The 72,089-nt window shown below is 40.0% G+C and overlaps 5 protein-coding genes across 5 annotated transcripts in view; 2 read left to right on the forward strand and 3 right to left on the reverse strand.

Annotated features, from left to right (window-relative positions):
• Positions 1 to 43,770: 43,770 nt before the first annotated feature.
• LOC130917842 (coxsackievirus and adenovirus receptor homolog) lies at positions 43,771 to 44,932 on the reverse strand. Its single transcript, XM_057839577.1, has 2 exons — positions 44,900 to 44,932; positions 43,771 to 44,655 (listed from the first exon to the last, which is right to left on the reverse strand). The coding sequence occupies exon 2, from the start codon at positions 44,553 to 44,555 to the stop codon at positions 43,800 to 43,802; it is 756 nt and encodes a 251-aa protein (XP_057695560.1). The 5' UTR covers positions 44,556 to 44,655; positions 44,900 to 44,932; the 3' UTR covers positions 43,771 to 43,799.
• A 2,241-nt stretch (positions 44,933 to 47,173) lies between these two features.
• Positions 47,174 to 49,156, reverse strand: LOC130917844 (coxsackievirus and adenovirus receptor homolog). The gene is made up of 2 exons (XM_057839579.1): positions 48,481 to 49,156; positions 47,174 to 48,012 (listed from the first exon to the last, which is right to left on the reverse strand). Exon 2 carries the CDS (start codon positions 47,934 to 47,936, stop codon positions 47,280 to 47,282), a length of 657 nt encoding a protein of 218 aa, XP_057695562.1. The 5' UTR covers positions 47,937 to 48,012; positions 48,481 to 49,156; the 3' UTR covers positions 47,174 to 47,279.
• A 203-nt stretch (positions 49,157 to 49,359) lies between these two features.
• On the forward strand, positions 49,360 to 50,858 carry LOC130917099 (coxsackievirus and adenovirus receptor homolog). The gene is made up of 2 exons (XM_057838186.1): positions 49,360 to 49,490; positions 49,996 to 50,858. Exons 1-2 carry the CDS (start codon positions 49,373 to 49,375, stop codon positions 50,856 to 50,858), a joined length of 981 nt encoding a protein of 326 aa, XP_057694169.1. The 5' UTR covers positions 49,360 to 49,372.
• Positions 50,859 to 55,015: 4,157 nt separating this feature from the next.
• On the forward strand, positions 55,016 to 56,466 carry LOC130917100 (coxsackievirus and adenovirus receptor homolog). The gene is made up of 2 exons (XM_057838187.1): positions 55,016 to 55,102; positions 55,575 to 56,466. Exons 1-2 carry the CDS (start codon positions 55,047 to 55,049, stop codon positions 56,464 to 56,466), a joined length of 948 nt encoding a protein of 315 aa, XP_057694170.1. The 5' UTR covers positions 55,016 to 55,046.
• Positions 56,467 to 69,143: 12,677 nt separating this feature from the next.
• Positions 69,144 to 72,089, reverse strand: part of LOC130917843 (uncharacterized) — a 5,246-nt gene continuing 2,300 nt past the window's right edge. The window contains exon 2 of the mRNA XM_057839578.1: positions 69,144 to 70,458. Coding sequence (XP_057695561.1) covers positions 70,382 to 70,458 — 77 coding nt within the window. The 3' untranslated portion in view covers positions 69,144 to 70,381. The remainder of the gene's footprint in view (positions 70,459 to 72,089) is intronic.

The raw sequence follows: 72,089 nt of genomic DNA on the forward strand, positions 1-72,089 counted from the left end.
ACATGCACTGACAAACGTGTTTTTGCTCGCATTTTACAAAGCTAAACATACACGTTCAATGAGGTCTTATGAGGAGGACATCCCACTTTTAAAAAGGCTTGGAGTTAATGTGGGAGCTGCATAATGCCCTTTATTTTGAATTGGTGCTTTTATGTTTATTTCTTTACATTTCACTTCAAAGTAATGGCAATTTTGTTGTGCCAGTTGATGTTAATCAAGCATTAACTGTTAATATAATTAATCAAAGTTAATTGGCTCTAAGTAAAGCTTGTCATAAATTTATCGCATCAGGTGGGTCGGCTCTCAAGCTCAATGAGGACCAAGTCACATCTCCAGGTCCTCCTCTGAGAACCTGGGCAAAAAAATTATGTGCACCCCTGATTATATTATATTGTATTATATTATATTATATTAAGGGCTGTCAAAGTTATCGCGTTAACGGGCGGTAATTAATTTTTTTCATTAATCACGTTAAAATATTTGACGCAATTAACGCATATGCCCCGCTCAAACAGATTAAAATGACAGCAGTGTCATGTCCACTTGTTACTTGTGTTTTTTGTCTCCCTCTGCTGGCGCTTGGGTGCGACTGATTTTATGCACCATGAGCATTGTGTAATTCTTGACATCAACAATGGTGAGCTACTAGTTAATTTTTTTGATTGAAAATTTTACCAATTTTATTAAAACGAAAACATTAAGAGGGGTTTTAACATAAAATTTCTATAATTTGTACTAAAATCTATCTTTTAAGAACTACAAGTCGTTCTATCCAGGGATTGCTTTGACAGAATATTAATGTTAATGCCATCTTGTTGATTTATTGTTATAATAAACAAATACAGTACTTATGTACAGTATGTTGAATGTATATATCCGTCTTGTGTCTTATCTTTCCATTCCAACAATAATTTACAGAAAAATAAGGCATATTTTAGAGATGTTTGAATTGCGATTAATTACGATTAATTTTTAAGCTGTGATTAACTCGCTTAAAAATTTTAATCGTTTGACAGCCCTAATTATATTATATTATACTATATTATATTATATCATTTTTATTTTATTTACTTTGGTTCCGTGAAGAATCCAGAAAGGGTTATTTGATTGTGGCTTTCTGAAAAACAATACATTTTTACATTTAGGCACTCCTGCAATCGTCACACTTTTTCTGTTACAAACTGACCCCGGCCCCTCATCAGAGAAGAGAAGGGTTATGTGGCCCTCACAGGAAAAAGTTTGGGGACCCCTGAGTTAGAGGGTCGGCAAAATGGCGTTTTGGGCGCTCTGCCAATTGTTATTCATATTTTCATATGCAGTTTGCCTCAGATAGGGCAGTACATATGCAACGTTGCTATGCGAGATGACGTCATCGTGACATCACACCGACTGCGAGAATAAGTAGATAGATGAATGAAAAAAACAAAAAAAAACAAAAAAACAAATAAACCCCCCAAAAAATTAATGCAGCCTCAACGGGACACAAGCCAGTGTCCTACTTGCGCCGGTGCCAAGCCCAGAGAAATGCAGCGGGTAAAAAAAAGCCTGAACTGGGGTGCCCCCTCAAGATTTCTTAGTGCCCACTCTGGTGGGTAAACCTAGATCCGGGCCTGCATCTAGCTGTTTTTTCAAAGATAGCCCACCCAATTTTTTTGCTCATGAGTGTCATGTGAGTGTTGCCTCAGGTTTTCAATAAATTACTTATGAAACTAATGTTTAATAATTGCAATAAAAAAGAAAAAAATTACTACTGCTTTGATGCTGTGTGTGAGTCTGGCCTCCTAGGGGCAGTGTGGCGCACACATTATTAGAGTCAAGATTTTATTTGAATAATTACCTTGGTCTTTCCAAAGGAAAGAACAAGGTAATGTTATTGTACAACTTTATTGTTCTTATTATTACCTTGGTCTTTCCAAGGGAAAGAACAAGGTTATGTTGTTGTGCAACTTTATCGTACTTATTTTTATTTTTATTATTACCTTGGTCTTTCTGAAAGAAAGAACAAGGTTATGTTATTCTACAACTTTATTATTACCTTGGTCTTTCTGAAAGAAAGAACAAGGTTATGTTATTCTACAACTTTATTACCTTGGTCTTTCTGAAAGAAAGAACAAGGTATTGTTATTGTGCAACTTTATTACCTTGGTCTTTCCAAAGGAAAGAACAAGGTAATGATATTCTACAACTTTATTGTACTTATTATTATTCATCTTATTCTCCGCGTTTTTTTGAGCCAACGCACAGCCCAAACCGTAGCACCGATCGGCACCGTTGAAGTATCGGCACGACCGGAATTCTCGCGTGACGATGGGAATTTTTCAAACCGCCACGAAAAATTTTCCGTTCGCCCGTAAACGGCAATTTTCCGAAAAATAAAAAAAGTTTCAAAATGTATCTAGTCCTACAATTTTTGACCAAATCACATAATTTGGGCATCAAAAATTCCGGGACGGTGAGGGGCATAAAAGTTGTATACAGAATTTGGCAAAAATTTACGGTTCCCTGGAAATTTGCCAAAAACTTTCCTATTCATTTTGAATGGAAAAAAAACGCGCGCTTCACAGCCCGAACCGTTAGACCGATCGGCACCGTTCAAGTATCGGCACGACCGGAATTTTCGCGTGACACAGGAAACTTTACAAATGGCCCCGAAAATTTTTCCGTTCGTCCGTAAACGGCAATTTTCCGTGAAAAAAAAAAAAAGTTTCAAAATGTATCTAGTCCTACAATTTTTGACCAAATCACATAATTTGGGCATCAAAAATTCCGGGACGGTGAGGGGCATAAAAGTTGTATACAGAATTTGGAAAAAAATTACGCTTCCTTGGAAATTTGCCAAAAACTATCCCATTCATTTCAAATGGGAAAAGTCCCATTCACTTCCAATGGGATTTCCAATGGAATTTACATTGCATTGATGCCATTGACGGCCATGCATGTCGAATCTACTGATGCCAATGTACTTGGATTCAATTGACTGTATGGATGTCGATGCCATTGACGGCCATGGACGTCCAAAATTTTTCCCATTCATTTTCAATGGGGAAAAAACAAAATTACCCCAAATCAACAGAAAATGACCAGATATCAATAGGACGTGTCCCCCAAACTTCCCCAATTCCATTGACGCTTATGAAGGGTGCCGCCATTGACTTACATGGACGTCCAAAATTTTTCCCATTCATTTTCAATGGGGAAAAAACTACATTTTCTAAATCAACAGAAAATGACCAGATATCAATAGGACGTATACCCCAAACGTCCCCAACTCCATTGACGCTTATGGGGGGTGCTGCCATTGACGTCCATGGACGTCCAAAATTTTACCCATTCATTTTCAATGGGAAATTTTTTTTTTTCCCCAAATCAACAGAAAATGACTAGATATCAATAGGACGTGTCCCCCAAATGTCCCCAATTGCATTGCTGCTTATGGAGGGTGATGCCATTGACGTCCAGGGACGTCCAAACTTCCCATTTATTCCAATGGCATTTTTTCATGTTTGTTCATTCTATTGATGCCAATGTACTTAGATTCCATTGACGCTTATGTAAGTTGATACCATTGACGTCCATAGACGTCCAAAATTTTTCCCATTCATTTTCAATGGGAATTTTTTTTTTTTTCCCCAAATCAACAGAAAATGACTAGATATCATTAGGACGTGTCCCCCAAATGTCCCCGATTGCATTGCCGCTTATGGAGGGTGATGCCATTGACGTTCATGGACGTCCAAACTTCCCATTAAATCCCAATGGCATTTCTTCATGTTTGTTCATTCTATTGATGCCAATGTACTTGGATTCCATTGACGCTTATCTAAGTTGATACCATTGACGTCCATGGACGTCCAAAATTTTTCCCATTCATTTTCAATGGGAATTTTTTTTTTTTCCCCAAATCAACAGAAAATGACTAGATATCAATAGGACGTGTCCCCCAAATGTCCCCGATTGCATTGCCTCTTATGGAGGGTGATGCCATTGACGGCCACGGACGTCCAAACTTCCCATTCATTTCCAATGGCATTTCTTCATGTTTGTTCATTCTATTGATGCCAATGTACTTGGATTCCATTGACGCTTATGTAAATTGATACCATTGACGTCCATGGACGTCCAAAATTTTTCCCATTCATTTTCAATGGGAATTTTTTTTTTTTCCCCAAATCAACAGAAAATGACTAGATATCATTAGGACGTGTCCCCCAAATGTCCCTGATTGGATTGCCGCTTATGGAGGGTGATGCCATTGACGGCCATGGACGTCCAATTCTCCCAATCTTTTCTAATGGCTTTTACTTTGTTTAGTGCCATTGACTGGCATTATGGTCCATTCTATTGATAGACCTGAGTGGGGCTAAGATTTGTATCTCCACAGAGGAAAGACCAAGGTGTAATTTCTCCCGAAATTGCAGTTTCTAGTTGTACTTATTATTTATTCATCTTATTCTCCGCGTTTTTTTGAGCCAACGCACAGCCCAAACCGTAGCACCGATCGGCACAGTTCAAGTATCGGCACGACCGGAATTTTCGCGTGACGATGGGAATTTTTCAAACCGCCACGAAAAATTTTCCGTTCGCCCGTAAACGGCAATTTTCCGAAAAATAAAAAAAGTTTCAAAATGTATCTAGTCCTACAATTTTTGACCAAATCACATAATTTGGGCATCAAAAATTCCGGGACGGTGAGGGGCATAAAAGTTGTATACAGAATTTGGCAAAAATTTACGGTTCCCCGGAAATTTGCCAAAAACTTTCCTATTCATTTTGAATGGAAAAAAAACGCGCGCTTCACAGCCCGAACCGTTAGACCGATCGGCACCGTTCAAGTATCGGCACGACCGGAATTTTCGCGTGACACAGGAAACTTTACAAATGGCCCCGAAAAATTTTCCGTTCGTCCGTAAACGGCAATTTTCCGTGAAAAAAAAAAAAGTTTCAAAATGTATCTAGTCCTACAATTTTTGACCAAATCACATAATTTGGGCATCAAAAATTCCGGGACGGTGAGGGGCATAAAAGTTGTATACAGAATTTGGAAAAAAATTACGCTTCCTCGGAAATTTGCCAAAAACTATCCCATTCATTTCGAATGGGAAAAGTCCCATTCACTTCCAATGGGATTTCCAATGGAATTTACATTGCATTGATGCCATTGACGGCCATGCATGTCGAATCTACTGATGCCAATGTACTTGGATTCAATTGACTATATGGATGTCGATGCCATTGACTGCCATGGACGTCCAAAATTTTTCCCATTCATTTTCAATGGGGAAAAAACTAAATTACCCCAAATCAACAGAAAATGACCAGATATCAATAGGACGTGTCCCCCAAACTTCCCCAATTCCATTGACGCTTATGAAGGATGCCGCCATTGACTTACATGGACGTCCAAAAATTTTCCCATTCATTTTCAATGGGGAAAAAACTAAATTTCTCCAAATCAACAGAAAATGACCAGATATCAATAGGACGTATATCCCAAACGTCCCCAATTCCATTGACGCTTATGGGGGGTGCTGCCATTGACGTCCATGGACGTCCAAAATTTTACCCATTCATTTTCAATGGGAATTTTTTTTTTTTTCCCCAAATCAACAGAAAATGACTAGATATCAATAGGACCTGTCCCCCAAATGTCCCCGATTGCATTGCTGCTTATGGAGGGTGATGCCATTGACGTCCAGGGACGTCCAAACTTCCCATTCATTTCCAATGGCATTTCTTCATGTTTGTTCATTCTATTGATGCCAATGTACTTGGATTCCATTGACGCTTATGTAAGTTGATACCATTGACGTCCATGGACGTCCAAAATTTTTCCCATTCATTTTCAATGGGATTTTTTTTTTTTTTCCCAAATCAACAGAAAATGACTAGATATCATTAGGACGTGTCCCCCAAATGTCCCCGATTGCATTGCCGCTTATGGAGGGTGATGCCATTGACGTTCATGGACGTCCAAACTTCCCATTCATTTCCAATGGCATTTCTTCATGTTTGTTCATTTTATTGATGCCAATGTACTTGGATTCCATTGACGCTTATGTAAGTTGATACCATTGACGTCCATGGACGTCCAAAATTTTTCCCATTCATTTTCAATGGGAATTTTTTTTTTTTTCCCAAATCAACAGAAAATGACTAGATATCATTAGGACGTGTCCCCCAAACTTCCCCGATTCCATTAACAATTATGAAAGGTGCCGCCATTGACGTCCATGGACGTCCAATTCTCCCATTCATTTCTAACGGCTTTTACTTTGTTTTTTGCCAATGACTGGCATTATGATCCATTCTATTGATAGACCTGAGTGGGGCTAAGATCTGTATCTCCACAGAGGAAAGACCAAGGTGTGTAATTTCTCCCGAAATTGCAGTTTCTAGTTATTATTATTATTATGCAATGGTTTCTCCGCGTTTTTTCGGCGCGCCGCGCAGCCCGAACCGTACCACCGATCGGCACCGTTCAAGTATCGACACGACCGGAATTTTCGCGCGACGATGGGAATTTTTCAAACGACCCCGAAAAATTTTTCGTTCGCCCGTAAACGGCAATTTTCCGATTTTTTACAACTTTTTCAAAACGCTACTTGTCCTACAATTTTTGACCAAATCACATAATTTGGACATCAAAAATTCCGGGACGGTGGGGGGCATAAAGATTGTATACAGAATTTGGAAAAAATTTACGGTTCTCCGGATATTTGCCAAAAACTATCCCATTCATTTCCAATGGGAAAAGTTCCCATTCACTTTCAATAGTATTTCCAATGGACTTTACATTGCATTGATGCCATTGACGGCCATGCATGTCGAATCTATTGATGCCAATGTACTTGGATTCATTTGACTATATGGATGTCGATGCCATTGACGGCCATGGACGTCCAAAATTTTTCCCATTCATTTTCAATGGGGAAAAAACTAAATTTCCCCAAATCAACAGAAAATGACCAGATATTAATAGGACGTATACCCCAAACGTCCCCAACTCCATTGACACTTATGGGGGGTGCTGCCATTAACGTCCATGGACGTCCAAAATTTTTCCCATTCATTTTCAATTGGGAAAAAACTAAATTTCCCCAAATCATCAGAAAATGACCAGTTATCAATAGTACGTCTCCCCCAAACGTTCCGAACTCCATTGACGCTTATAGGGGGTGCTGCCATTGACGTCCATGGACGTCCAAAAATTTTCCCATTCATTTTCAATGGGGAAAAAACTAAATTTCCCCAAATCAACAGAAAATGACCAGATATTAATAGGACGTATACCCCAAACGTCCCCAATTCCATTTACGCTTATGGAGGGTGATGCCATTGACGTTCATGGACGTCCAAACTTCCCATTCATTTCCAATGGCATTTCTTCATGTTTGTTCATTCTATTGATGCCAATGTACTTGGATTCCATTGACGCCTATGTAAGTTGATACCATTGACGTCCATGGACGTCCAAAATTTTTCCCATTCATTTTCAATGGGAATTTTTTTTTTTTCCCCAAAATCAACAAAAAATGACTAGATATCATTAGGACGTGTCCCCCAAATGTCCCCGATTGCATTGCCGCTTATGGAGGGTGATGCCATTGACGTCCATGGACGTCCAAAATTTCCATTCATTTCCAATGGCATTTCTTCATGTTTGTTCATTCTATTGATGCCAATGTACTTGGATTCCATTGACGCTTATGTAAGTTGATACCATTGACGTCCATGGACGTCCAAAATTTTTCCCATTCATTTTCAATGGGAATTTTTTTTTTTTCCCCCAAATCAACAGAAAATGACTGGATATCATTAGGACGTGTCCCCCAAATGTCCCCGATTGCATTGCCGCTTACGGAGGGTGATGCCATTGACGTTCATGGACGTCCAAACTTCCCATTTATTTCCAATGGCATTTCTTCATGTTTGTTCATTCTATTGATGCCAATGTACTTGGATTCCATTGACGCTTATGTAAGTTGATACCATTGACGTCCATGGACGTCCAAAATTTTTCCCATTCATTTTCAATGGGAATTTTTTTTTTTTCCCCAAATCAACAGAAAATGACTAGATATCAATAGGACGTTTCCCCCAAATGTGCCCGATTGCATTGCTGCTTATGGAGGGTGATGCCATTGACGTCCACGGACGTCCAAACTTCCCATTAATTTCCAATGGCATTTCTTCATGTTTGTTCATTCTATTGATGCCAATGTACTTGGATTCCATTGACGCTTATGTAAGTTGATACCATTGACGTCCATGGACGTCCAAAATTTTTCCCATTCATTTTCAATGGGAAATTTTTTTTTCTTCCCCAAATCAACAGAAAATGACTAGATATCATTAGGACGTGTCCCCCAAATGTCCCCGATTGCATTGCCGCTTATGGGGGGTGATGCCATTGACGTCCATGGACGTCCAAACTTCCCATTCATTTCCAATGGCATTTCTTCATGTTTGTTCATTCTATTGATGCCAATGTACTTGGATTCCATTGACGCTTATGTAAGTTGATACCATTGACGTCCATGGACGTCCAAAATTTTTCCCATTCATTTTCAATGGGATTTTTTTTTTTTTTTCCCAAATCAACAGAAAATGACTAGATATCATTAGGACGTGTCCCCCAAATGTCCCCGATTGCATTGCCGCTTATGGAGGGTGATGCCATTGACGTTCATGGACGTCCAAACTTCCCATTCATTTCCAATGGCATTTCTTCATGTTTGTTCATTTTATTGATGCCAATGTACTTGGATTCCATTGACGCTTATGTAAGTTGATACCATTGACGTCCATGGACGTCCAAAAATTTTCCCATTCATTTTCAATGGGAATTTTTTTTTTTTCCCAAATCAACAGAAAATGACTAGATATCATTAGGACGTGTCCCGCAAACTTCCCCGATTCCATTAAAAATTATGAAAGGTACCGCCATTGACGTCCATGGACGTCCAATTCTCCCATTTATTTCTAATGGCTTTTACTTTGTTTTGTGCCAATGACTGGCATTATGATCCATTCTATTGATAGACCTGAGTGGGGCTAAGATCTGTATCTCCACAGAGGAAAGACCAAGGTGTGTAATTTCTCCCGAAATTGCAGTTTCTAGTTATTATTATGCAATGGTTTCTCCGCGTTTTTTCGGCGCGCCGCGCAGCCCGAACCGTACCACCGATCGGCACCGTTCAAGTATCGACACGACCGGAATTTTCGCGCGACGATGGGAATTTTTCAAACGACCCCGAAAAATTTTTCGGTCGCCCGTAAACGGCGATTTTCCGATTTTTTACAACTTTTTCAAAACGCTACTTGTCCTACAATTTTTCACCAAATCACATAATTTGGACATCAAAAATTCCGGGACGGTGGGGGGCATAAAGATTGTATACAGAATTTGGAAAAAAATTACGGTTCTCCGGATATTTGCCAAAAACTATCCCATTCATTTCCAATGGGAATAGTTCCCATTCACTTTCTATAGTATTTCCAATGGACTTTACATTGCATTGATGCCATTGACGGCCATGCATGTCGAATCTATTGATGCCAATGTACTTGGATTCATTTGACTATATGGATGTCGATGCCATTGACGGCCATGGACGTCCAAAATTTTTCCCATTCATTTTCAATGGGGAAAAAACTAAATTTCCCCAAATCAACAGAAAATGACCAGATATTAATAGGACGTATACCCCAAACGTCCCCAACTCCATTGACGCTTATAGGGGGTGCTGCCATTGACATCCATGGACGTCCAAAATTTTTCCCATTCATTTTCAATGGGGAAAAATCTAAATTTCCCCAAATCATCAGAAAATGACCAGTTATCAATAGTACGTCTCCCCCAAACGTTCCGAACTCCATTGACGCTTATAGGGGGTGCTGCCATTGACGTCCATGGACGTCCAAAAATTTTCCCATTCATTTTCAATGGGGAAAAAACTAAATTTCCACAAATCAACAGAAAATGACTAGATATCAATTGGACGTGTCGCCCAAATGTCCCCGATTGCATTGCCTCTTATGGAGGGTGATGCCATTGACGTTCATGGACGTCCAAATTTCCCATTCATTTCCAATGGCATTTCTTCATGTTTGTTCATTCTATTGATGCCAATGTACTTGGATTCCATTGACGCTTATGTAAATTGATACCATTGACGTCCATGGACGTCCAAAATTTTTCCCATTCATTTTCAATGGGAATTTTTTTTTTTCCCCAAATCAACAGAAAATGACTAGATATCATTAGGACGTGTCCCCCAAATGTCCCCGATTGGATTGCTGCTTATGGAGGGTGATGCCATTGACGGCCATGGACGTCCAATTCTCCCAATCTTTTCTAATGGCTTTTACTTTGTTTAGTGCCATTGACTGGGATTATGGTCCATTCTATTGATAGAACTGAGTGGGGCTAAGATTTGTATCTCCACAGAGGAAAGACCAAGGTGTAATTTCTCCCGAAATTGCAGTTTCTAGTTACCTTGGTCTTTCTGAAAGAAAGAACAAGGTATTGTTATTCTGCAACTTTATTTTTTTTTTTATTATTATTATTCAATAATTCTCCGCGTTTTTTTGAGCCAACGCACAGCCCAAACCGTAGCACCGATCGGCACCGTTGAAGTATCGGCACGACCGGATTTTTCGCGTGACGATGGGAATTTTTCAAACCGCCACGAAAAATTTTCCGTTCGCCCGTAAACGGCAATTTTCCGAAAAATAAAAAAAGTTTCAAAATGTATCTAGTCCTACAATTTTTGACCAAATCACATAATTTGGGCATCAAAAATTCCGGGACGGTGAGGGGCATAAAAGTTGTATACAGAATTTGGCAAAAATTTACGGTTCCCCGGAAATTTGCCAAAAACTTTCCTATTCATTTTGAATGGAAAAAAAACGCGCGCTTCACAGCCCGAACCGTGAGACCGATCGGCACCGTTCAAGTATCGGCACGACCGGAATTTTCGCGTGACACAGGAAACTTTACAAATGGCCCCGAAAATTTTTCCGTTCGTCCGTAAACGGCAATTTTCCGTGAAAAAAAAAAAAGTTTCAAAATGTATCTAGTCCTACAATTTTTGACCAAATCACATAATTTGGGCATCAAAAATTCCGGGACGGTGAGGGGCATAAAAGTTGTATACAGAATTTGGAAAAAAATTACGCTTCCTCGGAAATTTGCCAAAAACTATCCCATTCATTTCGAATGGGAAAAGTTCCCATTCACTTCCAATGGGATTTCCAACGGAATTTACATTGCATTGATGCCATTGACGGCCATGCATGTCGAATCTACTAATGCCAATGTACTTGGATTCAATTGACTATATGGATGTCGATGCCATTGACGGCCATGGACGTCCAAAATTTTTCCCATTCATTTTCAATGGGGAAAAAACTACATTTCCCCAAATCAACAGAAAATGACCAGATATCAATAGGACGTGTCCCCCAAACGTCCCCAACTCCATTGAGGCTTATAGGGGGTGCTGCCATTGTCGTCCATGGACGTCCAAAATTTTTGCCATTCATTTTCAATGGGGAAAAAACTAAATTTCCCCAAATCAACAGAAAATGACCAGATATCAATAGGATGTGTCCCCCAAACGTCCCCAACTCCATTGACGCTTATGGGGGGTGCTGCCATTGACGTCCATGGACGTCCAAAAATTTTCCCATTCATTTTATATGGGAAATTTTTTTTTTCCCCCAAATCAACAGAAAATGACTAGATATCATTAGGACGTGTCCCCCAAATGTCCCCGATTGCATTGCCGCTTATGGAGGGTGATTCCATTGACGTCCATGGACGTCGAAACTTCCCATTCATTTCCAATGGCATTTCTTCATGTTTGTTCATTCTATTGATGCCAATGTACTTGGATTCCATTGACGCTTATGTAAGTTGATACCATTGACGTCCATGGACGTCCAAAATTTTTCCCATTCATTTTCAATGGGAATTTTTTTTTTTTCCCCAAATCAACAGAAAATGACTAGATATCAATAGGACGTGTCCCCCAAATGTCCCCGATTGCATTGCCTCTTATGGAGGGTGATGCCATTGACGGCCACGGACGTCCAAACTTCCCTTTTATTTCCAATGGCATTTCTTCATGTTTGTTCATTCTATTGATGCAAATGTACTTGGATTCCATTGACGCTTATGTAAGTTGATACCACTGACGTCCATGGACGTCCAAAATTTTTCCCATTCATTTTCAATGGGAATTTTTTTTTTTTCCCCAAATCAACAGAAAATTACTAGATATCATTAGGACGTGTCCCCCAAATGTCCCCGATTGCATTGCTGCTTATGGAGGGTGATGCCATTGACGTTCATGGACGTCCAAACTTCCCATTAAATCCCAATGGCATTTCTTCATGTTTGTTCATTCTATTGATGCCAATGTACTTGGATTCCATTGACGCTTATGTAAGTTGATACCATTGACGTCCATGGACGTCCAAAAATTTTCCCATTCATTTTCAATGGGAATTTTTTTTTTTCCCCCAAATCAACAGAAAATGACTAGATATCAATAGGACGTGTCCCCCAAATGTCCCCGATTGCATTGCCTCTTATGGAGGGTGATGCCATTGACGGCCACGGACGTCCAAACTTCCCATTCATTTCCAATGGCATTTCTTCATGTTTGTTCACTCTATTGATGCCAATGTACTTGGATTCCATTGACGCTTATGTAAATTGATACCATTGACGTCCATGGACGTCCAAAATTTTTCCCATTCATTTTCAATGGGAATTTTTTTTTTTTCACCAAATCAACAGAAAATGACTAGATATCATTAGGACGTGTCCCCCAAATGTCCCTGATTGGATTGCCGCTTATGGAGGGTGATGCCATTGACGGCCATGGACGTCCAATTCTCCCAATCTTTTCTAATGGCTTTTACTTTGTTTAGTGCCATTGACTGGCATTATGGTCCATTCTATTGATAGACCTGAGTGGGGCTAAGATCTGTATCTCCACAGAGGAAAGACCAAGGTGTGTAATTTCTCCCGAAATTGCAGTTTCTAGTTATTATTATTATTATTTATTCATCTTATTCTCCGCGTTTTTTTGAGCCAACGCACAGCCTAAACCGTAGCCCCGATCGGCACCGTTCAAGTATCGGCATGACCGGAATTTTCGCGTGACGATGGGAATTTTTCAAAACGCCACGAAAAATTTTCCGTTCGCCCGTAAACGGCAATTTTCCGAAAAAAAAAAAAGTTTAAAAATGTATCTAGTCCTACAATTTTTGACCAAATCACATAATTTGGGTATCAAAAATTCCGGGACGGTGAGGGGCATAAAAGTTGTATACAGAATTTGGCAAAAATTTACGGTTCCCCGGAAATTTGCCAAAAACTTTCCTATTCATTTTGAATGGAAAACAAAACGCGCGCTTCACAGCCCGAACCGTTAGACCGATCGGCACCGTTCAAGTATCGGCACGACCGGAATTTTTGCGTGACACAGGAAACTTTACAAATGGCCCCGAAAATTTTTCCGTTCGTCCGTAAACGGCAATTTTCCGTGAAAAAAAAAAAAGTTTCAAAATGTATCTAGTCCTACAATTTTTGACCAAATCAAATAATTTGGGCATCAAAAATTCCGGGACGGTGAGGGGCATTAAAGTTGTATACAGAATTTGGGAAAAAATTACGCTTCCTCGGAAATTTGCCAAAAACTATCCCATTCATTTCGAATGGGAAAAGTCCCATTCACTTCCAATGGGATTTCCAATGGAATTTACATTGCATTGATGCCATTGACGGCCATGCATGTCGAATCTACTGATGCCAATGTACTTGGATTCAACTGACTATATAGATGTCGATGCCATTGACTGCCATGGACGTCCAAAATTTTTCCCATTCATTTTCAATGGGGAAAAAACAAAATTACCCCAAATCAACAGAAAATGACCAGATATCAATAGGACGTGTCCCCCAAACTTCCCCAATTCCATTGACGCTTATGAAGGGTGCCGCCATTGACTTACATGGACGTCCAAAATTTTTCCCATTCATTTTCAATGGGGAAAAAACTACATTTCTCCAAATCAACAGAAAATGACCAGATATCAATAGGACGTATATCCCAAACGTCCCCAATTCCATTGACGCTTATGGGGGGTGCTGCCATTGACGTCCATGGACGTCCAAAATTTTACCCATTCATTTTCAATGGGAAATTTTTTTTTTTCCCCAAATCAACAGAAAATGACTAGATATCATTAGGACGTGTCCCCCAAATGTCCCCGATTGCATTGCTGCTTATGGAGGGTGATGCCATTGACGTCCAGGGACGTCCAAACTTCCCATTAATTTCCAATGGCATTTCTTCATGTTTGTTCATTCTATTGATGCCAATGTACTTGGATTCCATTGACGCTTATGTAAGTTGATACCATTGACGTCCATGGACGTCCAAAAATTTTCCCATTCATTTTCAATGGGATTTTTTTTTTTTTCCCAAATCAACAGAAAATGACTAGATATCATTAGGACGTGTCCCCCAAATGTCCCCGATTGCATTGCCGCTTATGGAGGGTGATACCATTGACGTTCATGGACGTCCAAACTTCCCATTCATTTCCAATGGCATTTCTTCATGTTTGTTCATTTTATTGATGCCAATGTACTTGGATTCCATTGACGCTTATGTAAGTTGATACCATTGACGTCCATGGACGTCCAAAATTTTTCCCATTCATTTTCAATGAGATTTTTTTTTTTTTTCCCAAATCAACAGAAAATGACTAGATATCAATAGGACGTGTCCCCCAAACTTCCCCGATTCCATTAACAATTATGGAGGGTGCTGCCATTGACGGACATGGACGTCCAATTCTCCCAATCTTTTCTAATGGCTTTAACTTTGTTTAGTGCCAATGACTGGCATTATGATCCATTCTATTGATAGACCTGAGTGGGGCTAAGATTTGTATCTCCACAGAGGAAAGACCAAGGTGTGTAATTTCTCCCGAAATTGCAGTTTCTAGTTATTATTCATCTTATTCTCCGCGTTTTTTCGGCGCGCCGCACAGCCCGAACCGCTGCACCGATCGGCACCGTTCAAATATCGAAACGTCCGGAATTTTTGCGCGACGATGGCTTTTTTAAAAACGGCCCCGAAAAATTTTCCGTTTTCCCGCAAACGGCAATTTTCCCGAATTTTTTTTTTTTTTCAAAATGTATCTAGTCCTACAATTTTTGACCAAATCACATAATTTGGGTATCAAAAATTCCGGGACGATGAGGGGCATAAAAGTTGTATACAGAATTTGGCAAAAATTTACGGTTCCCCGGAAATTTGCCAAAAACTTTCCTATTCATTTTGAATGAAAAAAAAACGCACGCTGCACAGCCCGAACCGTTTGACCGATCGGCACCGTTCAAATATCGGCACGACCGGAATTTTCACGCAACGATGGGAATTTTTCAAACGGACCCGAAAAATTTTCCCTTCGCCCGTAAACGGCAATTTTCCGGAAAAAAAAAAAAGTTTCAAAATGTATCTAGTCCTACAATTTTTGACCAAATCACATAATTTGGGTATCAAAAATTCCGGGACGGTGAGGGGCATAAAAGTTGTATACAGAATTTGGCAAAACTTTACGGTTCCCCGGAAATTGGCCAAAAACTCTCCCATTCATTTCTAATGGGAAAAGTTCCCATTCACTTACAATGGGATTTCAATGGAATTTACATTGCATTGATGCCATTGACGGCCATGCATGTCAAATCTATTGATGCCAATGTACTTGGATTCTATTGACTATATGGATGTCGATGCCATTGACTGCCATGGACGTCCAAAATTTTTCCCATTCATTTTCAATGGGGAAAAAACAAAATTTCCCCAAATCAACAGAAAATGACCAGATATCAATAGGACGTGTCCCCCAAACTTCCCCAATTCCATTGACGCTTATGAAGGGTGCCGCCATTGACTTCCATGGACGTCCAAAATTTTTCCCAATCATTTTCAATGGGGAAAAAACTAAATTTCTCCAAATCAACAGAAAATGACCAGATATCAATAGGACGTATACCCCAAACGTCTCCAACTCCATTGACGCTTATGGGGGGTGCTGCCATTGACGTCCATGGACGTCCAAAATTTTTCCCATTCATTTTCAATGGGAAATTTTTTTTTTTCCCCAAATCAACAGAAAATGACTAGATATCAATAGGACGTGGCCCCCAAATGTCCCCGATTGCATTGCTGCTTATGGAGGGTGATGCCATTGACGTCCAGGGACGTCCAAACTTCCCATTCATTTCCAATGGCATTTCTTCATGTTTGTTCATTTTATTGATGCCAATGTACTTGGATTCCATTGACGCTTATGTAAATTGATACCATTGACGTCCATGGACGTCCAAAATTTTTCCCATTCATTTTCAATGGGAATTTTTTTTTTTTCCCCAAATCAACAGAAAATGACTAGATATCATTAGGACTTGTCCCCCAAATGTCCCCGATTGCATTTCCGCTTATGGGGGGGTGATGCCATTGACGTCCATGGACGTCCAAACTTCCCAATCATTTCCAAAGCCATTTCTTCGTGTTTGTTCATTCTATTGATGCCAATGTACTTGGATTCCATTGACGCTTATGTAAGTTGATACCATTGACGTCCATGGACGTCCAAAATTTTTCCCATTCATTTTCAATGGGATTTTTTTTTTTTTCCCAAATCAACAGAAAATTACTAGATATCATTAGGACGTGTCCCCCAAATGTCCCTGATTGCATTGCCGCTTATGGAGGGTGATGCCATTGACGTTCATGGACGTCCAAACTTCCCATTCATTTCCAATGGCATTTCTTCATGTTTGTTCATTTTATTGATGCCAATGTACTTGGATTCCATTGACGCTTATGTAAGTTGATACCATTGACGTCCATGGACGTCCAAAATTTTTCCCATTCATTTTCAATGGGAATTTTTTTTTTTTTCCCAAATCAACAGAAAATGACTAGATATCATTAGGACGTGTCCCCCAAACTTCCCCGATTCCATTAACAATTATGAAAGGTGCCGCCATTGACGTCCATCGACGTCCAATTCTCCCATTCATTTCTAACGGCTTTTACTTTGTTTTTTGCCAATGACTGGCATTATGATCCATTCTATTGATAGACCTGAGTGGGGCTAAGATCTGTATCTCCACAGAGGAAAGACCAAGGTGTGTAATTTCTCCCGAAATTGCAGTTTCTAGTTACCTTGGTCTTTCCAAGGGAAAGAACAAGGTATTGTTATTGTGCAACTTTATTATTATAATAATTACCTTGGTCTTTCCAAGGGAAAGAACAAGGTATTGTTATTGTGCAACTTTATTATTATAATAATAATTATTACCTTGGTCTTTCCAAGGGAAAGAACAAGGTTATGTTGTTGTACAACTTTATTGTACTTCTTTATTATTATTCTTTATTATTATTATTATTCAATAATTGTTGACGTTTTTTTCGGCGCGCCGCGCAGCCCGAACCGTAGCACCGATCGGCACCGTTCAAGTATCGGCACGACCGGAATTTTCGCGCGACGATGGGAATTTTTCAAACGGCCCCGAAAAATTTTCCGTTCGCCCGTAAACGGCAAATTTCCGAAAAAAAAAAAAAGTTTCAAAACGCTACTTGTCCTACAATTTTTGACCAAATCACATAATTTGGGTATCAAAAATTCCGGGACGGTGAGGGGCATAAAAGTTGTATACAGAATTTGACAAAAATTTACGGTTCCCCGGAAATTTGCCAAAAACTTTCCTATTCATTTTGAATGGAAAAAAAACGTGCGCTTCACAGCCCGAACCATAGCACCGATCGCCATCGTTCAAGTTTTGGCATGACCGGAATTTTCGTGCGACGCAGGGTCTTTTTCAAACGGCCCCGAAAAATTTTCCGTTTGCCCGTAAACGGCAATTTTCCGTAAAAAAAACAAAAGTTTCAAAACGCTACTTGTCCTACAATTTTTGACCAAATCACATAAATTGGACATCAAAAATTCCGGGACGGTGGGGGGCATAAAGATTGTATACAGAATTTGGAAAAAAATTACGGTTCCCCGGATATTTGCCAAAAACTATCCCATTCATTTCTAATGGGAAAATTTCCCATTCACTTCCAATGGGATTTCCATTGGAATTTACATCATTGATGCCATTGACGGCCATAAATGTCGAATCTATTGATGCCAATGTACTTGGATTCAATTGACTATATGGATGTCGATGCCAATGACGGCCATGGACGTCCAAAATTTTTCCCATTCATTTTCAATGGGGAAAAAACTACATTTCCCCAAATCAACAGAAAATGACCAGATATCAATAGGACGTGTCCCCCAAACGTCCCCAACTCCATTGACGCTTATAGGGGGTTCTGCCATTGACGGCCATGGACGTCCAAAATTTTTCCCATTCATTTTCAATGGGGAAAAAACTAAATTTCCCCAAATCAACAGAAAATGACCAGATATTAATAGGACGTATACCCCAAACGTCCCCAACTCCATTGACGCTTATGGGGGGTGCTGCCATTGACGTCCATGGACGTCCAAAATTTTTCCCATTCATTTTCAATGGGGAAAAAACTAAATTTCCCCAAATCAACAGAAAATGACTAGATGTCAATAGGACGTGTCCCCCAAACTTCCCCAATTCCATTTACGCTTATGGAGGGTGATGCCATTGACGTTCATGGACGTCCAAACTTCCCATTCATTTCCAATGGCATTTCTTCATGTTTGTTCATTCTATTGATGCCAATGTACTTGGATTCAATTGACGCTTATGTAAGTTGATACCATTGACGTCCATGGACGTCCAAAATTTTTCCCATTCATTTTCAATGGGAATTTTTTTTTTTCCCCAAATCAACAGAAAATGACTAGATATCATTAGGACGTGTCCCCCAAATGTCCCCGATTGCATTGCCGCTTATGGAGGGTGATGCCATTGACGTCCATGGACGTCCAAACTTCCCATTCATTTTTCCAATGGCATTTCTTCATGTTTGTTCATTCTATTGATGCCAATGTACTTGGATTCTATTGACGCTTATGTAAGTTGATACCATTGACGTCCATGGACGTCCAAAATTTTTCCCATTCATTTTCAATGGGAATTTTTTTTTTTTTCCCCAAATCAATAAAATATGACCAGATATCAATAGGACGTGTCCCCCAAACTTCCCCAATTCCATTGAAGCTTATGGCGGGTACCGCCATTGACGGCCATGGACGTCCAAATGTCCCATTCATTTCTAATGGCTATAAATTATGTTTTTTCATTCTCTTGATGCCAATGTACTTGGATTCCATTGACGCCTCTATAAGTTGATACCATTGACGTCCATGGACGTCCAAAATTTTTCCCATTCATTTTCAATGGGAATTTTTTTTTTTTCCCCAAATCAACAGAAAATGACTAGATATCATTAGGCCGTGTCCCCCAAATGTCCCCGATTGCATTGCCGCTTATGGAGGGTGATGCCATTGATGTCCATGGACGTCCAAATGTCCCATTCATTTCTAATGGCATTTAATTATATTTTTTCATTCTATTGATGCCAATGTACTTGGATTCCATTGACGCCTATGTAAGTTGATACCATTGACGTCCATGGACGTCCAAATTTTTTCCCATTCATTTTCAATGGGAATTTTTTTTTTCCCCCAAATCAACAGAAAATGACAAGATATCAATAGGACGTGTCCCCCAAACTTCCCCAATTCCATTAACAATTATGAAGGGTGCCTCCATTGACGTCCATGGACGTCCAATTCTCCCATTCATTTCTAATGGCTTTTACTTTGTTTCGTGCCATTGACTGGCATTATGGTCCATTCTATTGATAGACCTAAGTGGGGCTAAGATCTGTATCTCCACAGAGGAAAGACAAAGGTGTAATTTCTCAAGAAATTGCAGTTTCTAGTTATTATTATTATTATGCAATGGTTTCTCCGCGTTTTTTCGGCGCGCCGCGCAGCCCGAACCGTACCACCGATCGGCACCGTTCAAGTATCGACACGACCGGAATTTTCGCGCGACGATGGGAATTTTTCAAACGACCCCGAAAAATTTTTCGTTCGCCCGTAAACGGCGATTTTCCGATTTTTTACAACTTTTTCAAAACGCTACTTGTCCTACAATTTTTGACCAAATCACATAATTTGGGCATCAAAAATTCCGGGACGGTGAGGGGCATAAAAGTTGTATACAGAATTTGGAAAAAAATTACGCTTCCTCGGAAATTTGCCAAAAACTATCCCATTCATTTCGAATGGGAAAAGTCCCATTCACTTCCAATGGGATTTCCAATGGAATTTACATTGCATTGATGCCATTGACGGCCATGCATGTCGAATCTACTGATGCCAATGTACTTGGATTCAACTGACTATATAGATGTCGATGCCATTGACTGCCATGGACGTCCAAAATTTTTCCCATTCATTTTCAATGGGGAAAAAACAAAATTACCCCAAATCAACAGAAAATGACCAGATATCAATAGGACGTGTCCCCCAAACTTCCCCAATTCCATTGACGCTTATGAAGGGTGCCGCCATTGACTTACATGGACGTCCAAAATTTTTCCCATTCATTTTCAATGGGGAAAAAACTAAATTTCTCCAAATCAACAGAAAATGACCAGATATCAATAGGACGTATATCCCAAACGTCCCAATTCCATTGACGCTTATGGGGGGTGCTGCCATTGACGTCCATGGACGTCCAAAATTTTACCCATTCATTTTCAATGGGAATTTTTTTTTTTTTCCCAAATCAACAGAAAATGACTAGATATCAATAGGACCTGTCCCCCAAATGTCCCCGATTGCATTGCTGCTTATGGAGGGTGATGCCATTGACGTCCAGGGACGTCCAAACTTCCCATTCATTTCCAATGGCATTTCTTCATGTTTGTTCATTCTTTTGATGCCAATGTACTTGGATTCCATTGACGGTTATGTAAGTTGATACCATTGACGTCCATGGACGTCCAAAATTTTTCCCATTCATTTTCAATGGGAAATTTTTTTTTTTCCCCAAATCAACAGAAAATGACTAGATATCATTAGGACGTGTCCCCCAAATGTCCCCGATTGCATTGCCGCTTATGGGGGGTGATGCCATTGACGTCCATGGACGTCCAAACTTCCCAATCATTTCCAAAGCCATTTCTTCGTGTTTGTTCATTCTATTGATGCCAATGTACTTGGATTCCATTGACGCTTATGTAAGTTGATACCATTGACGTCCATGGACGTCCAAAATTTTTCCCATTCATTTTCAATGGGATTTTTTTTTTTTTCCCAAATCAACAGAAAATGACTAGATATCATTAGGACGTGTCCCCCAAATGTCCCTGATTGCATTGCCGCTTATGGAGGGTGATGCCATTGACGTTCATGGACGTCCAAACTTCCCATTCATTTCCAATGGCATTTCTTCATGTTTGTTCATTCTTTTGATGCCAATGTACTTGGAATTCCATTGACGCTTATGTAAGTTGATACCATTGACGTCCATGGACGTCCAAAATTTTTCCCATTCATTTTCAATGGGAATTTTTTTTTTTTTCCCAAATCAACAGAAAATGACTACATATCAATAGGACGTGTCCCCCAAACTTCCCCGATTCCATTAACAATTATGGAGGGTGCTGCCATTGACGGACATGGACGTCCAATTCTCCCAATCTTTTCTAATGGCTTTAACTTTGTTTAGTGCCAATGACTGGCATTATGGTCCATTCTATTGATAGACCTGAGTGGGGCTAAGATTTGTATCTCCACAGAGGAAAGACCAAGGTGTGTAATTTCTCCCGAAATTGCAGTTTCTAGTATTATTATTATTATTATTCATCTTATTCTCCGCGTTTTTTTGAGCCAACGCACAGCCCAAACCGTAGCACCGATCGGCACCGTTCAAGTATCGGCACGACCGGATTTTTCGTGTGACGATGGGAATTTTTCAAACCGCCACGAAAAATTTTCCGTTCGCCCGTAAACGGCAATTTTCCGAAAAATAAAAAAAGTTTCAAAATGTATCTAGTCCTACAATTTTTGACCAAATCACATAATTTGGCCATCAAAAATTCCGGGACGGTGAGGGGCATAAAAGTTGTATACAGAATTTGGCAAAAATTTACGGTTCCCCGGAAATTTGCCAAAAACTTTCCTATTCATTTTGAATGGAAAAAAAACGCGCGCTTCACAGCCCGAACCGTTAGACCGATCGGCACCGTTCAAGTATCGGCACGACCGGAATTTTCGCGTGACACAGGAAACTTTACAAATGGCCCCGAAAATTTTTCCGTTCGTCCGTAAACGGCAATTTTCCGTGAAAAAAAAAAAAGTTGCAAAATGTATCTAGTCCTACAATTTTTGACCAAATCACATAATTTGGGCATCAAAAATTCCGGGACGGTGAGGGGCATAAAAGTTGTATACAGAATTTGGAAAAAAATTACGCTTCCTCGGAAATTTGCCAAAAACTATCCCATTCATTTCGAATGGGAAAAGTCCCATTCACTTCCAATGGGATTTCCAATGGAATTTACATTGCATTGATGCCATTGACGGCCATGCATGTCGAATCTACTGATGCCAATGTACTTGGATTCAATTGACTATATGGATGTCGATGCCATTGACTGCCATGGACGTCCAAAAATTTTCCCATTCATTTTCAATGGGGAAAAAACAAAATTTCCCCAAATCAACAGAAAATGACCAGATATCAATAGGACGTGTCCCCCAAACTTCCCCAATTCCATTGACGCTTATGAAGGGTGCCGCCATTGACTTACATGGACGTCCAAAATTTTTCCCATTCATTTTCAATGGGGAAAAAACTAAATTTCTCCAAATCAACAGAAAATGACCAGATATCAATAGGACGTATATCCCAAACGTCCCCAATTCCATTGACGCTTATGGGGGGTGCTGCCATTGACGTCCATGGACGTCCAAAATTTTACCCATTCATTTTCAATGGGAAATTTTTTTTCCCCCCCAAATCAACAGAAAATGACTAGATATCAATAGGACCTGTCCCCCAAATGTCCCCGATTGCATTGCTGCTTATGGAGGGTGATGCCATTGACGTCCAGGGACGTCTAAACTTCCCATTCATTTCCAATGGCATTTCTTCATGTTTGTTCATTCTATTGATGCCAATGTACTTGGATTCCATTGACGCTTATGTAAGTTGATACCATTGACGTCCATGGACGTCCAAAATTTTTCCCATTCATTTTCAATGGGAAATTTTTTTTTTTCCCCAAATCAACAGAAAATGACTAGATATCATTAGGACGTGTCCCCCAAATGTCCCCGATTGCATTGCCGCTTATGGGGGGTGATGCCATTGACGTCCATGGACGTCCAAACTTCCCATTCATTTCCAATGGCATTTCTTCATGTTTGTTCATTCTATTGATGCCAATGTACTTGGATTCCATTGACGCTTATGTAAGTTGATACCATTGACGTCCATGGACGTCCAAAATTTTTCCCATTCATTTTCAATGGGAATTTTTTTTTTTCCCCAAATCAACAGAAAATGACTAGATATCATTAGGACGTGTCCCCCAAATGTCCCCGATTGTATTGCCGCTTATGGGGGGTGATGCCATTGACGTCCATGGACGTCCAAACTTCCCATTCATTTCCAAAGGCATTTCTTCATGTTCGTTCATTCTATTGATGCCAATGTACTTGGATTCCATTGACGCTTATGTAAGTTGATACCATTGACGTCCATGGACGTCCAAAATTTTTCCCATTCATTTTCAATGGGAATTTTTTTTTTTCCCCAATTCAACAGAAAATGACTAGATATCATTAGGACGTGTCCCCCAAATGTCCCCGATTGCATTGCCGCTTATGGAGGGTGATGCCATTGACGTTCATGGACGTCCAAACTTCCCATTCATTTCCAATGGCATTTCTTCATGTTTGTTCATTTTATTGATGCCAATGTACTTGGATTCCATTGACGCTTATGTAAGTTGATACCATTGACGTCCATGGACGTCCAAAATTTTTCCCATTCATTTTCAATGGGAATTTTTTTTTTTTTTCCCAAATCAACAGAAAATGACTACATATCATTAGGACTTGTCCCCCAAACTTCCCCGATTCCATTAACAATTATGAAAGGTGCCGCCATTGACGTCCATGGACGTCCAATTCTCCCATTCATTTCTAACGGCTTTTACTTTGTTTTTTGCCAATGACTGGCATTATGATCCATTCTATTGATAGACCTGAGTGGGGCTAAGATCTGTATCTCCACAGAGGAAAGACCAAGGTGTGTAATTTCTCCCGAAATTGCAGTTTCTAGTTACCTTGGTCTTTCTGAAGGAAAGAACAAGGTTATGTTGTTGTGCAACTTTATTGTACTTATTATTTATTCATCTTATTCTCCGCGTTTTTTTGAGCCAACGCACAGCCCAAACCGTAGCACCGATCGGCACAGTTCAAGTATCGGCACGACCGGAATTTTCGCGTGACGATGGGAATTTTTCAAACCGCCACGAAAAATTTTCCGTTCGCCCGTAAACGGCAATTTTCCGAAAAACAAAAAAAGTTTCAAAATGTATCTAGTCCTACAATTTTTGACCAAATCACATAATTTGGGCATCAAAAATTCCGGGACGGTGAGGGGCATAAAAGTTGTATACAGAATTTGGCAAAAATTTACGGTTCCCCGGAAATTTGCCAAAAACTTTCCTATTCATTTTGAATGGAAAAAAAACGCGCGCTTCACAGCCCGAACCGTTAGACCGATCGGCACCGTTCAAGTATCGGCACGACCGGAATTTTAGCGTGACACAGGAAACTTTACAAATGGCCCCGAAAATTTTTCCGTTCGTCCGTAAACGGCAATTTTCCGTGAAAAAAAAAAAACTTTCAAAATGTATCTAGTCCTACAATTTTTGACCAAATCACATAATTTGGCCATCAAAAATTCCGGGACGGTGAGGGGCATAAAAGTTGTATACAGAATTTGGAAAAAAATTACGCTTCCTCGGAAATTTGCCAAAAACTATCCCATTCATTTCGAATGGGAAAAGTTCCCATTCACTTCCAATGGGATTTCCAATGGAATTTACATTGCATTGATGCCATTGACGGCCATGCATGTCGAATCTACTGATGCCAATGTACTTGGATTCAATTGACTATATGGATGTCGATGCCATTGACGGCCATGGACGTCCAAAATTTTTCCCATTCATTTTCAATGGGGAAAAAACAAAATTTCCCCAAATCAACAGAAAATGACCAGATATCAATAGGACGTGTCCCCCAAACTTCCCCAATTCCATTGACGCTTATGAAGGGTGCCACCATTGACTTCCATGGACGTCCAAAAATTTTCCCATTCATTTTCAATGGGGAAAAAACTAAATTTCTCCAAATCAACAGAAAATGACCAGATATCAATAGGACGTATATCCCAAACGTCCCCAACTCCATTGACGCTTATGGAGGGTGCTGCCATTGACGTCCATGGACGTCCAAAATTTTTCCCATTCATTTTCAATGGGAAATTTTTTTTTTTCCCCATATCAACAGAAAATGACTAGATATCAATAGGACGTGTCCCCCAAATGTCCCCGATTGCATTGCTGCTTATGGAGGGTGATGCCATTGACGTCCAGGGACGTCCAAACTTCCCATTCATTTCCAATGGCATTTCTTCATGTTTGTTCATTCTTTTGATGCCAATGTACTTGGATTCCATTGACGCTTAAGTAAGTTGACACCATTGACGTCCATGGACGTCCAAAATTTTTCCCATTCATTTTCAATGGGAAATTTTTTTTTTCCCCCAAATCAACAGAAAATGACTAGATATCAATAGGACGTTTCCCCCAAAATGTGCCCGATTGCATTGCTGCTTATGGAGGGTGATGCCATTGACGTCCACGGACGTCCAAACTTCCCATTAATTTCCAATGGCATTTCTTCATGTTTGTTCATTCTATTGATGCCAATGTACTTGGATTCCATTGACGCTTATGTAAGTTGATACCATTGACGTCCATGGACGTCCAAAATTTTTCCCATTCATTTTCAATGGGAAATTTTTTTTTTCCCCAAATCAACAGAAAATGACTAGATATCATTAGGACGTGTCCCCCAAATGTCCCCGATTGCATTGCCGCTTATGGGGGGTGATGCCATTGACGTCCATGGACGTCCAAACTTCCCATTCATTTCCAAAGGCATTTCTTCATGTTTGTTCATTCTATTGATGCCAATGTACTTGGATTCCATTGACGCTTATGTAAGTTGATACCATTGACGTCCATGGACGTCAAAAATTTTTCCCATTCATTTTCAATGGGATTTTTTTTTTTTTTCCCAAATCAACAGAAAATGACTAGATATCATTAGGACGTGTCCCCCAAATGTCCCCGATTGCATTGCCGCTTATGGAGGGTGATGCCATTGACGTTCATGGACGTCCAAACTTCCCATTCATTTCCAATGGCATTTCTTCATGTTTGTTCATTTTATTGATGCCAATGTACTTGGATTCCATTGACGCTTATGTCAGTTGATACCATTGACGTCCATGGACGTCCAAAATTTTTCCCATTCATATTCAATGGGAATTTTTTTTTTTTCCCCAAATCAACAGAAAATGACTAGATATCATTAGGACGTGTCCCCCAAATGTCCCCGATTGCATTGCCGCTTATGGAGGGTGATGCCATTGACGTTCATGGACGTCCAAACTTCCCATTAATTCCAATGGCATTTCTTCATGTTTGTTCATTCTATTGATGCCAATGTACTTGGATTCCATTGACGCTTATGTAAGTTGATACCATTGACGTCCATGGACGTCCAAAATTTTTCCCATTCATTTTCAATGGGAATTTTTTTTTTTTTTCCCAAATCAACAGAAAATGACTAAATATCATTAGGACGTGTCCCCCAAATGTCCCTGATTGGATTGCCGCTTATGGAGGGTGATGCCATTGACGGCCATGGACGTCCAATTCTCCCAATCTTTTCTAATGGCTTTTACTTTGTTTAGTGCCATTGACTGGCATTATGGTCCATTCTATTGATAGACCTGAGTGGGGCTAAGATTTGTATCTCCACAGAGGAAAGACCAAGGTGTGTAATTTCTCCCGAAATTGCAGTTTCTAGTTATTATTATTATTATTATTCAATAATTCTCCGCGTTTTTTTGAGCCAACGCACAGCCCAAACCGTAGCACCGATCGGCACCGTTGAAGTATCGGCACGACCGGATTTTTCGCGTGACGATGGGAATTTTTCAAACCGCCACGAAAAATTTTCCGTTCGCCCGTAAACGGCAATTTTCCGAAAAATAAAAAAAGTTTCAAAATGTATCTAGTCCTACAATTTTTGACCAAATCACATAATTTGGGCATCAAAAATTCCGGGACGGTGAGGGGCATAAAAGTTGTATACAGAATTTGGCAAAAATTTACGGTTCCCCGGAAATTTGCCAAAAACTTTCCTATTCATTTTGAATGGAAAAAAAACGCGCGCTTCACAGCCCGAACCGTTAGACCGATCGGCACCGTTCAAGTATCGGCACGACCGGAATTTTCGCGTGACACAGGAAACTTTACAAATGGCCCCGAAAATTTTTCCGTTCGTCCGTAAACGGCAATTTTCCGTGAAAAAAAAAAAAGTTTCAAAATGTATCTAGTCCTACAATTTTTGACCAAATCACATAATTTGGGCATCAAAAATTCCGGGACGGTGAGGGGCATAAAAGTTGTATACAGAATTTGGAAAAAAATTACGCTTCCTCGGAAATTTGCCAAAAACTATCCCATTCATTTCGAATGGGAAAAGTCCCATTCACTTCCAATGGGATTTCCAATGGAATTTACATTGCATTGATGCCATTGACGGCCATGCATGTCGAATCTACTGATGCCAATGTACTTGGATTCAATTGATTATATGGATGTCGATGCCATTGACTGCCATGGACGTCCAAAATTTTTCCAATTCATTTTCAATGGGGAAAAAACAAAATTACCCCAAATCAACAGAAAATGACCAGATATCAATAGGACGTGTCCCCCAAACTTCCCCAATTCCATTGACGCTTATGAAGGGTGCCGCCATTGACTTACATGGACGTCCAAAATTTTTCCCATTCATTTTCAATGGGGAAAAAACTACATTTCTCCAAATCAACAGAAAATGACCAGATATCAATAGGACGTATACCCCAAACGTCCCCAACTCCATTGACGCTTATGGGGGGTGCTGCCATTGACGTCCATGGACGTCCAAAATTTTACCCATTCATTTTCAATGGGAATTTTTTTTTTTCCCCCAAAATCAACAAAAAATGACTAGATATCATTAGGACGTGTCCCCCAAATGTCCCCGATTGCATTGCCGCTTATGGAGGGTGATGCCATTGACGTCCATGGACGTCCAAAATTTCCATTCATTTCCAATGGCATTTCTTCATGTTTGTTCATTCTATTGATGCCAAAGTACTTGGATTCCATTGACGCTTATGTAAGTTGATACCATTGACGTCCATGGACGTCCAAAATTTTTCCCATTCATTTTCAATGGGAATTTTTTTTTTTTTCCCCAAATCAACAGAAAATGACTGGATATCATTAGGACGTGTCCCCCAAATGTCCCCGATTGCATTGCCGCTTACGGAGGGTGATGCCATTGACGTTCATGGACGTCCAAACTTCCCATTTATTTCCAATGGCATTTCTTCATGTTTGTTCATTCTATTGATGCCAATGTACTTGGATTCCATTGACGCTTATGTAAGTTGATACCATTGACGTCCATGGACGTCCAAAATTTTTCCCATTCATTTTCAATGGGAATTTTTTTTTTTTTCCCCAAATCAACAGAAAATGACTAGATATCAATAGGACGTTTCCCCCAAATGTGCCCGATTGCATTGCTGCTTATGGAGGGTGATGCCATTGACGTCCACGGACGTCCAAACTTCCCATTAATTTCCAATGGCATTTCTTCATGTTTGTTCATTCTATTGATGCCAATGTACTTGGATTCCATTGACGCTTATGTAAGTTGATACCATTGACGTCCATGGACGTCCAAAATTTTTCCCATTCATTTTCAATGGGAAATTTTTTTTTTTCCTCAAATCAACAGAAAATGACTAGATATCATTAGGACGTGTCCCCCAAATGTCCCCGATTGCATTGCCGCTTATGGGGGGTGATGCCATAGACGTCCATGGACGTCCAAACTTCCCATTCATTTCCAAAGGCATTTCTTCATGTTTGTTCATTCTATTGATGCCAATGTACTTGGATTCCATTGACGCTTATGTAAGTTGATACCATTGACGTCCATGGACGTCCAAAATTTTTCCCATTCATTTTCAATGGGATTTTTTTTTTTTCCCCAAATCAACAGAAAATGACTAGATATCATTAGGACGTGTCCCCCAAATGTCCCCGATTGCATTGCCGCTTATGGAGGGTGATGCCATTGACGTTCATGGACGTCCAAACTTCCCATTCATTTCCAATGGCATTTCTTCATGTTTGTTCATTTTATTGATGCCAATGTACTTGGATTCCATTGACGCTTATGTAAGTTGATACCATTGACGTCCATGGACGTCCAAAATTTTTCCCATTCATTTTCAATGGGAAATTTTTTTTTTTTCCCAAATCAACAGAAAATGACTACATATCAATAGGACGTGTCCCCCAAACTTCCCCGATTCCATTAACAATTATGGAGGGTGCTGCCATTGACGGACATGGACGTCCAATTCTCCCAATCTTTTCTAATGGCTTTAACTTTGTTTAGTGCCAATGACTGGCATTATGGTCCATTCTATTGATAGACCTGAGTGGGGCTAAGATTTGTATCTCCACAGAGGAAAGACCAAGGTGTGTAATTTCTCCCGAAATTGCAGTTTCTAGTTATTATTATTATTATTATTATTATTATTCAATAATTCTCCGCGTTTTTTTGAGCCAACGCACAGCCCAAACCGTAGCACCGATCGGCACCGTTGAAGTATCGGCACGACCGGATTTTTCGCGTGACGATGGGAATTTTTCAAACCGCCACGAAAAATTTTCCGTTCGCCCGTAAACGGCAATTTTCCGAAAAATAAAAAAAGTTTCAAAATGTATCTAGTCCTACAATTTTTGACCAAATCACATAATTTGGGCATCAAAAATTCCGGGACGTTGAGGGGCATAAAAGTTGTATACAGAATTTGGCAAAAATTTACGGTTCCCCGGAAATTTGCCAAAAACTTTCCTATTCATTTTGAATGGAAAAAAAACGCGCGCTTCACAGCCCGAACCGTTAGACCGATCGGCACCGTTCAAGTATCGGCACGACCGGAATTTTCGCGTGACACAGGAAACTTTACAAATGGCCCCGAAAATTTTTCCGTTCGTCCGTAAACGGCAATTTTCCATGAAAAAAAAAAAAGTTTCAAAATGTATCTAGTCCTACAATTTTTGACCAAATCACATAATTTGGGCATCAAAAATTCCGGGACGGTGAGGGGCATAAAAGTTGTATACAGAATTTGGAAAAAAATTACGCTTCCTCGGAAATTTGCCAAAAACTATCCCATTCATTTCGAATGGGAAAAGTCCCATTCACTTCCAATGGGATTTCCATAGAATTTACATTGCATTGATGCCATTGACGGCCATGCATGTCGAATCTACTGATGCCAATGTACTTGGATTCAATTGACTATATGGATGTCGATGCCATTGACTGCCACGGACGTCCAAAATTTTTCCCATTCATTTTCAATGGGGAAAAAACAAAATTTCCCCAAATAAACAGAAAATGGCCAGATATCAATAGGACGTGTCCCCCAAACTTCCCCAATTCCATTGACGCTTATGGGGGGTGCTGCCATTGACTTCCATGGACGTCCAAAATTTTCCCCATTCATTTTCAATGGGGAAAAAACTAAATTTCTCCAAATCGACAGAAAATGACCAGATATCAATAGGACGTATACCCCAAACGTCCCCAACTCCATTGACGCTTATGGGGGGTGCTGCCATTGACATCCATGGACGTCCAAAATTTTTCCCATTCATTTTCAATGGGGAAAAAACTAAATTTCTCCAAATCGACAGAAAATGACCAGATATCAATAGGACGTATACCCCAAACGTCCCCAACTCCATTGACGCTTATGGGGGGTGCTGCCATTGACATCCATGGACGTCCAAAAATTTTCCCATTCATTTTCAATGGGAAATTTTTTTTTTCTCCCCCAAATCAACAGAAAATGACTAGATATCAATAGGACGTGTCCCCCAAATGTCCCCGATTGCATTGCTGCTTATGGAGGGTGATGCCATTGACGTCCAGGGACGTCCAAACTTCCCATACATTTCCAATGGCATTTCTTCATGTTTGTTCATTCTATTGATGCCAATGTACTTGGATTCCATTGACGCTTATGTAAGTTGACACCATTGACGTCCATGGACGTCCAAAATTTTTCCCATTCATTTTCAATGGGAAATTTTTTTTCTTCTCCCAAATCAAAAGAAAATGACTAAATATCAATAGGACGTGTCCCCCAAATGTCCCCGATTGTATTGCTGCTTATGGAGGGTGATGCCATTGACGTCCATGGACGTCCAAACTTCCCATTAATTTCTAATGGCATTTCTTCATGTTTGTTCATTCTATTGATGCCAATGTACTTGGTATCCATTGACGCTTATGTAAGTTGATACCATTGACGTCCATGGACGTCCAAAATTTTTCCCATTCATTTTCAATGGGAATTTTTTTTTTTTCCCCAAATCAACAGAAAATGACTAGATATCAATAGGACGTGTCCCCCAAATGTCCCCGATTGTATTGCTGCTTATGGAGGGTGATGCCATTGACGTCCATGGACGTCCAAACTTCCCATTAATTTCTAATGGCATTTCTTCATGTTTGTTCATTCTATTGATGCCAATGTACTTGGTATCCATTGACGCTTATGTAAGTTGATACCATTGACGTCCATGGACGTCCAAAATTTTTCCCATTCATTTTCAATGGGAATTTTTTTTTTTTCCCCAAATCAACAAAAAATGACCAGATATCAATAGGACGTGTACCCCAAATGTCCCCGATTGTATTGCTGCTTATGGAGGGTGATGCCATTGACGTCCATGGACGTCCAAACTTCCCATTAATTTCTAATGGCATTTCTTCATGTTTGTTCATTCTATTGATGCCAATGTACTTGGTATCCATTGACGCTTATGTAAGTTGATACCATTGACGTCCATGGACGTCCAAAATTTTTCCCATTCATTTTCAATGGGAATTTTTTTTTTTTGCCCAAATCAACAAAAAATGACCATATATCAATAGGACGTGTACCCCAAATGTCCCCGATTGTATTGCTGCTTATGGAGGGTGATGCCATTGAGGTCTATGGACGTCCAAACTTCCCATTAATTTCTAATGGCATTTCTTCATGTTTGTTCATTCTATTGATGCCAATGTACTTGGTATCCATTGACGCTTATGTAAGTTGATACAATTGACGTCCATGGACGTCCAAAATTTTTCCCATTCATTTTCAATGGGAATTTTTTTTTTTTCCCCAAATCAACAAAAAATGACCAGATATCAATAGGACGTGTCCCCCAAATGTCCCCGATTGTATTGCTGCTTATGGAGGGTGATGCCATTGACGTCCATGGACGTCCAAACTTCCCATTAATTTCTAATGGCATTTCTTCATGTTTGTTCATTCTATTGATGCCAATGTACTTGGTATCCATTGACGCTTATGTAAGTTGATACCATTGACGTCCATGGACGTCCAAAATTTTTCCCATTCATTTTCAATGGGAATTTTTTTTTTTTGCCCAAATCAACAAAAAATGACCAGATATCAATAGGACATGTACCCCAAATGTCCCCAATTACAATGATGCTTATGGAGGGTGCTGCCATTGACGGCCATGGACGTCCAACTCTCCCAATCTTTTCTAATGGCATTTCTTCATGTTTGTTCATTCTATTGATGCCAATGTACTTGGTATCCATTGACGCTTATGTAAGTTGATACCATTGACGTCCATGGACGTCCAAAATTTTTCCCATTCATTTTCAATGGGAATTTTTTTTTTTTGCCCAAATCAACAAAAAATGACCATATATCAATAGGACGTGTACCCCAAATGTCCCCGATTGTATTGCTGCTTATGGAGGGTGATGCCATTGACGTCTATGGACGTCCAAACTTCCCATTAATTTCTAATGGCATTTCTTCATGTTTGTTCATTCTATTGATGCCAATGTACTTGGTATCCATTGACGCTTATGTAAGTTGATACAATTGACGTCCATGGACGTCCAAAATTTTTCCCATTCATTTTCAATGGGAATTTTTTTTTTTTCCCCAAATCAACAAAAAATGACCAGATATCAATAGGACGTGTCCCCCAAATGTCCCCGATTGTATTGCTGCTTATGGAGGGTGATGCCATTGACGTCCATGGACGTCCAAACTTCCCATTAATTTCTAATGGCATTTCTTCATGTTTGTTCATTCTATTGATGCCAATGTACTTGGTATCCATTGACGCTTATGTAAGTTGATACCATTGACGTCCATGGACGTCCAAAATTTTTCCCATTCATTTTCAATGGGAATTTTTTTTTTTTGCCCAAATCAACAAAAAATGACCAGATATCAATAGGACGTGTACCCCAAATGTCCCCAATTACAATGATGCTTATGGAGGGTGCTGCCATTGACGGCCATGGACGTCCAACTCTCCCAATCTTTTCTAATAGCTTTTACTTTGTTTAGTGCCATTGACTGGCATTATGGTCCATTCTATTGATAGACCTGAGTGGGGCTAAGATTTGTATCTCCACAGAGGAAAGACCAAGGTGTAATTTCTCCCGAAATTGCAGTTTCTAGTTATTATTATTATTCAATAATTCTCCGCGTTTTTTTGAGCCAACGCACAGCCCAAACCGTAGCACCGATCGGCACCGTTGAAGTATCGGCACGACCGGATTTTTCGCGTGACGATGGGAATTTTTCAAACCGCCACGAAAAATTTTCCGTTCGCCCGTAAACGGCAATTTTCCGAAAAATAAAAAAAGTTTCAAAATGTATCTAGTCCTACAATTTTTGACCAAATCACATAATTTGGGCATCAAAAATTCCGGGACGGTGAGGGGCATAAAAGTTGTATACAGAATTTGGCAAAAATTTACGGTTCCCCGGAAATTTGCCAAAAACTTTCCTATTCATTTTGAATGGAAAAAAAACGCGCGCTTCACAGCCCGAACCGTTAGACCGATCGGCACCGTTCAAGTATCGGCACGACCGGAATTTTCGCGTGACACAGGAAACTTTACAAATGGCCCCGAAAATTTTTCCGTTCGTCCGTAAACGGCAATTTTCCGTGAAAAAAAAAAAAGTTTCAAAATGTATCTAGTCCTACAATTTTTGACCAAATCAAATAATTTGGGCATCAAAAATTCCGGGACGGTGAGGGGCATAAAAGTTGTATACAGAATTTGGAAAAAAATTACGCTTCCTCGGAAATTTGCCAAAAACTATCCCATTCATTTCGAATGGGAAAAGTCCCATTCACTTCCAATGGGATTTCCAATGGAATTTACATTGCATTGATGCCATTGACGGCCATGCATGTCGAATCTACTGATGCCAATGTACTTGGATTCAATTGACTATATAGATGTCGATGCCATTGACTGCCATGGACGTCCAAAATTTTTCCCATTCATTTTCAATGGGGAAAAAACAAAATTACCCCAAATCAACAGAAAATGACCAGATATCAATAGGACGTGTCCCCCAAACTTCCCCAATTCCATTGACGCTTATGAGGGGTGCCGCCATTGACTTACATGGACGTCCAAAATTTTTCCCATTCATTTTCAATGGGGAAAAAACTAAATTTCTCCAAATCAATAGAAAATGACCAGATATCAATAGGACCTGTCCCCCAAATGTCCCCGATTGCATTGCTGCTTATGGAGGGTGATGCCATTGACGTCCAGGGACGTCCAAACTTCCCATTTATTCCAATGGCATTTCTTCATGTTTGTTCATTTTATTGATGCCAATGTACTTGGATTCCATTGACGCATATGTAAATTGATACCATTGACGTCCATGGACGTCCAAAATTTTTCCCATTCATTTTCAATGGGAATTTTTTTTTTTTCCCCAAATCAACAGAAAATGACTAGATATCATTAGGACTTGTCCCCCAAATGTCCCCGATTGCATTGCCGCTTATGGGGGGTGATGCCATTGACGTCCATGGACGTCCAAACTTCCCAATCATTTCCAAAGCCATTTCTTCGTGTTTGTTCATTCTATTGATGCCAATGTACTTGGATTCCATTGACGCTTATGTAAGTTGATACCATTGACGTCCATGGACGTCCAAAATTTTTCCCATTCATTTTCAATGGGATTTTTTTTTTTTTCCCAAATCAACAGAAAATGACTAGATATCATTAGGACGTGTCCCCCAAATGTCCCCGATTGCATTGCCGCTTATGGAGGGTGATGCCATTGACGTTCACGGACGTCCAAACTTCCCATTCATTTCCAATGGCATTTCTTCATGTTTGTTCATTCTATTGATGCCAATGTACTTGGATTCCATTGACGCTTATGTAAGGTGATACCATTGACGTCCATGGACGTCCAAAATTTTTCCCATTCATTTTCAATGGGAATTTTTTTTTTTTTCCCAAATCAACAGAAAATGACTAGATATCATTAGGACGTGTCCCCCAAATGTCCCCGATTGCATTGCCCCTTATGGAGGGTGATGCCATTGACGTCCATGGACGTCCAAACTTCCCATTCATTTCCAATGGCATTTCTTCATGTTTGTTCATTTTATTGATGCCAATGTACTTGGATTCCATTGACGCTTATGTAAGTTGATACCATTGACGTCCATGGACGTCCAAAAATTTTCCCATTCATTTTCAATGGGGAAAAAACTACATTTCTCCAAATCAACAGAAAATGACCAGATATCAATAGGACGTATATCCCAAACGTCCCCAATTCCATTGACGCTTATGGGGGGTGCTGCCATTGACGTCCATGGACGTCCAAAATTTTACCCATTCATTTTCAATGGGAATTTTTTTTTTTTCCCCAAATCAACAGAAAATGACTAGATATCAATAGGACCTGTCCCCCAAATGTCCCCGATTGCATTGCTGCTTATGGAGGGTGATGCCATTGACGTCCAGGGACGTCCAAACTTCCCATTCATTTCCAATGGCATTTCTTCACGTTTGTTCATTCTTTTGATGCCAATGTACTTGGATTCCATTGACGCTTATGTAAGTTTATACCATTGACGTCCATGGACGTCCAAAATTTTTCCCATTCATTTTCAATGGGAAATTTTTTTTTTCCCCAAATCAACAGAAAATGACTAGATATCATTAGGACGTGTCCCCCAAATGTCCCCGATTGCATTACCGCTTATGGAGGGTGATGCCATTGAGGTCCACGGACGTCCAAACTTCCCATTAATTTCCAATGGCATTTCTTCATGTTTGTTCATTCTATTGATGCCAATGTACTTGGATTCCATTGACCCTTATGTAAGTTGATACCATTGACGTCCATGGACGTCCAAAATTTTTCCCATTCATTTTCAATGGGAATTTTTTTTTTCCCCCCAAATCAACAGAAAATGACTAGATATCATTAGGACGTGTCCCCCAAATGTCCCCGATTGCATTACCGCTTATGGGGGGTGATGCCATTGACGTCCATGGACGTCCAAACTTCCCAATCATTTCCAAAGCCATTTCTTCATGTTTGTTCATTCTATTGATGCCAATGTACTTGGATTCCATTGACGCTTATGTAAGTTGATACCATTGACGTCCATGGACGTCCAAAATTTTTCCCATTCATTTTCAATGGGATTTTTTTTTTTTTTTTCCCAAATCAACAGAAAATGACTAGATATCATTAGGACGTTTCCCCCAAATGTCCCCGATTGCATTGCCGCTTATGGAGGGTGATGCCATTGACGTTCATGGACGTCCAAACTTCCCATTCATTTCCAATGGCATTTCTTCATGTTTGTTCATTTTATTGATGCCAATGTACTTGAATTCCATTGACGCTTATGTAAGTTGATACCATTGACGTCCATGGACGTCCAAAATTTTTCCCATTCATTTTCAATGGGAAATTTTTTTTTTTTCCCAAATCAACAGAAAATGACTAGATATCATTAGGACGTGTCCCCCAAACTTCCCAATTCCATTAACAATTATGAAAGGTGCCGCCATTGACGTCCATGGACGTCCAATTCTCCCATTCATTTCTAACGGCTTTTACTTTGTTTTTTGCCAATGACTGGCATTATGATCCATTCTATTGATAGACCTGAGTGGGGCTAAGATCTGTATCTCCACAGAGGAAAGACCAAGGTGTGTAATTTCTCCCGAAATTGCAGTTTCTAGTTATTATTCATCTTATTCTCCGCGTTTTTTTGAGCCAACGCACAGCCCAAACCGTAGCACCGATCGGCACCGTTCAAGTATCGGCACGACCGGATTTTTCGCGTGACGATGGGAATTTTTCAAACCGCCACGAAAAATTTTCCGTTCGCCCGTAAACGGCAATTTTCCGGAAAAAAAAAAAAGTTTCAAAATGTATCTAGTCCTACAATTTTTGACCAAATCACATAATTTGGGTATCAAAAATTCCGGGACGGTGAGGGGCATAAAAGTTATATACAGAATTTGGGAAAAAATTACGGTTCCCCAGAAATTTGCCAAAAACTGTCCCATTCATTTCTAATGGGAGAATTTCCCATTCATTTCAATGGGATTTCCAATGGAATTTACATTGCATTGATGCCATTGACGGCCATGCATGTCGAATCTACTGATGCCAATGTACTTGGATTCAATTGACTATATGGATGTCGATGCCATTGACTGCCATGGACGTCCAAAATTTTTCCCATTCATTTTCAATGGGGAAAAAACAAAATTACCCCAAATCAACAGAAAATGACCAGATATCAATAGGACGTGTCCCCCAAACTTCCCCAATTCCATTGACGCTTATGAAGGGTGCCGCCATTGACTTACATGGACGTCCAAAATTTTTCCCATTCATTTTCAATGGGGAAAAAACTACATTTCTCCAAATCAACAGAAAATGACCAGATATCAATAGGACGTATATCCCAAACGTCCCCAATTCCATTGACGCTTATGGGGGGTGCTGCCATTGACGTCCATGGACGTCCAAAATTTTTCCCATTCATTTTCAATGGGAATTTTTTTTTTTTTCCCCAAATCAACAGAAAATGACTAGATATCAATAGGACGTTTCCCCCAAATGTGCCCGATTGCATTGCTGCTTATGGAGTGTGATGCCATTGACGTCCACGGACGTCCAAACTTCCCATTAATTTCCAATGGCATTTCTTCATGTTTGTTCATTCTATTGATGCCAATGTACTTGGATTCCATTGACGCTTATGTAAGTTGATACCATTGACGTCCATGGACGTCCAAAATTTTTCCCATTCATTTTCAATGGGAATTTTTTTTTTTTTCCCCAAATCAACAGAAAATGACTAGATATCATTAGGACGTGTCCCCCAAATGTCCCCGATTGCATTGCCGCTTATGGGGGGTGATGCCATTGACGTCCATGGACGTCCAAACTTCCCATTCATTTCCAAAGGCATTTCTTCATGTTTGTTCATTCTATTGATGCCAATGTACTTGGATTCCATTGACGCTTATGTAAGTTGATACCATTGACGTCCATGTACGTCCAAAATTTTTCCCATTCATTTTCAATGGGATTTTTTTTTTTTTTCCCAAATCAACAGAAAATGACTAGATATCATTAGGACGTGTCCCCCAAATGTCCCCGATTGCATTGCCGCTTATGGAGGGTGATGCCATTGACGTTCATGGACGTCCAAACTTCCCATTCATTTCCAATGGCATTTCTTCATGTTTGTTCATTTTATTGATGCCAATGTACTTGGATTCCATTGACGCTTATGTAAGTTGATACCATTGACGTCCATGGACGTCCAAAATTTTTCCCATTCATTTTCAATGGGAATTTTTTTTTTTTTTCCAAATCAACAGAAAATGACTAGATATCAATAGGACGTGTCCCCCAAACTTCCCCGATTCCATTAACAATTATGGAGGGTGCTGCCATTGACGGACATGGACGTCCAATTCTCCCAATCTTTTCTAATGGCTTTAACTTTGTTTAGTGCCAATGACTGGCATTATGGTCCATTCTATTGATAGGCCTGAGTGGGGCTAAGATTTGTATCTCCACAGAGGAAAGACCAAGGTGTGTAATTTCTCCCGAAATTGCAGTTTCTAGTTAAACTAGTTTTTCACATAGAAGGAATATAAGCTTAGAAGTAGTGTTGTATCACCTGTCTTTATGGTTTACTACAGTGTTTGTTCATAAATATTTTTTATTTGAAGGTGAACTCCTCCATAATTTCTACTGCTCGCGACTTTTATTTCATTTATTTTTTTCTGGATTTATTTATTTTACAGTAACTCATGATCAGTCAAGATCAAGATCAGTTTTCCATTAGGTGTTAAAATGAAGTGCATGTTTTACTTTACAAAATGTGTTTTGTTTTGTTTTGTTTTTTGCCCAAGTGTAACCTTTTAATTTTCTGTCAATTTCAACATTTAAAAGTGTGTGAAAAAGACAACTGACTTACTAGAAATAACATAGAACTTGTTTAATAGATTCAACACATGAGTAAAGTGAGATTTAAATCAAAATGCCATAGCGGTAAAAGATTTCACATAACAAACAATGTGAACAATTGTGATATCACTTATCGAACATTAACAAATGAAAAACATAGAACTATTTTTCTAATTCAATGTCCTGGGATTGTTCTTTTCGTTTGCGGTAGAGGAATACGGCAAGGACAACTGTGACAATGAAGAGTGTGGTGATAGTGACAACGATTGCAGTGACTGCCGTGGTTGTCAGCAATCGTGGACTGCTCACATTGTTGGCCAGGGGCAGTGAACAGTCCAGGTGAAGGTCACAGTGTTTGGTGCCCACCATATTTTCCACCGTCCAGTGATAGCTTCCACACTGCTGCTCGGTGATGTTGAAATGCAAGGTGGCTCCTGTGGGGTCGACAATGGCCTGTGTAGACAAGACCTTATTTCCGCTGGTCTTGGACCAGATGTAATGCAAAGGCGGGGTGCCTTGCAGAGAGCTGCATTTCAGCGTCATACTGTTGTCTTCATCCACACGGCACAGAGGCTGACTGGGTGCCTCTATGACTGTCAGGTCTAAGATCTTCTTGTCCAGTTCTGGTAACTTCTTCACCAGACAGCGGTACATCTCCGTGTCTGACAAACGTACATCTTTGATGATGATAGATGAGTCTCCATTTTGGGGATCGGCTGATGTGAAGTGGACCCTCCCCTCCATTGGTTTGTACAAATCGGAATACAAGCGGCCGCCAGTAAACCAAATGATGGGTTGCTCCTCTCGGTCTGCAGACTCGATACTCCACAAGACCTCCGTGTACTGCTGAGAGTCCTAGGTAGCTGGACACTTGACCCCCTGACGACGTAGTAGTGGTTCATTTCCTTCTGGATTTCCAGAGGGAATGCTGGACAAATGTTGAAAAACACTCCCAGGAGGACAGAAGGCCAGAGGAAGTGCCACATCATTTCTATCACTATAAAGCATAGACTTCACATCAGCAATCATGTTTTCATTATAAATGTAAAAAACAATGGAAAACACTGACGTAAGTTAAATGTATTTTACCTCGATACAAGTTTAAATGTTTTCAATCTGTCATGTTTGCACTTTAAATAAAAACTATACAATTGAGGACAGCAATTTTTTTTCCAAAGTGTTGAAATAAATGAAAACACATAAACACTGCCATCAGTAACATGTTTTTGCATGATTACAAGTATAAAAGTTATCAGTCATCTTTGCTTAGACTATCAAATTAAATTAAAAGGAAAAAAAGTTAATACTGCACTATTCAGCTTATGTGGAAACATGATCAATACAAAACACCACAATTCCAATGTCTTTCAAAACAAGTAAATAGGATTTCTTAATTGCTTAACTTTAGGAAGGAAGATGCACACCAACGACAGCAACACTTGTCTGCTTCTTTGGCGTTTGGTGTTGTAATTCATAATGAAAAAACAACTTATATCGGAAAGAGAAGATCAAAGCATCAAAGAGTTGAAAGGGACCTGTCATTGTGACGTCACGCTATTTGTTGACACATATCCGCCGCCATGACAGACGGCTTCGTGTACTGCTCTCACGTGCTCTCACCTTCAGTTAGGGTTTTGTTGTTTAAGAAAAAAGTTTTTTTTTTAAAATGCCCTGTTCAAAATTTTTCTTCCCCCAGAAAATTGAGATTTTCAGCTTTCCAATGATGTATCACACATGCATATCAGACAATTTTGAAATTTGGCCAAAATGGGGGTCTAAGAGCAGAACTTCAAGCCACCTGAGTGTTTTCCGCCATAAATAAATCGATCACGTCCACACACATCCAAGTGGTCCATTTCATTCAGGAGAATAAAATATCGCGTGAAATATGATATAAACACGCTTTTTGCTGTCAGAGGCACTTTAGGCCTTTTCTGTTACACACACAACAATGTTAATAAAGTTATATTTTATTTATTTTAATGATATTATTATTTTGTGATACAATTATACAAGTTGATCGATATTAGCTTTTTCTCTTAAATATTAAAAGGACAAAACATTATGCAGAGGTGTACTTATAATAATAAAAAAATATATAAACAAATGATACTATTTACAGTGGTTGCAGAGAGTTGGGGAGCGCGAAACATTTACGTCTTCCGGGAGGAGGACTTAACAGAAAATAATTGAGAAGCACTGGCCTAAGACAAGGTGGAGGAAATTATAAACAGTTTACATTGAATGGCAGTACTAGCACACAATCTTCAAGCTTCCACAGAGGTAAAAGAAATTCCAGTAAAATTCTCTTAAAATAACGGAAATTTATTTTAAATTATTTAGAGGCAGCTTATATGGTTGCAGGTCTGTCTTTACGTCTAGGATGCTTTTTATTCTTAATTGAGTTTGCAGGTTATAGGACACATTAAACGTGGAAGCTTTCAAATGATTTGTTTTACTTTATAATTAAAAAATACATTTGATTGGGAATGCGTCGACTTTTTATATCCACGGTATAATAATAAAATGCCAGTACCAAACTTTTTATTTTTTACACATGTTCGGTCAAAAGACAGTTTATGCATAATCCAACACTTAACACATAAACCTTTCAAATTGATAAATTTGAACAATTTGGAGATTTAAAAAAAAAAAAAGTTGTTGAATTGAGGCGACAAAAAAAGGGCAATGCAACATAAAATGGATCAAATCTTTAAGAGCAACGAAAGAGTTGAGGAGGCTTACTTATCATTAAATTTTATTTGCTCTGATGGGGAGGTTCAGGACATCTTAGCTGTCAATGTGCACTTTGGGCTTATATTTGTTCATTTATGTTAGGTTACTTATTCATTTCCTTATGATTTAAAAAAGTCAATGTTTGCGCAATCTTCAAAATATATTCCATTTCACTCTCCATAATATAAGTCATTTGTACTTATTTTTCTGATAGTATGTTACTTACATCTTTATTATATAAAAAAATTTTTTTTTTTTTTTAAGTGTTTACATTAACTTCAAGTTTTTTATACATCCTATGTTCTTAAGTAGTTAAAATTGAGATTTGGCATTTAGTATGTGAGGAAATGAGGGAAAATAAAAATTAGGAGATGGAAGTTGGGGTTAGTGCTGTTTTTGTTATCTTTTATTTTGCAAGTCATTGAAAAAATACAATTTTGAATGAAAATCTGTGTTTTTGTGTGTTCTAGAAATAACTGCTAAAAAAGTTTTCTTTACATTTCAGTAGTTTAAGAGGTCTGAAAAAAATGAAATAAATAAATAAAAGTTCTTGCTCAGTGGCGACCTTCACGTCAGAGAGTTCCGGCAAGAAATTCTAGCCACTTTCACCCCTGCTTATGAAACTAATGTTTAATAATAGCAATATAAAACAATTTAAAAAATAACTACTGCTTTGCTGCTGTGTGGGAATCTGGCCTCCTAGGGGCAGTGTGGAGCACACATGATCGAAGTCAAGATTTAATTTTATTAATTGAACTAGTTCTTCACATAGGAGGTATATAAGCTTTGAAGTAGTGTTGTATCACCCGTCTTTATGGTTTACTACAGTGTTTGTAAATATTTTTCATTTGAAGGTGAACTCCTGCTTAATTTCTACTGCTCGAGTGTTTTATTTCTTTTTTTTCTGTATTTATTTTACAGTAACTAATGATCAGTCAAGATCAAGATCAGTTTTCCATTAGGTGTTAAAATGAAGTGTATGTTTTACTTTATGAAATGTGCTTTTTTTCCCCAAGAGTAACCTTTGTTTTCTGTCAATTTCAACATTTAAAAGTGTATGAAAAAGACAACTGACGAACTAGAAATAACATAGAACTTGTTTAATAGACTCAACACATGAGTAAAGTGAGATTTAAATCAAAATGCCATAGCGGTAAAAGATTTAACATAACAAACAATGTCAACAATTGTGATATCACTTATCGAACAATAACAAATGAACAACATCGAATTATTTTTCTATTTCAGTGTCCTGGGATTGCTCTTTTCGTTTGCGGTAGAGGAATACGGCAAGGACAACTGTGACAATGAAGAGTGTGGTGATAGTGACAACGATTGCAGCGACTGCAGTGGTTGTCAGCAATTGTGGACTGCTCACTGCCAGGGGCAGCGAACAGTCCAGGTGAAGGTCACAGTGTTTGGTGCCCACCATACTTTCCACCGTGCAGCAATAGCTTCCACACTGCCGCTCGGTGATGTTGAAATGCATGGTGGCTCCTGTGAGGTCGACAATGGCCTGTGTAGGCATGACCTGATTTCCACTGGTCTTGGACCAGATGTAATGCAAAGGTGGGGTGCCTTGCAGAGAGCTGCATTTCAGCGTCATACTGTTGTCTTCTTCGTCCACACTGCACAGAGGCTGACTGGGTGCCTCTATGACTGTCAGGTCTAAGATCTTCTTGTCCAGTTCTGGTAACTTCTTCACCAGACATAGGTACATCTCCTTGTCTGACAGACGTACATCTTTGATGGTGAGAGATGCGTCTCCATTTCGGGGATCGGCTGATGTGAAGTGGACCCTCCCCTCCATTGGTTTGTACAAATCGGAATACAAGCGGCCGCCAGTAAACCAAATGATGGGTTGCTCCTCTCGGTCTGCAGATTCGATACTCCACAAGACCTCCGTGTACTGCTGAGAGTCCACGGTGTGAGTGTACGCACAGGGTAACTGGACACTTGACCCCCTGGTGACGTAGTAGTGGTTCATTTCCTTCTGGATTTCCAGAGGGCATGCTGGACAAATGTTGAAAACACTCCCACGAGGACAGATGGCCAAAGGAGGTGCCACATCATCGCCTTGTATACACCTGCAAGTAAAAGACAAAAACATACTGGAATTAATCAAATGCATTTTATGGTTTTTTTCTATCACTATAAAGCATAGACTTCACATCACTAATCATTTTTTCATTAAAAATGTAAAAAACAATGGAAAACAGAATAACACTGACATCAGTTGCATGTATTTTGCCTCGTTACAAGTTTAAATGTTTTTAATCAGTCATCTTAACATTCTAATGTCTCTCAAAAAAAGGAAATAGGATTTCTTACCTGCTTAACTTTAGGAAGGAAGATGCACACCAACGACAGCAACACTTGTCTGCTTCTTTGGCATTTGGTGTACTAATTCATAACGAAAAAACAACTTATATCGGAATGAGAAGCTCAAAGCATTAAAGAGTTCAAAGGGACCTGTCATCATGACGTCACGCTCTTTGTATTGTATAAGTGTAAGCAAAATGAACTATAATACAATGATTAAATTTTATTTTTTCAGTCTCTTTTGTGTTTTTTATTGCAAGTGTAACGGGTACACATTGTATCTGTTGTGGAACGTGGAAACCTCCCCGCTGATTTATTCATGTATCAGACCTTTGGAAGGACGCTAACGGCTGTGCCGTTGGCTCGAGCTTACATGAATAAATCGGCGGGGAGGTTTCCACGTTCCACAACGGATACAATTTGTACCCGTTACTCAAGCAAAATAAATGAAGATAGTACTACCAAAGTATTTGTAATTGCAATCATTTTCTGGGAGAAATTGAGCATTATCTGAAAGAATTGCATGGGTGCCAATACTTTTGGCCAGCACTGTATATAGCAATGGCTGTATTGTGAGATGGTGACCCGGCTGACGTCACATTCGCATTCTTCCTCAATCCAGGAAGTCACTCATTTTCATGGCGCGGGATTCCAAAAATGGAATAAACAAATCAATCGCGTCCACACACATCCAAGTGGTCCATTTCATTCAGGAGCATAAAATACAGCGCGAAATATGATATAAACATGCTTTTTGCTGTCATAGGCACTTTAGGCCTTTTCTGTTACATACAAAACAATGTTAATAAAGTTATACTTTATTTATTTTAATTATTATTATTCAATGATACAATTATATAAGTTTATCGATATTACCTTTTTCTCTTTAACATTAAAAGGAAAAAACATTAAACAGAGGTGTACTTATAATAATAAAAAAATTATGAACAAATGATACTATTTACAGTTGTTGCAGAGAGTTGGGGGGGCGCGAAACATTTACATTTTCCGGGGGGAGGGCGTAACAGAAAATAATGGAGAAGCACTGGCCTAAGACAAGATGGAGGAAATTATGAACAGTTTACATTGAATGGCAGTACTAGCACACAATATTCATGCTTCCACAGAGGTAAAAGAAATTCCAGTAAAAATTCTCTTAAAATTACGGAAATTTATTTGGAATTACGGTATTCAGAGGCAGCTTACAGGTATATGGTTGCAGGTCTGTCTGTACATCTAGGATGCTTTTTATTCTTAGTTGAGTTTGCAGGTTATAGGACACATTAAACGTGGAAACTTTTAAATAATTTATTTTAGTTTTTACTTAACAAAAACATTTGATCGGGAATGCGACGACTTTTTATATCCGCGGTATAATAATAAAATGCCAAACTTTTTATTTCTTACTCATGTTCGGTCAAAAGACAGTTTATGTATAATCCAACACTTAACACATAAACCTTTCAAATCGCTAAATCTGAACAATTTGGAGATTTAAAAAAAAAAAAAAAAAAAAAGTCCCTCAAAAAAAGATAATAAATACATCGAGCTGTTTTTTCAAAGATAGCCCACCCAGTTTTTTTGCTCATCAGTGTCATGTGAGTGAGTGTTGCCTGAGGTTTTCAATAAATTACTTATGAAACTAATGTTTAATTATAACATTATAAAATAAAACAATTAAAAAATAACTACTGATTTGCTGCTGTGTGGGAGTCTGGCCTGTTAGGGGCAGTGTAGCGCACATATTATTAAAGTCAAGATTTGATTTTATTAATTTAACTAATTTTTCTAATATTAGGAGGAATATAAGCTTGAAGTAGTGTTGTATCATCTGTCTTTATAGTTTACTACAGCGTTTGTTTGTAAATATTCTTTATTTGAAGGTGGACCCCTCCATAATTTCTACTGCTACCGAGTTTTATTAATTTTTTTACGTATTTATTCATTTTACATTAACTCATGATCAGTCCAGATCAGTTTTCCATTAGGTGTTGAAATAAAGTTGATGTTTTACTTTACAAAATGTGCTTTTTTTCCCCCCAAGTGTAACCTTTCAGTTTTCTGTCAATTTCTAAATTTATATATGTATTTAAAAAAAAACAACCGACATACTAGAAATAACATAGAACTTGTTTAATAGATTCAAAAGTGAGATTAAAGTGAGATAAAAATCAAAATGCCATTGCGGTAAAAGATTTAACATAACAAAAAATGTCAACAATTTGTTATCAAACATTAACAAATGAACAACATCGAATTATTTTTCCATTTCAATGTCCTGGTGTTGCTCTTTTCGTTTGCGGTAGAGGAATACGGCAAGGACAACTGTGACAATGAAGAGTGTGGTGATAGTGACAACGATTGCAGCGACTGCAGTGGTTGTTAGCAATCATGGACTGCTCACATTGTTGTCCTGGGGCAGCGAACAATCCAGGTGAAGGTCACAGTGTTTGGTGCCCACCATACTTTCCACCGTGCAGCGATAGCTTCCACACTGCCGTTCGGTGATGTTGAAATGCAAGGTGGCTCCTGCGGGGTCAACAATGGCCTGTGTAGGCAAGACCTTATTTCCAGTGGTCTTGGACCAGATGTAATGCAAAGGTGGGGTGCCTTGCAGAGAGCTGCATTTCAGCGTCATACTGTTGTCTTCTTCGTCCACACTGCACAGAGGCTGCCTGGGTGCCTCCATGACTGTCAGGTCTAAGATCTTCTTGTCCAGTTCTGGTAACTTCTTCACCAGAGAGCGGTACATCTCCGTGTCTGACGGACGTACATCTTTGATAATGATAGACGCGTCTCCATTTTGGGGATCGGCTGATGTGAAGTGGACCCTCCCCTCCATTGGTTTGTACAAATCGGAATACAAGCGGCCGCCAGTAAACCAAATGATGGGTTGCTCCTCTCGGTCTGCAGACTCGATACTCCACAAGACCTCCGTGTACGCACAGGGTAGCTGGACACTTGACCCCCTGGCAACGTAGTAGTGGTTCATTTCCTTCTGGAAACGTAGTAGTGGTTCATTTCCTTCTGGATTTCCAGAGGGCATGCTGGACAAATGTTGAGAGACACTCCCAGGAGGACAGAAGGCCAAAGGAAGTGCCACATCATCACCATGTATACACCTGCAAGTAAAAGAAAAAAACATACTGGAATTATTCAAATGTATTTTAGGATTTTTTTCTCTCACTATAAAGCATAGACTTCACATCAGCAATCATGTTTTCATTATAAATGTAAAAAAACAATGGAAAACAGTATAACACAGACATCAGTTAAATGTATTTTACCTCGATACAAGTTTAAATGTTTTCAATCATTCATGTTTACACTTTAAATAAAAACTATACAATTGAGGACAGCAATTTTTCCCCCAAGTGTTAAAATAAATGGAAAACACATAAACACTGCCATCAATAACATGTTTTTTTGCATGATTACAAGTATAAAAGTTATCAGTCATATATGCTTAGACTATCAAATGAAATTAAAAGAAAAAAAGTTAACACTGCACTATTCAGCTTATGTGGAAACATGATCAATACAAAACACAATTCCAATGTCTCTCAAAACAAGTAAATAGGTTTTCTTACTTGCTTATCTTTAGGAAAGAAGATGCACACCAATGACAGCAACACTTGTCTGCTTCTTTGGCATTTGGTGTAGAAATTCATAACGAAAAAAACAACTTATATCGGGAAGAGAAGATCAAAGCATCAAAGAGTTGAAAGGGGCCTGTCATCGTGCCGTCACGCTATTTGTTGACACGCCTCCGCCGCCATTACAGACGGCTTCGGGACGTGTACCGCAACTTCCGCTTTATTTCCGCACTTGTGCTCGCGTTTTCCGGTTCACACGTGCTCTAAATGTCGACACTAGGACGGATAATGGCCTTAATACTCGGCCGAGGACGAACTTTTTTCCCTCAACCGCGGTCTTTTTAAGAATACTCTGCGCATGCGCAGCAACACAGTCGTCCCAAAGCGAGGCAGCTCGTTCGCTGTCCAGCCCTCACAGCAGGGAATTCACAACAGTCTTAACGGAAGCAATTTTTAGAATCGGCCCCCTTACTAATGCAAAGATAAAAATATTTCCCTAGTAAAGAAAGTTTTGAGTTTGTTATGTCGCCCTTTTTTGGATAAATTAGACCATTTACCATGCAACTGCTTAAAAAACATATACAGACCGATTGTCATACATATAGCATTCAAAAGTACGACATTGAGAAAAGTAGTGGCTATGATACAAATAACCTTGTTTTCACGCGATCACTTTGTGCATTCTGTCATATTTCTTCTAAGCGTTTTTGTTTGTCTTTTGCGACTAATTTTTGATACAAGGCCATTATCCGTCCTAGTGTCGACGTTTAGCGCACGTGTAAACCGGAAAACGCAAACACAAGTGCGGAAATAAAGCGGAAGTCGCGGTACACGAAGCCGTCTGTCATGGCGGCGGAGGCGTGTCAACAAAATGCGTGACGTCACGATGACAGGTCCCTTTCAACTCTTTGATGCTTTGATCTTCTCTTTCCGATATAAGTTGTTTTTTCGTGATGAATTACTACACCAAATGCCAAAGAAGCAGACAAGTGTTGCTGTCGTTGGTGAGCATCTTCCTTTCTAAAGATAAGCAAGTAAGAAATCCTATTTACTTGTTTTGAGAGACATTGGAATTGTGGTGTTTTTTGTATTGATCATGTTTCCACATAAGCTGAATAGTGCAGTGTTAACTTTTTTTTCTTTTAATTTCATCTGATAGTCTAAGCATAGATGACTGATAACTTTCATACTTCTAATCATGCAAAAAAACATGTTATTGATGGCAGTGTTTATGTGTTTTCCATTTATTTTAACACTTGGGGAAAAAATGCTGTCCTCAATTGTATGGTTTTTATTTAAAGTGTAAACATGACTGATTGAAAACATTTAAACTTGTATCAAGGTAAAATACATTTAACTGACGTCAGTGTTATTCTGTTTTCCATTGTTTTTTACATTTATAATGAAAACATGACTGCTGATGTGAAGTCTATGCTTTATAGTGATAGTCAAATCTATTTTAGGATTTTTTTTTTCTAATTCCAGTATGTTTTTGTCTTTTACTTGCAGGTGTATGCATGGCGATGATGTGGCACTTCCTTTGGCCTTCTGTCCTCGTGGGAGTGTTTCTCAACATTTGTCCAGCATGCCCTCTGGAAATCCAGAAGGAAATGAACCACTACTACGTCGCCAGGGGGTCAAGTGTCCAGCTACCCTGTGCGTACACTCACACCGTGGACTCTCAGCAGTACACGGAGGTCTTGTGGAGTATCGAGTCTGCAGACCGAGAGGAGCAACCAATCATTTGGTTTACTGGCGGCCGCTTGTATTCCGATTTGTACAAACCAATGGAGGGGAGGGTCCACTTCACATCAGCCGATCCCCAAAATGGAGACGCGTCTATCATCATCAAAGATGTACGTCCGTCAGACACAGAGATGTACCGCTGTCTGGTGAAGAAGTTACCAGAACTGGATAAGAAGATCTTAGACCTGACAGTCATAGAGGCACCCAGTCAGCCTCTGTGCAGTGTGGACGAAGAAGACAACAGTATGACGCTGAAATGCAGCTCTCTGCAAGGCACCCCACCTTTGCATTACATCTGGTCCAAGACCAGCGGAAATAAGGTCTTGCCTACACAGGCCATTGTCGACCCCACAGGAGCCACCTTGCATTTCAACATCACCGAGCGGGAGTGTGGAAGCTATCGCTGCACGGTGGAAAGTATGGTGGGCACCAAACACTGTGACCTTCACCTGGACTGTTCGCTGCCCCTGGCCAACAATGTGAGCAGTCCACAACTGCTGACAACCACTGCAGTTGCTGCAATCGCTGTCACTATCACCACACTCTTCATTGTCACAGTTGTCCTTGCCGTATTCCTCTACCGCAAACGAAAAGAGCAGCACCAGGAAATTGAAATGGAAAAATAATTTGATGTTGTTCATTTGTTAATGTTTGATAACAAATTGTTGACATTGCTTATTATGTTAAATCTTTTACCGCAATGGCATTTTGATTTTTATCTCACTTTTGAATCTATTAAACAAATTCTATGTTATTTCTAGTATGTCGGTTGTGTTTTTTTATACATTTATACAGTACTGTAAATGTAGAAATTGTAGAACTGGCCAAATTGACAGAAAACTGAAAGGTTACACTTGGGGGAAAAAACACATTTTGTAAAGTTAAACATCAACTTTATTTTAACACCTAATGGGAAACTGATCTGGACTGATCATGAGTTAATGTAAAATAAATAAATACGTAAAAAAATAAATAAAACTCGGGAGCAGTAGAAATTATGGAGGGGTCCACCTTCAAATAAAGAATATTTACAAACAAACGCTGTAGTAAACTATAAAGACAGGTAATACCACACTACTTCAAGCTTATATTCCTCCTAATATTAGAAAAATTAGTTAAATTAATAAAATTAAATCTTGACTTTAATAATATGTGCGCTACACTGCCTCTAAGAGGCCAGACTCCCACGCAGCAGCAAATCAGTAGTTATTTTTTAATTGTTTTTTATTGCAATTATTAAACATTAGTTCATAAGTAATTTATTGAAAACCCGAGGCAACACTCACTCACATGACACTCATGAGCAAAAAAATTGGGTGTGCTATCTTTGAAAAAACAGCTAGATGTATTTATTATCTATTTTTGAGGGACTTTTTTTTTTTTTTTAATCTCCAAATTGTTCAGATTTAGCAATTTGAAAGGTTTATGTGTTAAGTGTTGGATTATACACAAACTGTCTTTTGATCATGAGTAAAAAATAAAAAGTTTGGTACTGGCATTTTATTATTATACCGTGGATGTAAAAAGTCGTCGCATTCCCGATCAAATGTATTTGTTAATTAAAAAGTAAAACAAATCATTTAAAAGTTTCCACGTTTCATGTGTCCTATAACCTGCAAACTCAATTAAGAGTAAAAAGCATCCGAGACCTAAAGACAGACCTGCAACCATATAAGCTGCCTCTAAATAATTCCAAATAAATTTCCTTCATTTTAAGAGAATTTTTACTGGAATTTCTTTTACCTCTGTGGAAGCTTGAATATTATGTGCTTGTACTGCCATTCAATGTAAACTGTTCATAATTTCCTCCATCTTGTCTGAGGCCAGTGCTTCTCAATTGTTTTCTGTTACGCCCTCCCCCCGGAAGACGTGTTTCGCGCCCCCCAACTCTCTGCAACAACTGTAAATAGTATCATTTGTTCATAATTTTTTCATTATTATAAGTACACCTCTGCTTATTGTTTTGTCCTTTTAATGTTAAAGAGAAAAAGGTAATATCGATAAATTTATATAATCGTATCATTAAATAATAATAATATAATTAAAATAAATCAAGTATAACTGTATTAACATTGTTTTGTATGTAACAGAAAAGGCCTAAAGTGCCTATGACAGCATGTTTATATCATATTTCATGCGGTATTTTATGCTCCTGAATGAAATGGACCACTTAGATGTGTGTGGACGTGATCGATTTGTTAATTCAATTTTTTGAATCCCGCACCATGAAAATGAGTGACTTCCTGGATTGAGGAAGAATGCGAATGTGACGTCAGCCGGGTCACCATCTCACAATACAGCCATTACTATATACAGTGCTGGCCAAAAGTATTGGCACCCCTGCAATTATGTCAGATAATGCTTAATTTCTCCCAGACAATGATTGCAATTACAAATGCTTTAGTAGTAATAGCTTCATTTATTTTGCTTGCAATTAAAAAACACAAAAGAGACCGATAAAAATTAAATCATTATCATTTTACACAAAACTCCAAAAATGGGTCTGACAAAAGTATTGGCACCCTCAGCCTAATACTTGGTAGCACGACCTTTAGACAAAATAACTGCGAACAACCCCTTCCGGTATTCATGAATGAGATTCTTACAACGTTCTGCTGAAATTTTAGACCATTCTTCTTTGGCCAACTGCTCCAGGTCTCTGAGATTTGAAGGGTGCCTTCTCCAAACTGCCATTTTCAGATATCTCCACACGTGTTCTATGGGATTCAGGTCAGGTCTCATTGCTGGCCACCTTAGAAGTCTCCAGTGCTTTCTCTCAAACCATGTTCTAGTGCTTTTTAAAGTGTGTTTTGGGTCCTTGTCCTGCTGCCGGAACACCGATGACCTCTGAGGGAGACCCAGCTTTCTCACGCTGGGCCCTAATTTATGCTGCAAAATGTGTTGGCAGTCTTCAGACTTCATAAAACCATGTACACGGTCAAGCAGTCCAGTGCCAGAGGCAGCCAAGCAACCCCAAAACATCAGGGAACCTCCGCCATGTTTGACTTTGGGGACCGTGTTCTTTACTTTGAAGGCCTCATCCCCCCCGTAAACTCTATGTTGATGCCTTTTCCCAAAAAGCTCTACTTTTGTCTCATCTGACTAGAGAACATTCTTCCAAAATGTTTTTGGCTTTCTCAGGTATGTTTAGGCAAACTCCAGCCTGGCTTTTTTTTTTTTTGGTCTCTGGGTCAAAAGTGGGGTCTTCCTGAGTATCCTACTATAAAGTCCCTTTTCATTCAGACACCAACGGATAGTACGGGTTGACAATGTTATACTCTCGGACTGCAGGACAATTTGAACTTGTTTGAATGTTAGTCGAGGTTCTTTATCCAACATCCGCACACTCTTTGGTTGAAATCTCTAGTCAATTTTTGTTTCCCGTCCACATCTAGGGAGGTTTGTAACAGTGGGCTTTACACTTATTGATGACACTGCGCACGGTAGACACAGGAACATTCAGGTACCAAAGGTAAGTAAATTCATCCCGTGCCCCAACAAAGACATTATTGTGGTTGAGGGCCATGAACATAAATAATACTTGACTTGCAGTGTTTGTAAGGAATTCAGCATCCACTAATGAAAGTGCTATTATTGTCTATTCATGGATGCTCTCTTGGGGCTGATAGGCTATTAGTGCCATCAGAAGTAAATTTGAAATGCTTAACTTTAGAAAACGTATTTTCTGATGAAACAAATATCAGCCTATATGCATGCGACAAACAGGTAATAGACTCCTAGGATCTTAAATTTTTTATTTTGTGCACAATTGTTTTGTGTTTTTTTGAAAATGACATTGATAATCTTGAACATTTGTTTTTTTTCAGTGTGATATAGTGCAATTGTTCTGGAGGGATATGCAGAGCTGGTTTCAGTCCAAACAAATTGATCTTTCAAAGTGGACAGTGGATCCAATTAAGTTTGAAATGTTTGGCACAAATAAATATTTGTTTATGTGATCAATGTGATTTGTAATACTTGTTTTTTTCTTCACAAATGCAGATACTTTCAAAGAAAATCTTGTTTTGAACATCGGATGAATGAGTTTCTTCTTGGGTATAGGTCTCTGAAGCTGTTTAATAAGAAAAAAATCCCTTGATTTGGAGTCAGATTGAGAGATTTGACATTTCTTTGAAAAGCCCCGTGATCGTAAGAGAGTGGGTGCGTAGGTGTATGTGTGTGTTGGGGTGGCTGAATGCAAACATAAAAATATTTCGCTAGTAAAATTTTGAGTTTGTTATGTCGCCCTCTTTTGGTTAAATTAGACCATGACCATGCAACTGCTTAAAAAATATACATACTGATTGTCATAGATATAGAATTCAAAAGTACGACATTGTGCAAAGTAATGGCTATAATACAAATAACTTTGACTTGGAGTTTTCATGCGATCACATTGTGCATTCTGTCATGTTTCTTCTAAGCGTTTTTGTTTGTCTGTTGGAGGTGTGTGTGGTGTAAACAGGAAAACCCATGGCCCTGATGTCTATACTAGGACAGATAATTTTCTCCAGGGTATTTTGCGACTAATTTTTGATACCTGTCCACACTTCAAGTTTAAGGTGCGTTTAATTACACTTTTAAGGCCATTATCCGTCCTAGTGTCGACATTTAGAGCACGTGTAAACCGGAAAACGCGAGCACAAGTGCGGAAATAAAGCGGAAGTTGCGGTACACGAAGCCGTCTGTCATGGCGGCGGAGGCGTGTCAACAAATAGCGTGACGTCACGATGACAGGCCCCTTTCAACTCTTTGATGCTTTGATCTTCTCTTCCCGATATAAGTGTTTTTTTCGTTATGAATTTCTACACCAAATGCCAAAGAAGCAGACAAGTCGTTGGTGTGCATCTTCTTTCCTAAAGATAAGCAAGTAAGAAAACCTATTTACTTGTTTTGAGAGACATTGGAATTGTGTTTTGTATTGATCATGTTTCCACATAAGCTGAATAGTGCAGTGTTAACTTTTTTTTCTTTTAATTTCATTTGATAGTCTAAGCATAGATGACTGATAACTTTTATACTTGTAATCATGCAAAAAAAACATGTTATTGATGGCAGTGTTTATGTGTTTTCCATTTATTTTAACACTTGGGGGGGGGAAATGCTGTCCTCAATTGTGTAGTTTTTATTTAAAGTGTAAACATGAATGATTGAAAACATTTAAACTTGTATCGAGGTAAAATACATTTAACTGATGTCAATGTCAGTACTGTTTTCCATTGTTTTTTTACATTTATAATGAAAACATGATTGCTGATGTGAAGTCTATGCTTTATAGTGAGAGAAAAAAATCCTAAAATACATTTCAATAATTCCAGTATGTTTTTTTCTTTTACTTGCAGGTGTATACATGGTGATGATGTGGCACTTCCTTTGGCCTTCTGTCCTCCTGGGAGTGTCTCTCAACATTTGTCCAGCATGCCCTCTGGAAATCCAGAAGGAAATGAACCACTACTACGTTTCCAGAAGGAAATGAACCACTACTACGTTGCCAGGGGGTCAAGTGTCCAGCTACCCTGTGCGTACACTCACACCGTGGACTCTCAGCAGTACACGGAGGTCTTGTGGAGTATCGAGTCTGCAGACCGAGAGGAGCAACCCATCATTTGGTTTACTGGCGGCCGCTTGTATTCCGATTTGTACAAACCAATGGAGGGGAGGGTCCACTTCACATCAGCCGATCCCCAAAATGGAGACGCGTCTATCATTATCAAAGATGTACGTCCGTCAGACACGGAGATGTACCGCTCTCTGGTGAAGAAGTTACCAGAACTGGACAAGAAGATCTTAGACCTGACAGTCATGGAGGCACCCAGGCAGCCTCTGTGCAGTGTGGACGAAGAAGACAACAGTATGACGCTGAAATGCAGCTCTCTGCAAGGCACCCCACCTTTGCATTACATCTGGTCCAAGACCAGCGGAAATAAGGTCTTGCCTACACAGGCCATTGTCGACCCCACAGGAGCCACCTTGCATTTCAACATCACCGAGCGGGAGTGTGGAAGCTACCGCTGCACGGTGGAAAGTATGGTGGGCACCAAACACTGTGACCTTCACCTGGACTGTTCACTGCCCCTGGCCAACAATGTGAGCAGTCCACGATTGCTGACAACCACGGCAGTTGCTGCAATCGTTGTCACTATCACCACACTCTTCATTGTCACAGTTGTCCTTGCCGTATTCCTCTACCGCAAACGAAAAGAACAATCCCAGGACATTGAATTAGAAAAATAGTTCTATGTTTTTCATTTGTTAATGTTCGATAAGTGATTATCACAATTGTTGACATTGTTTGTTATGTTAAATCTTTTACCGCTATGGCATTTTGATTAAAATCTCACTTTACTCATGTGTTGAATCTATTAAACAAGTTCTATGTTATTTCTAGTACGTCAGTTGTCTTTTTCATACACTTCACACACTACATTTTACACACTACAAAACTAAAAGGTTACACTTGGGCAAAAAAGCACATTTTGTAAAGTAAAACATACACTTCATTTTAACACCTAATGGAAAACTGATCTTGATCCTGACTGATCATGAGTTACTGTAAAATAAATAAATACAGAAAAAAAAAAACTCGCGAGCAGTAGAAATTATGGAGTTCACCTTCAAATAAAACATATTTACAAACAAACACTGTAGTAAACCATAAAGACAGGTGATACAACACTACTTCTAAGCTTATATTCCTTCTATGTGAAAAACTAGTTTAATTATTCAAATGAAATCTTGACTCTAATAATTTCGAAACACCAGCAAGTTTCAGAAGTTCAGAGATGAGCTCGCTCTCGAAATTTGCACCCTGGTCAGAATGAATGCGTTCAGGGAATCCATACACACAAAAGACATGGTCCCACAATTTTTTTGCTATTTGTTTTGCAGTTTGATTTGAGCATGGGAATGCATGGGCAAGCTTGGTAAAATGGTCGGTGACAAAGAGAACATCCACTGACTTTTTGTGGTTGTCTTCAGCACTCCAGAAATCCAAACACACTAACTCCATGGGAGCAGAAGTCCTAATGCTTTCGAGTGGAGCTCGGGCTGAAGGCTCTGGTGTCTTGGCTAAAATGCACCTCGAACTACACTTGACATATTCTTTCACATCAGCTTCTAACTTGGGCCAGAAGAACCGCTGTCTTGCTAGGTTCCATGTCCTTGCTTTTCCTTGGTGTCCCACAACATCATGAATGCTATGCAGTGCTTTCTCTTTCAAACTTTCAGGCAAGACATATTGATGTCTCCTCCTCTTGCTAACGGGGTCTTTTGTGACACAATAAAGAAAACCGTTTTGAACTGTGAGTCTATCCCACTGTTTGACCAACACTAATGCTTTCCTATTCAACTTTGCTTTTTCACGTCCTGACGGACGCTTCTTGCCGATAACAAATGGCATGACAACAGAAATAACAGGATCAAGCTCTTGACTACGCTGAAGTTGTTCAAGTGTCAATGTGGAAAGAGTTTCTTGTCCTGGCATCAACTGATCTTGGACAGATTGAATTAACTCCACAGCTCCTGTCTGGATTGCATCTTCACACTGATGGCATCAACTGATCTTGGACAGATTGAATTAACTCCACAGCTCCTGTCTGGATTGCATCTTCACACTGATTTTTAGCATTCATGAGAGCTTTAATGGACTCAGCATCCCAACAGCACTTGACGAAATCTTGTGCCGAGGTGGAACTGTGTTGGACTGTTCTTTTCAACTTGTGACATTGAACTTTCAGTCGGAATGCATCTTGGATACCCTCTTGAGTCAAACTCTCAGCTTCAGCAAGGAGGTGGCTGTATTGCTCTGTTATTAGCCGACGGCTGACTGAAAGGGTCCCTGCTAAGTGCATTTGCGACGATGTTCTTGGTGCCTGGTATGTGTTTCAAGTCAAAGGTGTAAGGGGGCAAGATGTGACACCCAACGCTGCTCACATGCGTCCAACTTTGGCTTTGTCATTATGTAAGTTAGAGGGTTATTGTCGGTCCATACTGTGAATGGATGACCTCTTAACCAATGACTGAATTTCTCACAAATACTCCACTTCAAAGCCAAGAACTCGAGTCTGTGAGCTGGATATTTCTTCTGGGAGTTACTCAGTGTCTTACTTGCAAAAGCAATTGGGCGCGCTTTTACTTCACCCACTGGTACTTGAGATAAAACTGCTCCAAGCCCATCTAGTGATGCATCGACAGAAAGAATAAGCGGCAGCGAAAAATCTGGATGTGAGAGAACAGCAGAGTTCAAGAGACTTTCTTTCAATGAACAGAAGGCTTCTTGACAATCATCTGTCCAATCAGAGGGCTTAAGCTTCCTGTACGAGCCAGTGTTGGAACTGATTTTGACTTTGCCGCGCCTCTTCTGAACAGCTGTGAGGGCAAATAAGGGCTTGCCCAAAGAGGAGCAATCTGTGATGAAATGTTGGTACCAGGGGTCGCGTTAACCGAATATTTTCCGTCGTTGACCGATTTTTTAAAACGGTGACGGAAAAAACTGAAGTCCACCTGTCATTTTGACAGGTTGCAATTCACACCCCAGACCACAGGGTGGCGAGTGAGCATATTAATTAGCTATTGTCTCTCTTGATGCATGAAGTCGTTGGCCTTACTCTGAAAAATGTCAAGGCAACTGAGTGTCCGAAGTTTCTTCAAAAAGCCCCAAAACGACAATGGTGTTGATAAAAGAGGTGAAAAAACAGGGACTGCACAAGCGGGCACGCAATTTAAGTCCATGCGCACCAGGAGGAAGGTGTAAGACTCCGTTCAGGCCACAGCAGGTGAACTGTTAATTTAATTGTTCCATAATGTAGCCTACCTACTGGGGCCACAGTCAGCTGTTTTTGTCACTGCGGAGAAAAAGTTACATATTCATCTGCTTGATGTGTGATGGCACGGTGTGGATTCTCTGTTAAGCTTGTTCGGACAGAATATTAATTTAAAATGAATGAAAACTAAATACTATTGAATATGTTGAAGCGGTATGCAATGTTAAGAGTCTTGTTAGCTCGAATTGCTGTGTCCAGCTGCTGTAGCACTGCTGCTCTCTGTGAACTCTCTATTCAAGCCGGGACGCGCGCGGCTCTTAAGTGTCACTGTCACGTGACTGTGTCGTAGCCGCTAACCCGCTCGGCCAAATGGACACACAAGTACGGAAGGTGAATTATGCCAAACAAAGGGTCGCCACAATGTCATTATCATCATTTTAAAATTTTAAGTGACGGGTAAAAATAGATTATGACCAGATTTTTATGACCCTGTCAGTCAAAATGACAGACAACGAAAAAGTCTGGCGCAATCTCTGGTTGGTACTAAAATACCATCCCCAAGAATGACTTTATTCTTTTCACTGAGGGTGTGCAACCATCATCCTCCATTAGATGATCTTTGGACATTTTGGAAATCACCTCGACTTTAGCTGGGTCCACTGCAACTCCATTGCCATCAATTATGTGACCCAAAAACTTTACAGAAGACCTCATTAAGTGGCATTTCTTTGGACTTGAGGTTATTGAGTCTGAGTCGATGGAACACTGTTTCCAACCTTGCCAATGCTTCTTCCTCTGTCGCAGCAAACACAAGCAAGTCATCGAGATAGCATAAGAGGCTACTGAAGTTCAGGTCACCAAAAATACTCATCATCATTCGGATGAATGAGGCGGGACTATTGCACAACCCCTGCGGCATTCGGTTGTATTCATAAAGCCCCATTGGCATTGTGAATGCAGTGTACTTCTTATCCTCTTCTGCCATCGGCATGTTGTAAAAACCTGAGGTCAAATCCATTGTGCTGAAATACATATTTCCTCCAAGTGCAGCTAGACAGTCTGATAGATGAGGCAACGGGTGGGCGTCTTTCACAGTTCGTGCATTTAGCAATCTGAAATCTGTGCAAAGTCTCAAACTCCCATCTTTTTTCCACACCAATACCAGAGGTGAGGGATACTCACTGACTGATTTCTTGATTAATTCCTGCTCTTCCAACTCGGAGAGAACCTGCCTTAACTTTTGGTAATGAGCAGGTGGAACTAGCCGGTAAGGATGTCGAAATGGTCTTTCGTCGGTGAGTCTGATACGGTGGACAAATCCAAGTGCCTCTGCACAATCCAGTGCATGTTTGGAAAAAATGTCATTGTAGTTTTCGAGCAAATTGACTAATTTCTTCTTCCCTGAGAGTCCAACATGACCGTTGTCAACGTTAATGTCTGCAAGCCCAAGCTGCTGAAGTCGCTGCTGTAAATCGTCAGTTTTGACACAAGTGGGAAGTTCTTGCTTGACCATCTCTGGTTGACTGGTATTCTGAGAGACCTCAAAATCTTCCACTGCCAAACAAGGAGACACATCAGCCAGCTTACAGTTCCTCAATGAACCGGGGCGATCTGACATGTTTGAAATTCTCATTGGGATCCATCCATCACCCCATAATGGTGTTATAATTCTGCCAACCATGATGTTGCGAGGCATGGACTTGGATGAAGTGGCCTCAACTATTACTGTACTGCCCGGCGACATGGGAACATATGTTGGCAGCTTTCCCCAGACTAAATGCTCACGTTTTGCTAACAGGGTAACTGACTACTGTAGCTTTACAGGACCAATCCTACCTGGAAGTTCATCACCTCTCCACCGGGATGAATTTGCCATAAGATCGAGGAACTGCTCGCACTCTGGGAGAAGACTACCACTGGAAACAAGACACCAGTAGTCATTGGTTACTTTTCGTTGACGCATGAGAAATCTGATGACATTGGTGCCAATAATCAAGTCGTCACGTTGGCCAGCTACTACAAGAACAGGGACAAGACAAGTTTCTCCAAACATTTTCATTTCAACTTCATACATACATTTGGGCTCGGTTAATTTCCCTCCACATCCAACTAGCACAAAATTTTGTGTCAAAAGGGTGGGCTTTGAGAGTACATTTTCATTTCTGCCTCCTCACTTAAGGTGCAAGCCATGGATCCAGAATCGATCATAGCCTGCAACTGAAATGTGTTATTAACAATAACAGGAGTATGAAACAATTCGTCATAGGGCTCAAGCTTCTGGGTATTTTGGAAAATCACTTTAACACTAGTTGGTGCTGCTGCACAAACTTTCAAATACTGTTGCTCATCCACACTACTGTCGAGGGCTTCTTCTCCGCCCGCACTTCCCCTCGCCAAATGCGGACCCACTAGTTTAAAAGGGGCTCGCTCGGTGAGACAGTAGAATTTCGAGCTTGATCTGAGCGGTGGTTTGGACAAGTTTTAATAATATGATTTGGCTCAAAGCATGCCAAACATAGATGCTTCTGCCAGCAACGTGTTAGTGTAGAATGCTCCATTGACTTACAGACCCTACAGGATTTTTGGAATGATGGGTCAGGAGTGACAGACTGGCGAACACCTTGATCCCTCTGTGCTTCTTCAAAGAGGCTGACCAATGTTTTCATGCAGTCATCATTGCGAGCAGTGGGCGGGGCATTATTTTCACTTCGTTATGGTGTTATATAGTGCTTTTCCACCTTTCAAGGCGCTCAAAGCACTTTACACTATCTCGCCATCTACCTACTGGTGACGCAGCACGTGAAAGACTGTCCTGATTGACGGCTTTGCTCTGGTTCGTTAAATTCAGGCGACTGCGCATGCATAGTTACTGGCTTATTGTGCTTTGGTTGGAGAGAGCACGTTCCTTCATTTCACTGTGATGGCGATCAATGTGTTCTTGAACACTTATCTGGATCCTTGAATTTAAAAAGGGCTGCAAACGTGGGATCTGTATAGTATTTAACAAACATCATTGCCACCTCTTGACATGAGTCTTCCATATGTCGTCCAAGCCTCTTCAAGCCCTCTTCTGCTGCATCAACTGCCTTGTTGAGTCGAGGCCAATAGTTAACGGGGTACTCTCCCGCCACTGGGACTGTGCTGTAGAAATCAGCCATAGGCATGCAGGAATAGGTCACATCACTGAGATGCTGCCATAAGATGTCATAGATAATTTTTGGCTCTTCTTGAGGATTCCCAGAGGGACTGCTTCTCAATGTTATCCTCACCGCATCTTTAGCTTTGCCCATTAACTTTGACATTATTTCACGGTACTGTTCTTTAAGGGGTATACCTCGTTTTCTTAAGTACAATTCCATCATTTCTTGCCATTCACAAACTGTTTTCTTGTCAGACACATCTCCTCTGAAGACTGGAGGTTCACTGACATCTGAATGGAGGACTAACTTTGTACTGGTTAAATTGAGGTAAGTTGGTTCACTAGCATTCAGGTCTACACTACTTTGAACTTGTGAGCCTTGAACATCCATTCCCTCACACTCAACTTTCAATTGCTCTCTTATGGTGTTTCCTACCTGCAGAGCAATATGTGTTAAGAGGTTATTTAATGCTGAATCATTTACATCTGGAAGGTTCGAATGTGTAATGGACCTGGCTGGAATTGGTATGCTTGTGGAGTGTAAATTTGGCGAACCAACATAAGACGTATCTTTAGCTGGAGTACAAGGCAAATTTCTGAAATGTTCTCCCCTGCCAAAACTAAAATGACCACTTGGCATGTTGTCGTCATCTATTTTTCCATTAAAGTGTGCCATTTTGTACGTTTCGTTAAACAAATACCTTTACAATTCTATATGGGGGACAAAAAAACAAAACAATTTATCATCAAAAAATTGAAAACAGTCCAGATGTTCACAAATTTGACTTTTTTTTTCTCTCACTCTATTGACACATTTTCCTTTTTTTTTTTTTTTTTTTTTTTAACCTGTCCTGTTCAGCTGTTTGACACACAGAATGGAAGTCTAAGTGCCCGGATTCTGAACAGTTTTAATGTTTCACATGGAGAGTCTGACATACTCCCATTGTGATCATTCAAAATACCTTTTTATTATGACAAAGCAGCGAACAGGAAGGGATTATGGTGGGACAGAAGAAAAGAAATACAAGAGAAGAAAGAAAAGAAACACATACACAAAAAACAAGAAATACATTGAACATCTAAACTAGTTACCAATATGCTGGTGCTATCGTCAGCGAGATGTATTTCCGGTTTATACCATGTGAGGGCCAATTGGCCAGTGAAAGAGGAGAATGGGGGTGGGTGGGGGCGCAGCCCGTCCCTTCTCCCGCCGCCCAGCAAAGGAGCCACCGTCCCCCCCCCGGGACCCAGGGTGGTCCCCCGGGCCACCCGCGCGCCCATCAACCGGCCTTCAGGGATGGCAGGAGGGGACGCATCACCAACCCCACGCCTACACCCACCCCCGCCCGCCCACCCGGGCCACGAGCCACAGCCCCCCAACCGGCATGGCACGCCACGGGACCCCCAGCGGCCCACCAAGCCCCAGGCAAGGCAGGGTCCCCCGCCGGTGCAGGCAACACCCTGCTGATACACCGGCGCCCAGCCAGCGACCCGCGACGGAGCGCAGGGCGGATACCCAGCCAGAGAAGAGAGGGGAAGGTGGAGGCAGGAGAACGCCCAGGAACTGCCACGGGGCGATGCAAGATCGGAGACCAGACCCCCCAACCCACTCCCGCGGCCGGCAGCCGAGGCAGAGGGGAGGCCACACCCTGGGAGCCACGCCATATAGAAAAAGTGTGGGACCCACCTACCACCCTATTACTGTGGCTGCCAGGTTCCCGACTGGCAGCCATCACCCAGCACCGTGATGGGGGTGTGAGGGGAGGGTAGTGCAATGTATGCATTAAAATAGGAGAGCTTGGCTTGGGGCAGTGGGACCGCAGCATGGAGTTTCTGTCCAGCCGCCCGTCCCACCGCCCTTTGCCGGAGCTAATTTGACACATTTTCCAAATGCCAATATGGAGGCTTCTCAAATTCACCAAAACTGAGTAGCAACCTTGGCAAATTGGCATTGATCCACAGTTCCAGAAGATGAATTACGCTGAAGCGGTGTGCATCCGGGTCACGGCACCATTGTAGCCGGTGTCTTTCTGACCCCTGGCTAGATAAAACTTCTGCGTTGTGTTGTGTTGACAAATGATGACGAGGAGGAGGTCGCTTTGTTGCCAGCCAGGAGTTTATTGACTCACACAGCCATCTGATAGAAAAAATAAAAATGAATACAGCGACCTCTCTGGCTGAAGCCCTAATGTGCACCTGCCTCTCTCTGCAGTCTTGCTAACAACTGAAATATACATTTTACTGCGCACAACTTCAAAACTAAAACATTATACAACAAACACAAATTTTCCCCTTCCTGACTTTCAACAATTATTTTAGAATTTTTGGAACATGAACATTTGAACAATTACAATAGTAAAAATACAAATAGTACAAAATAAAGACAAGGGAGCACACATACTTGATAGAAAAAATAAAAATGAATACAGCGACCTCTCTGGCTGAAGCCCTCATGCGCACCTTCAAAGGAAAAACAATGTGGCGGGACCGTGAGAATTAACTCCAGCTTCGTCAGCTTAAATGTCTTAAAAAGAGCATTACACTCGCTGTACCCAAGTTCTATGAAACACAAATACTCTCTGAACAAGCTATGCTACATTGAAAAGCAACTTAACTTTCTTATTTAGCGTTTTTTGTACATAGCAGAACACACCAACAAAAGAGCAACTTCACATCGTACTTGCCTCTCTGCAGTCTCGGTAACAACTGAAGACAGAGAGCGCGAACACAGGAGGAAGTGACATCACGACGAAGTCAAAGGTGATGTAGATGAATTAAATGAAAATAAATAATAGTACTCCCTATAACAACACTCACAAATATGAAGAAGCTAATGACTATTTTTTGAAAAATGCAATTTGGAAAAAAACGGAACTTTGGTGAAAATTACTTTTAACCATTTTACACATCAGTTACATCATGAAATAAACATATTTTTTCGTGTCACATGCACTGTATTTTAAGAGAATTTTTACTGGAATTTCTTTTTTACCTCTGTAGAAGCTTGAATATTATGTGCTAGTACTGCCATTCATTGTAAACTGTTCATAATTTCCTCCACCTTGTCTTAAGCTAGTGCTTCTCAGTTATTTTCTGTTACGCCCTCACCCCGGAAGACGTAAATGTTTCGCACCCCCCCAACTCTCTGCAACCACTGTAAATAGTATCATTTGTTTATAATTTTTTAATTATTATTATAAGTACACCTCTGCATAATGTTTTGTCCTTTTACTATTAAAGAGAAAAAGCTAATATCGATCAACTTCTATAATTGTATCACTACATAATAACAATATAATTAAAATAAATAAAGTATAACTTTATTAACATTGTTTTGTGTGTAACAGAAAAGGCCTAAAATGCGTAAGACAGCAAAAAGCATGTTTATATCATATTTCATGCGATATTTTATGCTCCTGAATGAAATGGACCACTTGGATGTGTGTGGACGCAATCGATTTATTTATGGCGGAAAACACTCAGATGACTTGAAGTTCTGCTCTTAGACCCCCGTTTTGGCAAAATTTCAAAATTGTCTGATATGCATGTGTGATACATCATTGGAATGCTTAAAATCTCAATTTTCTGGGGGAAGAAAAATTTTGAACAGGAGGGCATTTTTTAAAAAAAAAAAAAAACTTTTTTTTAAACAGCAAAACCCAAACTGGAGGTGAGCGCACGCGAGAGCAGAATTACAGACACCATGACTTTACCGAGATATTATCATGTACTTACCTTGTTTCAATCCAAAAACGTAGCGTAAATGTAGCATGTATCAACGAGTGTCAGACACAGCTGTGAATGGCCACAGCTGGATTTTTGGGGGATTTTATGGGTGAAACATGGTAATATAACAAGGGTCGCGATGCAGAAATCGCAAACATCAAGGAGTGGTCGAAATGTTTTTTTTTCATATATTTACCCTTTTAAACGTTTTTTTTTTTTTTTTTTTTTTCAATATTTTCAATTTTTCTTTGTTTGGATCGATTATCATCTAACATCAGAGAAAATGCGACAGTAAAAAAAAAAATACAATTAAGCGACAGTTATGAGGTAGATATCTGTGACTTTTTTACAGACACCATTTTTTTCATTGTGACGTAATTTGTTTAAAAGTTTGAAATATGCAAGTGAATCATTTTTAAAGAGCATATGACACGGGGAAAAAAGTCTTAAATGGCATTATTATGTGAATTAGAATCATATTTTGAGACGATTCGACTATATCAGTGCTTCTCAATTATTTTCTGTTACGCCCCCCCAAGCAAGACGTAAATGTTTCGCGCCCCCCCAAACTATCTGCCGCCACTGTAAATAGTATCATTTGTCTATAAAATTACTATCATAAATACGCATCTGCCTAACTCTGTGTCCTTTTTTTCTAATAAAGAAAAAAAGTAACATAGATCAACTTATAATAAAGTATAACTTTATTAACGTTGTTTTGTTTGTAACAAAGACTTGACGAGCATCAATTTGCCTGAATTAAAAAAAAAAAAGTCAACGTTCAAACTGTAAAAATACACTCAAGGTACATTTTTGACCATTTGATACAGAAAAATAAAATGTAATAAAATCAGTAAATAATAACAAATTCGAATTGATTAGAAACATTCACTCATGAGGATAATATGCCAAAAAATTTGACCGAAAAAAACAAAAGTGAATAAAAGAAAAAAAGTGTCCTTGGACAGAAGGACAGTTTTTATTTTTGTTGCTCACACTCAGTATTACCTCCTTTGCAATGGTGTGGAGTTATTTTGCAATGAGCATGCGATCAATGCTCACTGGTTTACTGATATAACACTGACAAAGCAGGACGACTGTTGGCAATATTCGGCACGTTTTCGCTGAAAAACAATCAAGCGGCTTATCAATGAGATTGGGGTCGAATGTCTTTAAGTGGCGTCTTAATTGATTTGGCTTCTGGCTGTCCGCTATAAATATTTTTGGACACAGTAAACAGTGGTCTTTCCTCATCACACACTGTATTAAAAGTCAAAGCTAAAAGGAAACGGCACGAAAAAGGCGCATTCTCGGCAGCCGAGGTAGAACCGTAGGTGAGGGCGGTCGACGTGACGATCCCAAGCCGAAAATGGCACTTCTCGGGCGGCGACATGAGAACCCGACAAGACCGTGGGTCGCTGCGTGAGTGAGTCCGGTCGGAAAACGGCGGCGGCGCACTGCTCTTCATATCTGTTTTCTGTGTGCTGAGTGCTCTTCCTTAGTTCAAAAATACTGAACGCACTCTGTAAATGAGAGCGCCACTGCCACCCACTGAGTGGATGTGCAAGTACACGTTATTCCAGTACGGCCAAAAAAAACAAAAAAACAAAAAAAAAGCATGTTCCCCGAGGACAGATGCGCCCCCCCTGGCTTCGCTCTGCGCCCCCCCAGGGGGGCGCGCCCCACTATTTGAGAAGTACTGGACTATATACAACAATTTAGAAAAGCACAGATGACGAGAAATTAGTCTTTTAATCTGCCGGTTAGCCACGCCTACCATTATAGGGCTTTAGCGTCCCCAACAGGTGGATGACGTCAGCGGTAGACTGGGCTCATCGGTTTTACTATTCAGCCCATTGAGGGGGAATTATTCAGAACGAGGAAAACGCGACGAAGAGAGCCGCAAAATGTCATTGTTTCAGTCTCTCTACTCCAATATTTTTACAGGATATTCTTTTTATCCAAGTATTTTTCCCCAATAGCTATATAAATGGCTTGAGAAGGACCAGTCAACCCGTCGAGGGGGAACTATTCACAACGAGGAAAACGCGACGAAGAGAGCGGCAAAATGTCATTGTTTCTGTCTCTTTACTTCAATATTTTTACAGGATATTCTTTTTATCCAAGTATTTTCCCCAATTGCTAAATAAATGGCATGTTCATGACAAATAACAGTTTTGTGCTGAATGGAATATGAAATAATAAAAATGCATTTATTCAGGACGACATGGCAAAATTACTCCATAATGGTCAAAAATGTCGACTTCACCTTTACTGTCGCACCTCCCGAACGATATTTTATGACACCTAAATCGGACATATGTCATTTCCCTTCCCCGGCTTCGGAGAATGTAAACAAACCAGAAGCCGTGACAGCTAGCCGACATGCTAACCCAAACCGAGTGATGTTTCAAAGTCTTCGAAGTGGAAAATCACACATAACTATCTTGGATTATTTGACATGACGACCCGGTTGTCAATTGTCTTAGTGGATCGGTAAACCGCCCGGCGGAGAGAAATTTACAGTTCGTTCCCCGGGGGAGGGTGGCTGGATTTGTTGTGCAGCTAACGTGGTGCTGCTAATGACCATTAGGAGAGCTTTTTACATGCCTATCAATGATCAAACGTAAGTAGTCCTTCATTTAAAGGAAGTTTGTAGTGTTTACTTTGTAATCGCTGTATTCGTTTTTGACATAATACAAAACAAGATGTTTACTCACTTCCTCATAAGTCCAATGGTCCCACAGTAAATATCCACGGTGAATGGGAACCTTTTGAAACTCCAAAAAGGCGCATACGCCTCTCCCTCATACAGAATGATTTTTCTGCAGCCGTTTGGCTGGCGTGATGCGAAAAATAAACGTATTAATCCGCAAAATCAGCAGAATCCTTCGTCCTCATACACAACAGTACACTGTAGCGTGAAGAGGACGTCTTCTACCGTACACGTCACAGCGCCCTCCTCCTCAATGCAAGACCGAAGCCGGAAGTCACTCATTTTCATGGCGCGGGATTCAAAAAACTAAATAAAAATAGCGATCGCTTCCACACACATCCAAGCGGCCCATATCATTCAGGGGCATAAAATACCGCGTGTATTATGAAATAAACATGCTTTTTCGTGTCACAGGCACTTTAAAGTCGTTTTTCTTTTTTTTTTTTTTTTTTTTTCTAATACAAATATTAGACACCAATTAATGTTTCTAAGCTATAAAATGATAGACATTTTGAATAAAAATATAATTAATTACCTTCGTTTTATGGCTGGTTGGAAACAAAAGCGGTTGCGTGACATCTGTAAACGAGGGTTTCCGGGGTATAACGGACAAATTAAAAATGGTTCCGGGGCTTAATGTGCCATGAATCTGCTATGGCAGCATATAGACATACAGTTCTATCAAACACAACAGTTGTTTTGGCTTAAAATACAGTAGTTTCTTTTAAAGAGGAGTGCAAGTGCAGAAACTGCTTTTTCAGTCTTGTCTGTTTTCCGCCTTATTCAATTTTTTTGACTCCCGCGCCATGGAAATTAGAGACTTCCTGGATTGAGGAAGAATGCGAATGTGACATCAGCCGGGTCACCATCTCACAATACAGCCATTCCTATACACAGTGCTTGCTAAAAGTATTGACACCCCTGCAATTATGTCAGATAATGCTCAATTTCTCCCAGACAATGATTGCAATTACAAATGCTTTAGTAGTAATAGCTTCATTTATCTTGCTTGCAATGAAAAAACACAAAAGAGACCGATAAAAATTCAATCATTATCATTTTACACAAAACTCCAAAAATGGGGCGGACAAAAGTCTAGGCACCCTCAGCTTAATACTTGGTAGCACAACCTTTAGACAAAATAACTGCGAACAAACCCTTCCGGTATCCATCAATGAGATTCTTACAATGCTCTGCTGGAATTTTAGACCATTCTTCTTTGGCCAACTGCTCCAGGTCTCTGAGATTTGAAGGGTGCCTTCTCCAAACTGCCATTTTCAGGTATCTTCACACGTGTTCTATGGGATTCAGGTCAGGTCTCATTGCTGGCCACTTTAGAAGTCTCCAGTGCTTTCTCTCAAACCATTTTCTAGTGCTTTTTAAAGTGTGTTTTGGGTCCTTGTCCTGCTGCCGGAACACCCATGACCTCTGAGGGAGACCCAGCTTTCTCACACTGGGCCCTACTTTATGCTGCAAAATGTGTTGGCAGTCTTCAGACTTCATAATGCCATGCACACGGTCAAGCAGTCCAGTGCCAGAGGCAGTAAGCAACCCCAAAACATCAGGGAACTTCTGCCATGTTTGACTTTGACTCTATGTTGATGCCTTTTCCCCAAAAGCTCTACTTTTGTCTCATCTGACCAGAGAACATTCTTCCAAAATGTTTTTGGCTTTCTCAGGTATGTTTAGGCAAACTCCAGCCAGGCTTTTTATTTTTTTTGGTCTCTGGGTCAGAAGTGGGGTGTTGAGGTGGTTGCACCTCAACGTTGCATTCGTAGGAAGAATTGACGGAGAATAAGTTGTCTTTTAGCCAAAACTCGGCATATTTAATTTCCATTGACATGCAGATACATCCTCTCTCATTGCTGTCTTCACAGGCAATCCTATAAATCAAAGTAATCAAAGTCAAACACAACGAAGTAATAAAAGTAGCACTTTATACAATTAAGTCCCATCCTGCCATCTTGTGACGAAAAGATAATATGTCAATATTAACAAGCAATAGGAACATTATTTCAACATCAACTGAGGACACATTTATGAATACAAAACATTTCCTCCACCATTTCTCTCAACACCCCCACTTGTTCTCATGTTGATGCCTTTTTAACAACCAAATGAAATTTTACATTTCAAATTCCAAAAATAGCACTGTCAAACTTCTTCAATTTAAACTTTGTTACAGGTTTTGTCATGATATCAGCCATCATGTCATATGTTGGACAATACGTCAATTAAGTATGCTGTCTTAACATCCATCTGATGTAACAACAGACTCTCTTGTGCCGCTTTCTGTAACACCACTCTTATACTTGTCAAATTTGCTGTGGGTGAAAATGTCTCTCCATAGTCTATTCCCATTCTCTGGTTAAATCCCTTAGCCACAAAACGTGCTTTGTACTTATCTCTCACATCTTCATCCTTTTTGAGTGCATAAACCCATTTACCCCACACTGTTTTCTTTCCTTTTGGCAGTGTTGTCAAGGTAAATGTTTTATTTTCGTTTAGTGACTGAATTTCTTCATCCATGGCTTTTGACCAATCGTTTGAGTTATTGGAACTCATGGCCTCCTCATATGTTTGAGGTATACCAACTACCATCCTGTAGCAGTAGTCTACAGTGGTATAAACTCCATCACTATCTCTGACTTCTGTTATGAAGTCTTCTAAATGACTCGGTTTTCTCCTCTCTTGAAGGATACCTTCTACTCTCAAGTTCACATTGTGTCACTTCCTTTGGACCAGGGGTGGGCAAACCGGTCCTCGAGGGCCGCAGTGGGTCCTGGTCTTTGTTCCAACTGAGCCAACACAGATAATTTAACCAATGAGGTTTCAGCAGAAATGAGAAGCACCTGACTGCAATCGACTGATTGCGCTTGTAAAACAGCAGATTGGTGAAAAGGTGTCCTCTTAATGGGTTGCAACAAAAACCCGCACCCACTGCGGCCCTTTGTGGAATAGTTTGCCCACCCACCCCTGCTTTGGACTCTCACTATTTGCACTTGGTTCTACAGCACAGGTGTCAAACCGATTCCAGAAAGGGCCTAGTGGGTGCTGGATTTTGTTCCAACCGATAACGTGCAGAGAGTTTAACCAATGAACTTCCTGCTGAAACAAGCAGCACCTGACAAAGTTTAACTGATTACACATGTAAAAGATCTAATTGGTGAAAAGGTGTCCTCTTCATTGGTTGGAAAGCAAACCTGCACCCACTAGGCCCTTTCTGGAATCGGTTTGACACCTGTGTTCTACAGGATCTTCAGTTCTGTTTTTCACCTCTACACTTGCTCGATTAGCCCTTGGCAACCCCATCATGTTGTATTCTTCATCTTGATCCATGTCACATGTCTGTGTCTGTTTTTCTATGACTTCCTTGTTCACAAACTTTACCAGCCTATGTTTTTGTACTTTGTTTGTGTCTGGATAGTAGACTAGATATGCTGGACTATTTTTGTCATAGCCAACAAACTGTCCTCGGCCACACTTACAATCCAATTTTCCCTTGTCTTGTTTG

This window comes from Corythoichthys intestinalis, chromosome 6, assembly GCF_030265065.1.
Source record: "Corythoichthys intestinalis isolate RoL2023-P3 chromosome 6, ASM3026506v1, whole genome shotgun sequence".
Lineage (NCBI taxonomy): Eukaryota > Metazoa > Chordata > Actinopteri > Syngnathiformes > Syngnathidae > Corythoichthys > Corythoichthys intestinalis.

Coding starts and splice junctions, on each gene's coding strand:
- LOC130917844 (XM_057839579.1), bottom strand. CDS start 47,936: ATGCCCTCTGGAAATCCAGAAGGAAATGAACCACTACTACGTTTCCAG.
- LOC130917099 (XM_057838186.1), top strand. CDS start 49,373: ATGACAGGTCCCTTTCAACTCTTTGATGCTTTGATCTTCTCTTTCCGA. Junction 49,491..49,995: donor GACAAGTGTTGCTGTCGTTG/GTGAGCATCTTC, acceptor TTTTACTTGCAG/GTGTATGCATGGCGATGATG.
- LOC130917842 (XM_057839577.1), bottom strand. CDS start 44,555: ATGAACCACTACTACGTCACCAGGGGGTCAAGTGTCCAGTTACCCTGT.
- LOC130917100 (XM_057838187.1), top strand. CDS start 55,047: ATGCCAAAGAAGCAGACAAGTCGTTGGTGTGCATCTTCTTTCCTAAAG. Junction 55,103..55,574: donor TCTTTCCTAAAGATAAGCAA/GTAAGAAAACCT, acceptor TTTTACTTGCAG/GTGTATACATGGTGATGATG.